Below are 72,089 nucleotides of genomic sequence, written 5' to 3'. Positions count from 1 at the left end.
CGGCATCCCAATATTTCCCCCTTTCCCCTTTGTCTGTAAAAGAAACGATGTAAAACAAACCAGACCTAGAATCGATTACATACATATCTCCAGAACCATCGATGAAAATCTCAAACGGTGTCAAAGATTCTCCATCTAAATCGATAAAGAAATATACTACTACACAACCGATTAGAAATTTGAAGTGAAGAGAAGCTTACATCCAGTAATAGTCGATGTCGAACTCAGAGACTTAAAAAACGCAGCTTTGGCGGTTGAAGAAATCACGATCAGAGGTGAGAGAAGATCAATTGATTGTTAATCTTAGTTTTTGTAAGAGAAAATACATTTTATCAAAGAAATCTTATCTGATTTTATTTCTCCAGAAATGTTGTATTTGAAGATGTTAGCGAAAACTGAAGTTGTTGAAAGGAATGCCTTGAAATTCTTTAAGAGCGGAAACACAATCAGGTAGATATGCTTTTGGTTCGAAATTTGAAATTTTTTTGTATTTGTTTAAATATTTGAATTTTGAATTTGCGAAAATTTATACATAATTTGGTGCACAATAAATCACGGGATAATATATGAGTAAATAAAACAGTTACTGTAGTTGATATACCTTCCAAATTATATGACATTTGTATAATTGTATATTTAGGGTTTCAATTTTAGGTATAATACATATGATCTCTATATCATCAATTACATCTAAGAAATAAGTTTAATATTAAAGTTAAAACCACACCCAAACACCAACAAATTGAATTTTTCTTACCTATATATTAGCGGATATTCATCATAACAAAAGAGAAATTACAACAATAGAAGAGATGACATCCCATTCCAAGAATATTCTTTCAAAATTCCTATTTCAAATGCAGTTTAGCTATTGGTGCTTTGTTGGGATACAGTAGAGGTTGGTTTTAAATTTTAATTCATACCTGAAGAAATAATTTTGACATTCTGTCAATAATCCATTTGATCATATGATTTATATCCAATGAAAGTTTTCTCAGGTTTGCTTTATGATGGTCCAAAGGCATTCTTTAAGGGCTCTCCAAATATGAACTCACTTGTTGGATTTGGATCCGTTGTTGCTTTTATGATAAGTGTTGTAAGCTTCTCATTCATAGACACCATATTTTTATCAATTTTTCATCACGTCATTACATGTTTTATACTACTAATACATTCTCCATCTTCTAGATCTCACTTCTTAACACTAAGCTTGGATGGGATGCCACATTCTTGTGTTCAGGGGAAAGTTATTGTTGGAAGAAGTGTTGTGGATGAGTCTATGCTTACTGGTGAGTCTCTTCCTGTTTTTAAGGAAGAAGGGCTTTTTGTCTCAACTGGAACAGTTTGGATGGGTAATATTTTTTCATTCCAAGAATGTCTTTAACCACATCCAAACACCAAATATTTGAATTTTTCTTACCAATATATTAGCGGATATTAGTCATAACAAAAGAGAAATTCAAACAATAGAAGAGATGGCTGAGAACCTCCAATAATTTTGAAATTTGACGATTTTACCCTTTAGTGCATCTCTACATATAACAAACAATTTATATATACTGTTTGCATTTTTCTAATTTTCAGAATGAAATTTACAAAATTATGTGTATTCGTACATACAATCATAGTTGTGTGATTATGCCTATTTTGTAATTTGACGATTTACCCTTTAGTGCATCTCTACTGTAAGTGCCATTATTGTTTCAATTTCTAGGCATGGTTTTCTGATACATTTCAGGCTTTAAAACAATCATAGTTGTGTCATTATGCCTATTTTGTAATTTGACGATTTTACCCTTTAGTGCATCTCTACTATAAGTGTCGTTATTAGTCTAATTTCTTGACATGGTTTTTGGATATATTTCAGCCTTTATGACTAAAGAATGTTGCTTTATTTATTTCAGGATAGTGATTTTTTCTATCATGCTCAAAACAGTGCTACTTCTCAACAGAGAGAGTATGTGTCGTTTTATAAACTTTAAAACTTTATGATACACAAACTTTACCTTCACATATACTTAAATGCTCAATAAATTATAGTCAAATATAAGAAAAAATTATTTATTTATTCCTTCTTGTGGCATCAGGTGATCCAAATATCCAATTCCAACATTATTAAACTAAATAATCTTATTTGTTTTATTGATTATTTCGCAGGAAATGTAGTAAAGGGTGTCGAGAATGGTTTAAAAATGGATGAAGGGTTCAAATGTACAAACACAAGCAATATTTGGTTATGGACATGTGATTGTTATGGTTAGTTGAAAGGTAAAAAACGTAATATATTATTTACTATGATAGTTGATAAAAAAATATTAAACATATTGAATATTAAATATATTTGGTGATGATTTATATAGGTTCTACTTCAAAAAGTAAACAAAGTTTGAATCTTCACAATCTAGCAATCTAGCAACTTGATGGTCTGACAATTAGTGAAAGGTACTTAATACTTTTAATAATGGTATGAATATTTACTAATAGTAAAAAAGATAATAGATTGCATCAAATACTATTTTACATAACTGATTTAGAAATTTAGTAATATGAAAGTATATTGCAGTTTAAACTCAATTGTGATATTCTTTACCTTAATGCATTGATAACATGAAAAACAGGTTTAAAAATATTTATTAAACAACAAAATAATTTCTAAATTATAAATTCATAAAATATTAAAAATGCACGATAAACATACCATTAAAAAACAATCATCCCCAACAAATGTTTAAAACCTCCAAACAATAATATCAAAGTACCGAATGAAAAATAAAATGCATAAATATTGTTTAAAAGCCATGGTCCACTACCTTATGAAACTTCAAATTAAAATAATAACTCAGCCACTTTTTTCCAACTTGACGTTCACAATCTCGTTAATGCGTCCTTCTTGTGAAATTTTTGGAGTTTTTGATGATGATAACTTTTCATTCAACTCCAAATCAAATACTTCTTCCAAATTTCTCTTCAAAACTGTTTGTGTATTAAAACTCTTCATGGGACTTGTTGCTGAGTTTTTATCAACTGTGGAAGGTGTTATGTTGTCGCCTGTTCCAGAAATTTCATCCTAAACAGAAAACAATTGTAATTAATTAATTTATTTATAAAGTGAACTAATATTTATATAATAATTAGATACAAATATAATGTGTACATCTACCTTCAAAGTCCTATTATTTTGTGTTTCAAAATCAAATTCACCAATATCAAATGACTGTGAATTACCAACCTGCATAATAAAAAAAATATGAACATAGGTCAGCATATTAAATAAACGTGTAAACATTTATATCAAATATTTAGACTATTATTTAATAAATATAATAAGGTTTATATATACATAAAAACACAAAAAATATAATAATCTCAAAATCTTAATAATAATAATAAATATAATGACCTGGGAAGCAGTAAACTTATTTTTCAGTTCTTCAATCAACTTTTCATCATCACTGACTCTACATATACTGTATTGGTTGTTCTTTTTTGAGATGTTGAAGTTTTTGATTGATATTTTAAAAGCCAATTTCAAACCTTTCAGTGCATTTATCTCTCCGGGATAAAAAGCAGTACCAAAACCAAGCTACAATAATAAAAGTAAAAAAAGTTTGGTTAAAGTAAATATATAAAGTCAATGTATTAATTAATTTTATTTATGGTGCACCACCTCCACTGCTTTTTTAAACAGTTCATTGGTTGATTTCTTCAAAAGATACTTTCCATCTCTTTCAAACATGGTTAAGGTAACAGTACCAGTATTGTCTTGCACACGTATCGGAATCATAAATCTATAAAAAAAATCCAAAATAATATTTATATATACGAAATATAACATAGGTTTAACCGATTCAAGAGGAAATTAATAACCTCGGAATAACTGAAGTTTCAGTTTTTTTGCAGTCCTTATTATGACATTCATAACCATTAGTTGCTCCAATTAAACCATTTCCATCAGGTTGATCGTCTGCACCAGGAGGCCGAAATGCTCTGTAGTTGCAATTTGTACATGCCAAATAATGCCATGGTTCATTTTGTAAAATTCCCTTTATAGTGCCCACGATAATGAGTGTATTTTTCTGCATATTAATTTTATTTTAATAAATAAATATGCATAACAAAAAAAAAGTAGAGCTATATTGATAATAAAGTATATATAAGCCTCACTTCCACAGGTTCAGAAACATCATGTAACGACCCAATTTTCATGTCCAAAAATTTCATTTTAAAATATTACTTTTAGAAAACACTAATAAATAAAAACATTGTTTGATCACGCCATAACACATCACAAACCATGTTTTAATAATCAAACCATACAGCCATCAAATATCAGAGTACAATCCCAGTGAATCTCGTAAATGCGGAAACCGAAGAGTGTGTGTGTGACATGCTGCTACCGTGCCGGCTCCTTTCCCCTAGCTGAGGAGGTACCTGAAACCAAAACTGAAACCGTAAGCATAAAGCTTAGTGAGCTCCCCCATAATACCCCATACCATACAGCATATAACAATTAACATGCAATTAGGAGATACGGGCCCCGCCCACACTCGTGAAGATACGGGCCCCGCCCACACCTCACTTTCTGAGAGATACGGGCCCCGCCCACACTCGTGAAGATATGGGCCCCGCCCACACTTCGCTACCTGGGAGATACGGGCCTAGCCCACACTCCATTCTCGGAGGGATACGGGCCTCGCCCACACCCAACCGTCAACACATATCATACAAGTATCACGCAGACAACAAGTGTAAACAGTTCTATCATACTGGTATATATCACAATCAACTCGACTAATAGATACGGGCTCAGCCCACACTATAATACTATCGTCTCATCTATACGGGCCGGCCTTGGTGCCTTAGACCCGTTACTACTGAAAGGAAACTCACCTCGAAATAGCTGCTGGTCTGTGTGGGAATTGATCACCTACTACTGCTGCTGCTGCTCCGGAAACTCCCCGGCTCAATGAAACCTGCTGAAAAACACAATGATGCTTGGATGGCTCTCCTTCCTCTTGATCTCTTTCCCCTCCTTGCCTCAAAACCTTCAAGAATCCACACAAGAGCCTCAAATTCACAAGAAACAAGCTTAGGACGAGTTAGGTCGAGGGTTGGGAGCTCTGGGGGTGAATGGGGGCTGGCAAGAGGCAGATATGAGGTTTAAATAGGGTGCAAACCCCTGAAACTTAGGGTTTCATCCAACAGCGGTGACTCGCCGAGTCCAGGATATGGACTCGCCGAGTCGCCCACTTAAACGTGTCCCGGGTCTCGTCCCTACTCGGCGAGTCGAACCTTGTGACTCGCCGAGTCCAAGGCTAAAATAGGGCAATACTCAAATAAAATGCACATACCGGAAACCAGGTGCTACAAATCTCCCCCACTTATTTTAGACTTCGTCCTCGAAGTCTGCTGCCCGGTCCTGAAACAGCTCGGGGTAATGCTCCATCATCTCGTCCATCGGTTCCCAAGTCCACTCCGAACCCTTGCGGTGCTGCCATTGCACCTTTACTAGTTCTACCCTCTTGTTCCTCAACGTCTTTGCCTTTCTGTCTAGTATTGCGACTGGGCGCTCAATGTAATTCAAGCTGTCATCAACCTGAATATCCTCCAATGGTACTACTGCTGAATCGTCCACCAGGCACTTCCGCAGCTGCGAAACATGAAAGGTGTTGTGGATCTGACTGAGCTCGGCTGGCAGGTCCAGCCTATACGCCAACTTGCCCACCCGGCCTGCAACCCTGAACGGCCCGATGAACCTTGGGCCCAACTTGCCCCGCTTCCTGAATCGAATGACACCTTTCCAAGGCGACACTTTCAGGAGGACCATATCCCCGACTTGGAACTCCAAGTCGGATCGACGTCTATCGGCGTAGCTTTTCTGCCGACTCTGTGCAGTCTGAAGTCTGCTCCGAACCTGCTGGATCCTCTCGGTCGTCTCTAGCACCACCTCGGTGCTTCCCATGACTCGCTGGCCAACCTCACCCCAACATATCGGGGTTCTGCACTTCCGCCCATACAACATCTCGAACGGTGGTCGGTCAATACTCGCGTGATAGCTGTTGTTGTAGGAGAACTCAGCCAGGGGAAGATAGGTATCCCAGCTACCACCGAAATCCAACACACACGCCCGCAACATGTCCTCCAAAGTCTGGATGGTCCGCTCACTCTGACCATCTGTCTGCGGGTGAAAGGCGGTGCTGAAATGCAGACGAGTGCCCAACTCGTCATGGAATTTCTTCCAGAATCTGGAAGTAAAACGCACATCCCTGTCTGAGATTACCGATACTGGCACTCCATACCGTGCCACAATCTCCCTGATATAGATGTCGGCCAATTTTTCGGCCGATATGCTCTCCTGGATTGGAATAAAGTGAGCACTCTTGGTCAATCTATCCACGATGACCCAAATCGAATCCACTCCACGTGTGGTCCTGGGAAGCTTTGTGATAAAATCCATCGTGATATCTTCCCATTTCCATAGTGGGATGTCCAACGGCTGCATCTTGCCATGCGGTCTCTGATGTTCGGCCTTGACCTTCCTGCAGGTCAAACACCGCTCAACGTACCATGCCACATCCCGCTTCATGCAGGGCCACCAGTAATCCGGACGAAGATCCCTATACATCTTCGTCACCCCGGGATGAATAGAAAATCGGGACTTGTGCGCCTCCTCCATCAAAATCTGACGCACGCCACCGTGATACAGCACCCACACCCTACGGTGTAGTGTCAAAAGTCCTCTGCCATCATAATCAAAGGAGGAAACCTGACCTACCATACGCTCGCTCTTCCGATGCTCCTCCTTGATAGCCTCCTGTTGAGCCTCCTGAATCTGCTCCAATAGGGGAGTCACCACGGTCATCCTCAAGCAAACGTCCCTGATCGGCACCGTCTTGCGGCTAAGCGCATCAGCCACCACATTGGCCTTCCCCGGGTGGTAAAGGATCTCGCAATCATAATCCTTCACCACGTCCAACCACCGTCGCTGCCTCATATTCAGATTCGGCTGGTCCATGAGGTACCTCAAACTCTTGTGGTCCGTGTAGATGGTACACCGAACCCCATAGAGGTAATGTCGCCAAATCTTGAGGGCAAAAACCACCGCCCCCAACTCCAAATCATGCGTCGGGTAGTTTGCCTCGTGAGGCTTGAGCTGTCGCGAAGCGTAGGCAATGACATGCCCCCTCTGCATCAGAACTGCGCCCAACCCCGAAATGGACGCATCGCAGTAAACCACAAAATCCTCTACGCCCTCAGGCAGGGCTAGGATCGGCGCCTCACACAATTTCTGTCTTAGCATCTCAAACGCAGCCTGCTGCTCGGGTCCCCACCGAAAGACCACGACTTTCTTCGTCAGTCGTGTTAGGGGCACGGCTATCTTGGAGAAATCTTGGATAAACCTCCGATAGTAGCCTGCCAATCCCAGGAAGCTCCGAATCTCAGATGGAGACTTCGGGACCTCCCATCTCATCACGGCCTCGACCTTGGCCGGATCAACCAGAATCCCGTTCTGGTTGACGAGGTGTCCAAGGAATTGCACCTCGCGCAACCAAAACTCACACTTGGAGAACTTAGCATACAAGCTCTCCCTCCTCATGGTCTCCAATACCTCCTTTAGATGCTCCTCGTGTTCCTCCCGAGTCTTGGAATAGACCAGAATATCATCGATAAAGACTATCACAGACCGATCCAGCATCGGTCTACACACGCGGTTCATGAGGTCCATGAACGCGGCAAGAGCATTGGTGAGCCCAAACGGCATCACCACGAACTCGTAATGACCATAGCGCGTCCGAAACGCAGTCTTCTGCATATCCTCCTCCCTAACCCTCATCTGATGATAGCCTGAACGCAAGTCAATCTTGGAGAACCAAGATGCTCCCTGAAGCTGGTCAAATAGGTCATCAATCCTCGGAAGCGGGTATCGGTTCTTCACCGTTACCTTGTTCAGCTCCCGATAATCTATACACATCCGATGCGACCCGTCCTTCGTCCTTACAAACAGAATCGGGGCTCCCCAGGGTGAACTGCTCGGACGAATAAATCCCTTGTCTAGCAGCTCCTGCAGCTGCGTAGACAACTCCTGCATCTCGGGAGGAGCCAACCGATACGGTGCTTTGGCTATCGGAGCCGCACCGGGAATGAGGTCAATCCTGAACTCCACCTGTCGCTCCGGAGGTATCCCAGGTAGTTCCTCCGGGAAAACATCTGTAAAATCTCGAACCACCGGGACCTCGCTCACGGTCGCCTTACCCGCCTCCCGGGTATCCATCACATACGCGACATAACCCACGCATCCCTGCTGAAGGTAGCGCCTAGCCCTCGCTGCTGAACATACAGTGGGTCCACACTGTGGCCGCTCTCCATGAATCACTAACTCTCCCCCGCTTGGGGTTCTGACTCGCACTAGCTGCTGCGCGCAATCTATCACTACCCCATTAGGACTCAACCAATCCATGCCAATAATCACCTTGTTCCCACGCAATGGGATGGGGACCAAGTCTACCAGGTAACGCTCCTCAAACAGTCGCAGAACACAATCTCGAAACACCATCGATGCTCGCACCGATCGATCGTCAGCAATCTCTACCTCTAACGGGCAATCTAACTCGCCTGAAGTCTCATGAAATCTCTTGCTAAGAGCCAGAGAAACGAACGATCGGGATGCACCCGAGTCGAACAATACCTGAACCGGGATGTCGTTCACATGGAACGATCCCGTCACCACATCGGGCGCGGCGCGTGCCTCCTCGGTAGTCAACTGAAATGCCCGACTCCTCACTACTGGAGCCTCTGCCTTGCCCTGCCGACCATCCGTGATCCGCAGGGTCGCTGGAGCCGGCGCCTTCACTGGCGCTGCAACTGACAACTGGGGGCAATTAGCCTTCTTGTGGCCCCTCTGGTTGCAGTGAAAACACAGCAACTCGGATGTCTGAATAGCTGAAACTGGAGCAGTACAATCCCTGCTAAAGTTCCCTGTCTTGCCGCACTTGTAGCAGCCTCCTGATCCCATCCTACATATCCCCACGTGCGTCCTGCCGCATTTCCCGCAGCAGGCTCGATCCTGAATGACCTTTCGGTCTACCGTCTGATCCCTTGGGCTTCTTCCCCGAAGCCCCTCCTGCCTGACCGTCCTCTAGTTTCCGTTTCCGGATGTGCTCCAAATCTATCTCTCTCTCCCTAGCTCTAGCAATCATAGAGTCCAGGGTAGGACAAGCCGAAAAGCTAACATGCTCCCGGATGTCAGCTCGTAACATATCATGGTAACGAGTCCTCCTCATATCCTCGTCACCGGCATACTGGGGCACCAATAAAGCCCTCTCCCGGAACTTGGCGGTGATCTCCGCCACAGTCTCCGTCGTCTGCCTCATGTCTAGAAACTCCCTGGCCAGCTGTTGAAGCTCGACCGCCGGTGCAAACTCCGCCCTGAACCTAGTCATAAAGTCCGACCAGGTCATTGCCTCGATAGCCGAGGCTCCCAACGAGTCACCCACTGACTCCCACCAATCCCGGGCTCGGTCCCGTAGACACCCTGCTGCGCACCTCACCTTCGACCCCTCGGGGCAGAAGCTAGTCAACTGGGCAGACTCGATATCCGCAATCCACCGCCTGGCGACAATGGGGTCCTTCACCCCATGGAAATCCGGCGCACCACTGCCCCTGAAGTCCTTGAAGGACAGTGTGCGAGATCCTGACTGGCTAGAGGCTAAATCGCTCTTGAATGCCCGTAGGCGATCCTCCATCAACTCCATAATCCCTTCCTTGATCGACCCAAAGAGGATGGGGGTCGACTTAAGGATGCCCCTGGTGATCTCCGACGTGATGAACTCACGTAGCCTCTCATCAATCGGCTCGGTGCCTGATCACTAACCTGACCCCTCTCCTGACCCGCCATCTGTCGGTCTCGGTCGAAGTACCACCATTCTGCAAAACATCATAATAATCATTAGTGATACTGCTACTTTCTGAGGGATCTCAACTACTTACAGGTTCCTTGGTCTCGTCTTGGCCTTCCTCGGCTAGGGTACGGATCCTCTGCCTTCAGTAGTACGGGCCCATACTACCTTCCACATCTATCCGTACCTTCTCCGAGAAGTTCCTCGACTTTACCAGATCCCCTTTACTACTGCTACTTCCTGCTATTCTCATCCTAGGCTTGCCCTAGGGGAAACTCAAGTTCAACACGACTGGGCCTCAGCTGTTGTAGGTCTCCTCATAATGCCAGTTAGCCACCACCTAAACACCATCACATGTGATGAGGATTAGATAATCCTTCAAGTAAAAGATCCGTCCCTACAACGGTTGGACTCAAACAAGAGCTGCGCAATAGGCCCAGTTCCAGTACTTTGGGATTATTCAAACCTGATTACATGTGGTGTGACGTGTTCACCTAGTGGCTAACTCCCATTACTCAGAACCCCACCAAGCACGAAGCAAGCAGCATTCGGTTAAGGGGGAAACAGACTCAAGCCAAACTATTCTTATAACAAGAAACGGCACTAGCATAAGATGCTAAGCTCATACTATCAGGCATAACCTAAACAGACTATCCTACTGCTGTCTACTCCATTCTAGCATGCAATACTCATAAAGCTGTAACACATAAGCAGGCACATAAGGCATCACTCCTAGATCCTTCGCTCTTTCTTATGACTTTTTTTTTCCGAGTTTTTAGAGAATATTTTCTTTTGGAAAATCTTTCAATCCCTCGATTTGAGTTCAGACACTCCCGAAGGCGTGTCCGAATCCCTCAAACCAGGGCTCTGATACCAACTTGTAACGACCCAATTTTCATGTCCAAAAATTTCATTTTAAAATATTACTTTTAGAAAACACTAAAAAATAAAAACATTGTTTGATCACACCATAACACATCGCAAACCATGTTTTAATAATCAAACCATACAGCCATCAAATATCAGAGTACAATCCCAGTGAATCTCGTAAATGCGGAAACCGAAGAGTGTGTGTGTGACATGCTGCTACTGTACCGGCTCCTTTCCCCTAGCTGAGGAGGTACCTGAAACCAAAACTGAAACCGTAAGCATAAAGCTTAGTGAGCTCCCCCATAATACCCCATACCATACAGCATATAACAATTAACATGCAATTAGGAGATACGGGCCCCGCCCACACTCGTGAAGATACGGGCCCCGCCCACACCTCACTTTCTGAGAGATACGGGCCCCGCCCACACTCGTGAAGATACGGGCCCCGCCCACACTTCGCTACCTGGGAGATACGGGCCTAGCCCACACTCCATTCTCGGAGGGATACGGGCCTCGCCCACACCCAACCGTCAACACATATCATACAAGTATCACGCAGACAACAAGTGTAAACAGTTCTATCATACTGGTATATATCACAATCAACTCGACTAATAGATACGGGCTCGGCCCACACTATAATACTATCGTCTCATCTATACGGGCCGGCCTTGGTGCCTTAGACCCGTTACTACTGAAAGGAAACTCACCTCGAAATAGCTGTTGGTCTGTGTGGGAATTGATCACCTACTACTGCTGCTGCTGCTCCGGAAACTCCCCGGCTCAATGAAACCTGCTGAAAAACACAATGATGCTTGGATGGCTCTCCTTCCTCTTGATCTCTTTCCCCTCCTTGCCTCAAAACCTTCAAGAATCCACACAAGAGCCTCAAATTCACAAGAAACAAGCTTAGGACGAGATAGGTCGAGGGTTGGGAGCTCTGGGGGTGAATGGGGGCTGGCAAGAGGCAGATATGAGGTTTAAATAGGGTGCAAACCCCTGAAACTTAGGGTTTCATCCAACAGCGGTGACTCGCCGAGTCCAGGATATGGACTCGCCGAGTCGCCCACTTAAACGTGTCCCGGGTCTCGTCCCTACTCGGCGAGTTGAACCTTGTGACTCACCGAGTCCAAGGCTAAAATAGGGCAATACTCAAATAAAATTCACATACCGGAAACCAAGTGCTACACATCAGCAATAGTCTTCAACTGAAACTTAACCATGAAATCATCATGTTCAGAAACCTTATTAGACTTCATAAGTGTGATGGTATTCATGGATGAATCTGGGCGATCATCTCCATCCAAACTGTTAGATAAAATCAAATTAACAAATATTAGTCACATAAGATTTGGATGTAGAAATTAGAATGTAATAACATAAATTAAGTAATATTACTCACAAGAAAGTTAATTATAGAAATTACAATGATAACATAAATTACCTTTTCTTAAAATCATTGATTTCATCAATGTTAGTGTTAATGAACAACTTTGACACGGTAAAGTAGGTGTTAACTGTGGGGTGATCTATAAAAAAGATGTTATTCATTGTTAGTGTAATGATTATAGAATAATATTTAATAAGAAAATAATACAATATACCTCTCCAAATACTAAGTTTTGCAAATTGAATGATAACAATGATACGAAGATTGTGTGGGTTGTTATCAAGAAAGCCTTGTATTTTGTAAGCAAAAGCACCCCACAAATTGACACTCAATTGCAAACCACTAAAAAATAAAAGTTTTAAATTAAATGAAATGATTATTATATAATCTAATATACAAAAATAAAAATAAATTTTAACAAACTTTGCATCTTGGATTTGGAGGTTGAGCCTGTGTTTTTTCATATCAGCATTGTCTCGTACCATCTCACCAAATGCAATGATTAATCCAATAGCATCTATTAACAACAACAAATATGAATGAAATATTGTTATTAACGTAAAGATAAAATATTATATTCAAACAAAAAAATTGCCCATAGTTAATCTATATTAAAATGCAACTAACTGATAGTAGTGTTTTCATGATGGGCCAATGAGATAATAGACTGGTAATCAACAAACTCAAAACCAAATGTAGTTCCAGAAAAGTCATGACACTCAGTAACAACAGTGTCATGAAGAAAACTAAGTTTATGTTCCTGTTGAGTTAACCTGAAAGCACCCATCTTTTGTGATGCAAAGCTTGGACATTTTATGTAAAATGCCAAGCCATCTTTTAAAATGTTTTTGAATCGGTAGATGTATTTTTTTAATACATTTGCTTGTATCTTGGTACCCTAAAAGAAATATAATATATAAAATTTATAATTAAATCATATTATATTTTAATGTGTAAATAATATATAATGTTAACTTGATAGATACCTGTTCATTTATCAAAATTAACTCAATAGAGAAGAGTTTTGCATTGTTATAAAATGAAAAAAGGTTCCATAGGTTTATCACTCTGACTTTGATAGTTGAATCATCTTTGAGTACATCTAAACCTGCAATGAAAGTAACATCTGGATGTGCCATTGATCTGCAAATAATAAAGTATGTATAAAATGTTTAGTTAGAAGGTAAAATAACATATAACATATATAAATTGAATTAAACAACAACAATTTCCAATTTGAAGACAAAGACAGGAAGAACAGAACAAAAAATGTATGAAAAAACGGAACTATTTGTGCAATTTGATATTAAAAGAAACGAATTACAGTTTGAATAGAAAGACATGCAAAAAAGAAAACAAAGAATGTATGAAAAGATGGAAATGTGAAGTTACAAGTTAAAATAACAAATAACATATATAAAATGAAATGAAAAACAACAAATTCCAGTTTGAACACAAAGACAGAAAAAAAAATTCAATAAAAAATGAAACTATTTGTGCAGTTTGATTTGAAAATAATTGGCTGAAATAAAAAAAAAAAAGAATTAAAGATTACATATTGTATTTTATATAAATAAATTTGCTTTTATTTAAATTTAAAAAGAGGTATAGGAGTATGATCTGAAAATAGTTGTTAAGAAAAAAAAAAAATAACTTTTAAAATAGTTACTGCATTTCCTGCAAACATAGCAAGAATGAAAGTCAATTAATTGATGTAAATATAGAATTGAACATATTATGAGTTGTGAATGATCGAAACTACCGAAAAAAAGAGAACAAAGAATGATCGAAACTACTGAAATAGATGTAGAGTTTGATGTTAAAATAAAAAATAAATAAAAAAAGATTGTATTACTAACCTTTTGCAAATCGATAGAGCAGAGCAGATAAGAAACTGAAATTGGAGGGCAAACCAGTAGAAGGTTATGTGCAATTCGATAGGTATATATAAATATGCAGAGATTAATGAAACACATATTTTATTCCTGATTTTTATGGATTTGATTAGTGGGTAATTGATTTAAATTTGGAATTCGGTACCGATTTATGATTATGATCTACAAATAATTGGCAGAAAAAAAAAACGAAATTGTAGTCAACGATTTGCATTCATTTGATTCCTGATTTACAGGAGTTGATAATGTGAATTTAAAGGAGCTTATTTAAATCCACGATGCTGATTTATCGAGATTTTGACGATAAAAATAGGATTGATATGAGTTTTTATTTGCAGGTAATTGAAAATATGTGAGCTGATTTTTAGGGGCTGTTTCTCGATTTTTTGCTGATGTTTAGGGGCAGTTTCTCGAATTTTTGGTGTAAAGAATGGGCGGGAATTTGATGCATAAGAGTTCCCTGGTGAAGACACGTGTCAAATTGGAGGTGCAAAAGAGGAACACTTGGCATCCAAAGTACTCTTTTATTAAGAATAGATTTGGCAAATTATGAAACTAATATTATATTTTTGATCATAACAAGGCTTTTTTTTTTTTTGTAATAATTTCTTTGATCGGAAGATATGTATATTTGATTAGGTGTAGCCTGAAAAATCATATTTTAATTCTTATAAGGAAAAAATAATTTAGAAATTGACCAAATTACAATGTCTGAGTTTGATGTTTATGGCTATGTCAATGCACCTTAATTGTAATGTTTATTAAATTTCTTTACAGACATTGACGTATTTAAGGGTGTGCGAGGTGGGCGGCCGCACATTGCCTACGTCGTGGAAGGGCCCCAATTTTTACATAGGATTCATAATAGTAGACTGAAAATTGAATTGATTCAAGGGTATCGTCACCAGGAGAAAGTAAGTCAGTTCACTCTTTGATTCTTGTAGATCTAAGTCGTAAGTCCCTAAGTCGTTACTCATTCTCTTGAACCCGCTAATTAAGTCGTTGAGGGTGTATGTGTTTGATTGTTGATTAAGATCCAATAAGATCACTTAATTTCATATTATTGATTAATTGATTGTTTCAATTTCAAAAATTAATCGATTTTCTGATAAATCTGATGCTTACTTGTTGTGCTTCAAAATTAGAATCGACCTACTTATGTTGTTTCTTGTGAGTTTAATTGTTTCAATTTCAATCGATGACTTCAATAAAAACAAGATTTAAACAATAAAATAAATATGAAAGAATTCTGATTTTTTTTCTTCCAAAAACATGAAGGAATTTGATGATAAAGATATTAACTTGTGTTGTATCTGTCTTGAAGTTGCACTTAAATATGAACTTAATGGCGAACAATCAGATGTTGACGTCAATGAACTTAATCTGGAGTTATATCTGGTTGACGAGTTCTTACCAAGTGAAACCACTAACCCACCGATGTTTTCAAATATATGAAATAGTAATTGTTTTCCTAATGTATATAGAGTTTTGCTGACTATTCTATTAATTGTTGCGTCTGTAGAAACAAGCTTTTCAAAATTGAAGTTGTTAAATTCATACTTACGGTCAAAAATTTCACAAGAAAGACTTAATGACTTGGAAATGATAGATTTTGAGAACAATATATTTGGTACATATTGAGAACAATATTTTGGAGAGTATTTATTATGACAAGTCGGTGAACAACTTCGATTCTAAGAATGCTATGAGAGCATTGCGATTAATGTAACTATGTAAGATTATATTATATGTTATTGTTCCTTTTCTTCTAATAATAATCGACTTATCATAGTATTAACGAATTGTACTTATATATAAACAAATTATGTTTAAGGGCCCAATTTTATTTTCCGCATAGGGATCTCAAAATCAACGGGAACATTGCGGGTACATATAACAACTTAATTATTGTTGTTTTTGGTTTTACATGACCAATATGAAAAGTATCATATGAGCCTCCATGGGGTTTGTATACCGAACAAAGTCAATTTATAAAACTATCACACAACATATTTTAATTAATGAGTCGTATTGTGATAAAACAAATATCATGTTGATCATTTATTAAAAATTACTGTATTAAAACACAAAATTGCTCTAATATCAATATTAAATATTTTTATTTAACAAGTTTTGTTCAAAAACTTAAAATAAATCTAACTAACATTTTTTATTATAATTTCATCTAAAACAATTCCATTTATTAATGTGATGTGTATTTAATTTATATTATCCGTGTTTAACGCGGATCATAATCTAGTTACATGTGTTGTATTTAATTTATATTCTCCGCGTTTAACGCACATCATAATCTAGTTACATATCTGTAATTAAAACTTCAACGCTCAAAAACTTTAAAATGTTAAAAGAAGCATAATTACATATAGCTTGAACTTTATTTATTTAAAAAAAATTAAGATCGAAGCAAAACGTCAAAAATAGCCAAGCCAAAGGACCCACCTGGGATATATTCAGGAAATCGAAGCGCTTAAGTAAATGCAAGTTGGCCCAGTACCACGTTACTCGTCTCATTTATGTCATCACCATTTACGGTTTTTTTTTTTTTTTTTCAACCGGCAATAATACAAAAATACTAATTTACTCCAATACTAACACCTAATTCTACCTATGTTCACGATGGGATTTGAACCATTGATCTCAAAGAAGAAGAGCACCATCTGATACCGCTGGGCTAGAAGCCCTTTCACCATTTACATCTATTAAGATAATCTTGTAAATAATAATTGTATTCATGATTTATTCTTGTTTAATGTATTATTATTTTCTGGTAAACAAATTTTTTTTTAATTTTTTTGTAACCAGCAAATATATATTATAAAAAAACCCAACTAGCAAGGTGCTAGAGGGGGGAAAACGACAGAAGTTTACATGAAGGAGTAACAGAAGAAAAATAAACAAATTACAAAAAAACAGGAAAAAAGAACATCTCAACACACACCAAAAATGCAATCTCCGGGTTTTTAGTATTCTTGCCGGATTCCTCCCTCAACATAATGGATAGATGTTCCAATCAACCCATTTAATGGGGTAATTTGAACTTCTATGTTTAAGCCAAATGAACACCATGTCTTGTATATTGTCAATTGTCTTAGTGGGTGGTATCTTGATTTGTTTGAAAGATCTTTCACACCTTGCTTTCCATAACCACCAAATTGTGCCATAGCATATGCTCACGAGTATTTTCCTTTTCTTTGGGCAGTGTCCCCATGATCTAGTAAATTTTATGATATCCTCCACCGATTCGCAATGGGGGAACTTGATCTTACACCACCTCATAATACACTCCCAAACTGTATTTTTATATGGACATTTAAAGAATATGTGAGACACTATTTCTTCAGTATCAAAACATTGACCACAGTTAACATCTACCAGTTGTATACCTCTTTTTGACAAGCCAATTGTAGTGAGGATTCTCTCCATAGCTGCCCTTCAGACGAAACATATCACCTTGATAGGAATTTTAGGGATCCAATCTATAAGTACAGTGTTGCATAGATTTGGATTGGTGTCCATATTCTGTCTAATGATGCCAACATGAAAATCGCCGTCCGGGGAAGATGTACAGATCCACTTGTTGGGCCTATTGTTCGTTCGAAAATCACATATCCAGGATTTGATAGTTGTTAACTCCCTACTTTGTTCTACATTATTGAGTTTTGATTTCCAACCCCATTTTAATTCGTCACTTCCAATTCTATCCGCGACCATATAACTTTTTTTTCTTTTCCAATGCGTATAGTACAAGGAATGATGATTTGAAAATTCCTTTACCACTCCAATCTTCCAACCAAAAGAACGTGTTGTTCCCATCATTGACTTGTTTTTTCATCACAATCTCCAGTGGATTACCCCTTTCCTCCAATTCTTCCTTGATGTTGTCAATGTTTTTCCATACACCACATATCGACTTTTTTGCAATACAGTCAATCGATTTGTGTTTTAGATTATAGATTCCACGTATAATACGACTCCACATGGAATTGGGATCACTTCTATACCTCCACCACCATTTCGTGATTAAGGATATATTGAAAGTCCTTAGTGGTCCTACTCCGAGCCCACCCGCGTGTTTTGGTGCTATAATCTTTTCCCAGGATACCTAATTGATTCTTTTTTTATCACTTGTCTCTCCCCATAGGAATTGCCGCCTTAATTTTTTGAAAGTATGTACAACCCCAATTTGAGCTACAAAAATAGAGAAAAAAATAAGTGGGAGGATTACCCAGAACTACTTTGATCAAAGTAACTCTTCCACCGAATGACAAGGTTTTGGCTTTCCAATAGCTAAGCTTAGTTTGGAACCGCTCAATCACTAGCTGCCAATTCTTCTTGAGGTTCATGTTGGCTCCCACAGGTACACCAAGATAATTGAATGGGAGTGAAGAAGGTTCACATCCAAGAGGAAGGGCCCATGTAGCTATTTCCTATATCGAGGCTCCGACTCCAAATACTTTTGACTTATTAAAGTTCACCTTGAGACCGGATGCTATATGGAAGCATCTAAGAATCCAGGCCAAATTTTTTATGTTATTCTTTGTCCAATCTTTCATGAATAAAGCGTCATCTACGTAAAAAAAATGTGAAACAAGAACATTAGAGTGCGGTATCTCAATTCCTTGAAAAATCCCTTCTTCACATGCTGACATCATGGCCACGTTTAATACTTCCATGGAAATAAAGAATAGAAAGGGAGATAATGGGTCCCCTTGCCTAACTCCGTTCTCCATTATAAACTCTTTCATTAAGGAACCGTTGCCCAATACGGAGGCTTTGGAAGAGGATAGACACCCATATATCCAGCATCTCCACTTATCAACATATCCGATTTGCATCATCAAAGAGTCCAAGTATTCCCAATTAACTGTAACGCCCGTAGATCTGTGTAACATCCCGAGTTCAGGAGTGCAAGTTCAGGGTTCAAAGTGTAAATGTGGAAGGGCAACTCGGCGAGTCCATGGGTGGACTCGGCGAGTAGGGTCGCGACTCTGGTCGCGTGTTAAGTGGCCAACTCGGCGAGTAGGCACTGAGTGGAGAAAACCCTAATTTCGGAGGATGAGCCCTATATAAAGGACATTATACCCTCTCCCCAGCCTCTTTACCGTCTCTTTAAGTCCAGAAAACCCTAAGACGCGATTGTGAGGGATTTGAGTGCATTTGAACCTTGGAGAAGAGATTTTTAGAGGAGATCTTGGAGAGATAGGAGGCTTGGAGCAAGGGGCTTTGCTAAGATTCGGATTTCCTCTTCTGTTGGGGCTTCCTTTTGAGTTATTACTTCGTTTCTTGGGCTGTTATTCATCTAGGTTCACCATTTTGGAATATGTGGAAAGTTTAGCTTGTGGTATTTTGGGTTTGAAGGTTAGATTTGAGGTTGCTACCTAAGATCTGGAATGGAGAAGGTCTAGAGTGCATTAAAGTCCCTGTTCTTGAGTGTTTGGTGAAATCATCTTGTCCCAAACCCTAGCCCTAGAGTGTAAAATGCATAGATCTCTTTAGATTCACGTAAAGTTTGCCACTTTACGTGATGGATGGGCTGTATAAGGGTAGATCTATGTTTTGGATCATCTGCATGGCCTGGAAAGCTTCTGCATGGGTTAAGATCTAGATGCACTCGACGAGTCACAAAGGTGTACTTGGCGAGTTGCTTGAAGATGGATTGGAACTCGGCGAGTTGGAAGAACAACTCGGTGAGTAGGTTGAAGATGGCCTTGGACTCGGTGAGTCTGTTCTTGGACTCAGCTAGTCTGGTCGTGAGGTCCAAACTTCTTCTGGTGAAGCCAAGAAACTGTGAGTCAAGGGAGGACTCGGTGAGTGAGTGCGAGGGGACTCAGAGTTGTGAGACTCGGTGAGTCTCGGGGTGACTCGACGAGTTAAGTCGCGGATTGGGGAAGTTCTGAGCATGGGGACTCGACGAGTCATTAGGTTGACTCAGCGAGTAAAGTCAGTCAGAAGGTTGACTTTGACTTTGACTTTGACCAAGGGTTGACCAGTTGACTTCCAGGGGAATTTTGGTAATTGTTGGATTTTGTTTTGAGTTCAGTGTTGGTGTTGACCAGTGGTGGAGATCGTGTCAGTGGTCGGAGCATCTCGGTCTTATCTTTCCAGTCGGCAGTTGCGAGGTGAGTTATCCTTACTATATCAACAGGGTCTAAGGCACCAAGGTCGGCCCTTTATCGGATTGTAATCCGGGTATTGCTATTATGTTGTTGCTTTACTATGTTTGCATCCTGGTAGTTAGGATGGTATATGCTAGTGACCGGTTAGGTCGGTATCCTGCTTAGAGTATGTCATGTTATGTGATCTGCTAGATCGGTTTGATTTGGATATGAATTGTTATATGATTGTATGTTTATGTGCACATGGTTGTTTGACTGGGGATGGGTTGAGGTGGGTCATGCTTTGTGTTGTAGGCCAACATACCCAGGGCGGACCGGATATCCCGAAGGCCCAGCGAGCGGTCCGGATAGGCTGTAGGCCCCATGAGGGCGGACCAGACGTGTCGAGGCTCGGAGAGTGGACTAGGCCGACTGAAGGCCCGGTGCGGGCGGACCTGTCATACTGTAGACTCAGAGAGTGGACCATGTAGGTTGAAGGCCCAGTGCGGGCGGACCAACCATACTGTAGACTCGATGGATAAGGCTAGACTCGGAGGGTGGACCAGGTGGACTGAAGGCCGGTGTGGTGGACCAGTCACACAGTAGACCCGAAGTGCATGGCTGTTTTGTGTTCTGTTCGGTTATGATATGTTATGCGTGGTATATGTGGTTGGTATTTTGGGGGTATCTCACTAAGCTTTCGGGCTTACAGTTGTGGTTTAATGTTTTTTTTTTTCAGGTTCTTCAGGAGACCGTGGCAAAACAAAGGCGTGATCGTACCGTTCCTCATGATTATGTTTTATGATGTGGTTCTGGGAAGACTCTGATAATAATTGTATTGAAAACCTTTTTGTAATAACAGTATGTAAATGGGTTGTTTTTGAAATGTTAAAATTTGTTGAAATTTTATGGTCGTTTCAAGATGGTATCAGAGCCTTGGTTTGAGTGAATTGGAGGAACATTCATGTGAATCCAGTCTCAAATCAAGGAGAGTTTTCAAAAGAGAATTTAAAATGGTTTTCAAAACGAGTAAAAAGAGGACGCGGAGGTACGATCAGTCGGAGCCAGTAAGTAGCCCCAAAATATCATGCAAGTTATTTGATTATGTGATATGATAGAACAACATGCTAGTATTAGGCTAGGGATCTTCAGGAATTGCATGATAGTATTGTCTGATTTGTGATGCCTGCTAGCCTAAGGTTTCTTTCCGTATGAGATTTCCAGTGTTCCTCTAGAAGTGAGAGTTTGGCGCTTGTTATATATGTTTTTTTTTCACTAGGGTGTTGCGGTAGTACTTAATACAAATATGGGTAGGTGTGGAAGGTAGTATGGGCCCGTACTATTGAAAGCACAGGACCCATGCGCGTATCAGCGAAACCATGACCTCTAGGGTTGAGTTGGGAGTTGGTTCCCGGGTTAGTGGGAAGTGTCTGAGATTTTGTGGTGTTTTTTAGTATGGTGGTCACGAGGCACGCTGGGAGCGGATCTGGGTCAGGATCGGGAGCAGGAGAGGGAGGTCAGGGCGGGTCGGTACTGCTTGAGGTTACTGGTCAGATGAGCACAGGCGAATTGGATGCTAGGATATGCGAGATCTTGCACAATGAGGTTGTTGCGTTGTTCCGGGCCGAGCTGCCGGAACTGTTTGGGTCGATGAAGACCGCCATGGTTGAGTATTTTGATGAGCGCTATGCGGCTCTCACAGAGACGGCTACCGCGGCGGCTAAAGCGACTGTAGCAGCAGCAGTGCGAGGAGCCGATCGAGGTTTTCAGTATCGGGACTTCGATAATACGAAGCCCCCCACCTTTGATGGAGTTCAGGACCCGATTGTTGCTATGAGATGGTTGTCAGACGTGGAGGGGTGTTTCTTCACGTGTTCATGCCCTACTGATCAAAGGGTGAGGTGTGCTCTGAGCCTGTTGAGGCTTGGGGCGAAGGATTGGTGGAGATTGACCACGGGGCCATACTCGGATGCACAGAGAGCTGCGGTTTCATGGGATCAGTTCCGGGAGATGTTCAACACTCGTTATGTTCCGCGGGTTGAGAGGGAGAGATTAGCTCATGTAACGCCTGTGTTTCTGGGCTTGCCATTTTTAGCAATGTGATAGTCTAGGTTAACCTTTGTAACCCGTTTTGAAATAATAAGATTGTATTATTTGAGTATTATGTGCTTTGTGCTTAATTGCTTAATTATGTGGTTTGATTAATTAAGAATAAAAATAAGCGTCAAAATTTAAGTGTAAAATAAACTTGATATCTTTAGATAATGTTGTAGTAGTTGAAACAAGGTTTCCGAAGATATAAAGAATGCCGAAATCCGAGTTATAACGAGGAAGTTATGACCTGTCAAAGTTTCGCGACAGAACCGGCAACGCTGGATAACGTAAAAAGTGAGATTTACGTTAAAGCGATATTTAGCCTTAGTGATCTAAACGAGAATCGAAGATCTCGTTGTTAGTATCAAAGCGATAAAAAGTTCGGCGAGAATGGACGTCAAACGAAGAAGTTATGAATTTATAACGAAAATTTCTATCCCGGCCTATTAAAAATAAATAATAAAAATAAATTCAAAATTAGCCGACGGAGTCTAAACAAAAGTTGTAAAGCGTAGTCTCACCTTTCCGTGGATATAAAGAGCGTCGAAAACAGAGTTCGTATGAAGAAGATATGAATTTCCGAAGTTTGATAAATAATTTGTATTTATTTTTAAATAAAAAATCCGGCATTATCTGAAGGGGGAGTCAGCAGTCCGATCCGAAGAGTGTTGACACTTCGGATGACGCATGCGCTTACGTTTCTGAGGCACATACGCCCCGCGTACGAGGAGCTTTCAGCCTCCTATAAATAGGATGCGAGGGTTCCGGGTTCCATTGTTATTTTCCTCTCGTTTTTGTGCCGAAGCTCTGCGTTTTTACCCCCGAAGCCATCCCGAAGCCCCGGTAATATTCCCGAGTCCCGAAGCGAGTCCTGAGATCCCAAAGATCCCGAGAAGTGCGGTTTCCGAGCCGAAGCTCTGCCCGCGAGAAGTTCGATTTTCGTAGAGATCTTCCAGATCTGCTGAGGATTACGACTTCTGCAAGCCGTAGTGCTGTCCGATCATCTTCTGATCAAGTGAGTGTATACTACCTTTCATAAACGCAATAATAATACAAGTATGGTTTGAGTGTATTAAGTTTATTGTCGTTTATACGTGTGAATGCGTTGTTACTTTCTCTTAACGTATAACTATGAAGTATTTTATACGAGATACGTGTTATGTGTATATTTTGTTGTTATGTGTGTGAATGTATATTCACTTTCTTCTATCTTACAGATCTGATTATTTCTATAGGAAATACGTGTTATGTGTGTGTGCCTCATCTGTTATATGGAAAATGTATTGATCAAACATGCTATACAAGTTTTGAAAATATGTATAAAAATGTATGTTTTTATCTACTAATATGTTGGGTAGAACATGGGTAGATAGTTGGTGTGTAATAAACAGATGAGAGGCCTCGTTGTTGTTTTGATCCAGTCATCTAGCGGAATTTAGATGACGACCACGGACTTTTCTAGACAGTCCAGTGGAACGCTAGCGGGCTCATAACATGTAGGTGTTAATGAACTTGGGTGTTCATTCCTTGTATTCCATCCCCCTCATGGTTGCCTTATTTGACTTATATTGCTGAGGAAACCCTGCAGCATGTGTTGTCACCCCGATGAAAATATTCTTAGATTAGGTCCCTTGTGTTAGTTATTTTAGGGACATAAAGTGAGAATAACGGGAATGGGTAACTGGGTTATTGTTAGTTGATAATAATTAATTTAATTATTTATTGTGGGTTGAAAAGCCTATATGCTCACCAGGCTCCCAAGCCTTACCCACTCAATTTTATTTGTATTACAGGAAGTGGCGCAAGAGCGTAAGATGGATGAACCATCAAGTTGTTTTGTTTACAAGTTTGTATATGTATATATTTGTTGAATGACTTGTAATATTATCGTTTATGCTTATTGGTCTATATCGGAACATGACACCCCGAGTTTTGATTATATAATGAAAAATACATTTCTTTTATGAAATGCTTTGGTAAACATTGTTTTATCATGTTTTGTTTTTGGGAACAAATTCCGCAACTCTTTCAAATCAAAAGGATTTACTCTGAATTTATTTTAAAAGCATAAATGAAAATCGGTCTTTTCTGGCCGAGATTTTGGGGATGTCACAGCTCAGGAGTTCCTGGAACTAAAGCGGGATTCGGAGTCGGTGACAGAGATCACTAGGATGTTCACTGAGAGGGCGATCTTTTTCCCTGAGTTGGCTTCGGAGCAGGTTCAGATGTCCCGATATCTGAGTATGCTCAAGGGGGATATCAGACAGTTTGTGTCTACGCAGAGGTGCGAGACCTTGTTGGAATTGCAGGAGGCCGCTAGGCGGCGTGAGTTGGAAATTGAGTTGCAGTTATGAGAGCTGAGGCTGGCTCCGGTGCAGTCGCAGTCGGCCTCAAAACGGTCTAAGACCGTTGATTCCAGGGTTGGAGATCAGAGCAGCCACACTTGTGGGAAGTGTGGGACGGGTCACACTGGAGTTTGTAGGTCCGGTGGTTCATGCTGAAAGTGCGGAAAGGAGGGGCACTATGCGAGGGATTGTCGGCACACAACCCCGGTTCGGGATTTGAGGATTTATTATCATTGCCATCAAATTGGACACTTGAGGGTCAACTGTCCATAGCTTACTGCAGGACCAGTGCAGGCTCCAGCACCGGCCACATTGAGGATCACGGGTAGAGGTCAGGGTGGAGCGGAGCCCCCAATGGCTCAGGGTCGTGCTTTTCAGCTTGCAGCAGAGGAGATCAGAGCAGTGTCGGATGCAGCTGCGGGTATGTTTCTTTCTTGATGTCTTGCTATCTTGTGATTATTGTGGAGTATTGTTATCTGCTAGTCTCGTTGTGTGGTTTTCGGTATTGTATTCGTTGTTCTTTGAAGGTTATGGTATTGTTATGGGTTTAGTGTTGGGAATTTCGTTGGTTATCATTCATGAGAGTTTTAGTGGGAATTTGACGTCTGATCTGAATGTCGGGCAACATAGGCAGTCTGAGGAATGGTTAGTTGAAGGTCGGGTTCTTTCAAGGCGAGATGATCCGTGTTGATATGTGATTCTGCGAAGGCTGCTCGTTCTAGTAGAAACCAGTTCGCATGTAAGGGATTGTGTTGTGTAGGGTTAATAAAGGAGGACGGTGATGGCAACCGGTGGTTGATAGTCAGTGCTCTAAGTGGGGGAGAATTGTAAATTTTCTGGAAGATCGATAAACATGAGAGATTGTTTAGCTATTGGGGTTCAGCAGCGGTTCAGACAACCGAGCGTAGACTGGTATGAGCAAGGGTCAGACAGGCGGGGCGGGGTGCAAACCAAGGGTGATCAATTGTGGGAGGCCCAGGATCGGGTCAAGATTGAGTATGTAGGATGGAGATAGAGTTCGGAACCCCTAGAGGGCTAGAACAGTATGCATGGGAGAGTTTTCCTGGAAGAATAACGCGGGATGATGAATGCTAGTTGAATGGTTCAGATAGACTGAAGGTTGGAGAACGGTCCAGTCAGGCCGAAGGCTCGGAGAACGGTCCAGTCAGGCTGAAGGCCCTGGAGGGCGATCCAGACCTGTTGAAAGTTATGAGAGTGATCCAGATGGGTTGAAGGCCTGGTAAGGCGGTCCAGTCATGCTGAAGACTCTACATGTGTTGATAGATCGGTATGAAGGAATGGAATGAGTATGTCGTGATGTGATAGCATCAGAATGTCTGGCCCCAAATATTGATCACGATTAGTGGAGGTAGTGCATGGACTCGAGAGTCCCTGCGAGCGGATTCAGAGTATGTGTGGTGCATGGGATAGCGGTTATGCCATAAGGAAATGGTGTAGTATTGGGTGAGCACCGTGGCACTTGTGGTAGTGTCAAGGCAGCCAAGTGGATTTCCTTGGTAAGGAAAAAGGAAAGGAATGTAGCTCCGAGAGGGAATATAAGTTCACAGAAGTGAAAACAGTAGTGCGAGTTATGATTGGGGTGTTCTAATTATGGTTATTGCACAGTGTGTGCGACGGTGGTATGGAATAGGGATGAAAGTGGGTCCAAACCCGGACCCGATGGACCCGGACCCGGAAAACCCGGAACCGTTTAACGATATTTTTAAGAACCGGAAACCGGACCGGTATATAGGAACCGGGTCCGGTTCGGTTCCGGGTAAAGTGGGTCTAGAACCGAAAAACCCGGAAATAGGAAAGTGGGTAAAATAGAACCGGGTCAAATGGGTTTAGAACCAGAAAACCCGGATTTTTTTTTATTACCCATAATCTTTCAACCGTTATAAAAAAATGAACAAACAAAAAATTACATTTAAATTATTAGGTTATTGACGACATTGATTTATTTAAAAATAAATAAATAAATAGATATAACAATATTGGTTTAAAAAAAATTGACATTTAGATCATATCACAGTTACCTTAGGTAACTTACCTACGTGTCTTAGTAAACAATCTCAAGATAGTATAATATTATTGACGACAAATCGTATAATATGATTATGTATAATTTAATTGTACCATATAGCCAAATCGTATAATATGATTATGTATAATTTAATTTTCATAGTACCTAATGTCAGTTGTTTATTGATGCAGCCTTACTGCCTTATTTGATAAGTTGAGTAGCTGACCCATTTTTTTTTATGACACATATGATATTAAAAGATTGTCTTGAAAATGTCTTCTTAAATCTTCAACTAATAATATCTTGGCCGCAATGTTTGAGAAGTAATTAATAAGCTGTTGCACAATTTTAATTTAAGCATGCGTGCGAGTGTTTTTTTTTTTTGACCGGTGGATCATCGGCCAGAAGCATTTAAGATTCAAGCCTAAAGCAACTTCAATTTAAGGTGCTTAAATTCTAAATCATCACCAATAGGCCATGTTGGTTGTACATGAAAGCTATGTATTATTTGGAAAGAATAAATGATTTCCACGCTAGATAATAGCATAATAATATACATGCAACAACATAAAACACATAAATAGACATCTATTTAGTGGGAAGAAATTGAGAAATATACTAGATGGGTAATTTTTTCTGTCAAATCAGAAAGATTGAAATCGTGAAACTAAAGGATAGATATAACTTTGAAACTGAAGTGTAGATTGTTATAACATAAACAAACATTGACTAAAGTTCAAAAACATTAATCAACCAAAACAAACACTTACAAACCAATAATCATTTATCGACAAAAAAAACAAAAAAAAAACAAAAATAGTATAACTACTCGTTAATATCTATCGGCCTTTTTCCATTTCCATTTTGGGTGCGTATGGCGTCTTCCAACTCTAATACATATCATAAAAAAAATTAATATGAAAGTTAGCATATAACCAATGTTTTGTTATTAGATAATAAAATGAATTTGTTTGCTACCTTTAGCTATGTCATCATCTTTAAGAATATCATCGATGTTGTCAACAATTGGCTTCTTTGATTTCCTCACCCAATCTTGGGTGCAAACCAAAGCCTCTATTATAGGTGCGGACAAGTTTGCTCGGTAACTATCAATTATGCGACCGCTTGTACTAAAAGCGGACTCGGAAGCCACGGTAGATATTTGAATGCCCAAAAGATCTAATAACATAAACATATAATGTTAAATTATACTACATTATAATAAAAAAATATAAGTAATTAAAATTATACCTTTTCCCATCCGCGAGAGAATTGGGTAACGAGATGCGTTATTTTTCCACCAAACCAATATATCAAAGTCCTTAACGCCTTGGGTTTGTCCTTCGTTCAAGTATCGTGTTAATTCCGTTTCCTTTGAAGCCGATGAATTCACCGATTGAGCAAAATAGTCACCCACAAAGTCGTCATCATCATCAATATGCACAGCATCTTGACTACCACCGGTTTCAAATGGTACATTAGAGTTGGTATTGTAACAATTAAAAAAGTTCTCAAATCTCGATTCAATATCCTTGATTAAAGACTTAGTCTTCGCAGTAATATCTAATTCGGAAAGGGGTTTATTTTCCGGCATCTTGTACTTGATCAATGTTTCAAAAGCATGTCTAAGAAATTCTGTCTTCATTCGCGGATCCAAGATAGTCGCAAAGTACATGTAGTCATTCAAATTTTCAAAATCTCCCCAATACTTCTCATATTTGTCTATCATATCCTTCCCAATTGAATAAAATCGTTTGTTTTTTGACCAAACCCGTATATGTTTGTAAATGCCACATACTTCTCCAAAAAACCGATTTACCAATGGTTTTGAAGTCGTCGACACCAATTCTGTTTTCACCTTGAACTTCTCAAGAAAGGAGACCATTGCTCAACAAGTTACAAAATCTTCACTCACGGGGGTTACCACATCTCGTGCAAAGGAACGATCTATCAAAAAAATGTTACAAAAGAAAAATTAATATATCATTTTGGAGGGCTGTAACTTACTCAAAACACATGCAAATTAGGTGTTTCCAAAGTCTATAATTATTGCCAAACAATGAACTATAATTTAAAAAAAAATCAGCCCAAACGGACTCATAACGAAGTAGATATGACAGCTTAAAGTTAACGAAAAATTCTAAAATAATGCTGTTAACATATTCAAAACAGCTTTGATATATCATTTTTGGAGGGCTGTAACTTACTCAAAACACATGCAAATTAGGTGTTTCCAAAGTCTATAACTATTGCCAAACAATGAACTATAATTTAAAAAAAAATCAGCCCAAACGGACTCATAACGAAGTAGATATGACAGCTTAAAGTTAACGAAAAATTCTAAAATAATGTTGTTAACATATTCAAAACAGCTTTGATATATCATTTTTGGAGGGCTGTAACTTACTCAAAACACATGCAAATTAGGTGTTTCCAAAGTCTATAACTATTGCCAAACAATGAACTATAATTTTAAAAAAAAATCAGCCCAAACAGACTCATAACGAAGTAGATATGACAATTTAAATAGAGCTAAAAATTCAGCAAGAATGCAGAAAAAAAAATTACCTTCCATTTCATACTCATAGAAAGCTTTTTCTAAATCCACCGCGATCTTCAATAAGTCGTAAGTTGAGTTCCAACGAGTGGGACAATCGTTGCACAAAAATTTGGTTGATTCCACCCCGACGGCTTTCATGCACTTTTTAAATAGAGCAATCCGTTGTGTGGACTTTCTAATATATCTTACGGCGTCTTGCAAACATTTAACACTCTCGTCATTTTTATTCATCCCGTCTCTCACAATTAGATTGATAATGTGTGCCATACACCTAATGTGAAAGTGTTTTCCTTCATTGTACAAGTTTGGTAATTTGTTTTTTAGAAACTCTATTGCTTTGTCATTAGAACTTGCATTATCAACCGTACAAGTCATGACATTTTTAATACCCCACCCTTGAATACATTTCAACACTTCTTTTCCGATATCTTCCCCCCGTTGACTATCTAATTCTTTAAAGTTGATTATCCTTTTGTGCATCTCCCAATTATCATCAATAAAGTGTGCGGTAATGACAATATAATGCACCCTTTTACTCGGACTTGTCCAACAATCGGTGGTCAAATGAATCGTGTTAAGTGGATTACATAAGAATGTTACCAACTTATTTCTTTCTTCTTGATAATAAAGTGACACTTTTTTTGAAATTGTTGTTCGACAAGGTACAATCACCTTCCCGTTTAGTGCATTTGTGTATTCAATAAAGGCCTCATTTTCTACAAATTTAAAAGGTAGACCACCCACTACAAATAAATTCAACATAGCCTTTTTAATTCGTTTGTCGTCATGTTTCCAAGTGCTAACACTACCCTCCCCGGTTGGTTCTTTTTTAAATTGTAATGTTTGTTGGTTTTTCAAATTCTCGGGGTTTTTTTTACAATTCTTTGTATGCTTATTTAAGCTAGACGTACCGGTATTATTCCCGTCGGCTTTGAGAGCCCTCTCGCACCATTTGCACTTTCCATGCCGAACTCCATCATTAAAAATCTTCTCAAATGATTTCCAACAATCGGACCTTGTTTTGCCTACTCTTTTTCTCTTTTGTGTTGGTTCCTCATTGATTTCTTGTTGAGTGTTGTCAACAAACACCTCGTCATCATCAAACTACAATAAATAACAATAAAAACACAATTAAAATACAATAACACAACTTAATAACAATAACACAAAAAGTAAGAGTGATCCATCCATGGTGATTCGTGATGCATTCTGTCTTTGACTAAATTCCTTCATTCTTTTTTTGTAATTCACTATTTTATTATTTTATCATTATTATAATTACTTAGCCTTAAAAAAAAGGTTATATCGAATAAGAATTGAAGGGGGTTCAATCTCGACCAATTCAAAGTCTATTATGCAGTCTCTGACTTTGATTCACGCACCAAAAACCATATAAAGTCACTATCATTATCTTAGAAAAGTAATTTACTGCTTTGTAATAAGTTTTTAAACTTAACAAGCAATGGTTAACAACTTAGCATTTAGCAAGAAACTTATTAAAAGGTAATGTAACAAAAGATGACAAAAAGGTAAACATGTTTAAATATTTGACCATATGATATGTCATAAAAAGAAAACAAATCACAATCAGTGCTCAAAAGTTCCCAAGCATGCAACTTCTATGTATGGTCATATCGAGATGTATTTATAATCAACAAAAAAATATGAATATCGATCATTTGTCTTTATTTTATTCTTGTTTGCATAAAGAGCAGAAGTCATGATCTTCTTATTGAGCGACAGTTAAAAATTTACAGTTTCTCATTTCATATAGTATATTGCTATTTGACACGTGTTGCCGAAATAAAATTTTATAAAAGAGCAGTTTCTTCATCGCTCCTTAACATCTCCAAAAAGATAAAAGATCTTTTATATGTTGAAAAGTAAGATTAAGAATTTCAACCCTAACCCCGACATTGATGGTTAAAACGAAACATTAGATTGGTAACCCATATGCATAATCTACACACACGCACATAGAAAAGAAAAAAAGAAAAAAAAAATCAGGTCACCGATGATGGATGAAACTGCAATAAATATAATCAATAGTAAAAGTCAATTGGCAGATGCAATAAATATAATCCAGTATGCATTGTAATTTGACAACTTACTTGTGTAGCTTCATTGTTATCTACCCAATTGTCCACCATTGGCCTTTAATTGATTGTAGGAGATTGATTTGAAGTTCAATTGGGAATGATTGTAGGAAATTGATTTGATGATTGTCGACTTGAATGATGAACTGATGAATAGTATCGGCTTTTTTGACTGAGGCTTGGGCGATAAACAATCGATTGAAGAACTGAAGAACTGCATGAAAATCGAATGAAGAACTGGATGAAAATCGATTGAAGAACTTGATGAAAATCGATGACTTTAGCTAACGATCTTCTGTGAACAATAAATCGTGAACTCGATGACTTTTTTTTTGATTTGCTTCTGACGTTTACGAACTTGGAGGGCACGGGGGAAAAAACTTATCACATTCCGGTTCCAAATCTATACCGGGTCTACATTTTAATTGGTTCTTTGGCCCACTAAACCCGGAACCGGTCCATTTAACCCGGTTCCGGTTTTTTTAACAAATCCGGTTAAAAAACCCGGAATAACCGGACCCGTTAGACCCATACCCGAAATACCCGGAACCCGGATAAGAGTAATTTTGAAACCCAATACCCGGACCGTTTAAGCATTTTCCGGTTATACCGGTTCCGGTTCCGGTTCCGGTTTTTCGGTTCCAAAACTCATCCCTAGTATGGAATCACATCCGGTTTGGAGGTCTGCCGAGGTCACGAAAGGAATTCCGAGGGTGTAGAGCCAAGAGACTCGGAATGGAGGCAGGGATGGAGTCTTGGATTGCCAGCTTGATTTCGGTCAAGGAATTGTGTATGTAGTGGTAATTCACCCTGGGGGATGTTTGGAGGTGTCGTTAGTATATCCGGTTTTCCCAACCCGAGGAAGCTAAATCCAGTTCAACATGGGTATGAGATTGTGGAAGGGAACTCATGAGAGTTGCTCTGAGATTGAGGGATGTATCATCCTGTCAGCATGGAGTGGATAAAGTTGGATTCAGACTGGGATTCTGGTGGTTCAGGGATTATCTCTTGCTCGTATGAGTCAAGTGATTGTTGTGATTTGGAGCGAGCGAAGTATCATGGAGTGGTACTCGGTGGATAAGTGTGGTTATCAGAGGATGAGGCCAGTGGCCGGCTTGAAGCGGTGGTCAGGACACTACAAGAGGGATAGTTGGGTTTTGGGTTTCGATGGCTATGTTTTGAGGAATCTGGTCTGGTTAATGCCAGGAGGTGCATTGCGAGAACAGTTCTGGAGTTGTGTTGCCGCAGGCTTCGAGGACGAAGCTTAATTTAAGTGGGGGAGAATTGTAACATCCCGAGTTCAGGAGTGCAAGTTCTGGGTTCAAAGTGTAAATGTGGAAGGGAAACTCGGCGAGTCCATGGGTGGACTCGGCGAGTAGGGTCGTGACTCTGGTCGCGTGTTAAGTGGCCAACTCGGCGAGTCGGAGGCTGGACTCGGTGAGTAGGCGCTGAGTGGAGAAAACCCTAATTTCGGAGGATGAGCCCTATATAAAGGACATTATACCATCTCCCAGCCTCTTTAACCTCTCTTGAAATCCAGAAAACCCTAAGACGCAATTGTGAGGGATTTGAGTGCATTTGAACCTTGGAGAAGAGATTTTTATAGGAGATCTTGGAGAGATAGGAGGCTTGGAGCAAGGGGCTTTACTAAGATTCAGATTTCCTCTTCTGTTGGGGCTTCCTTTTGAGGTATTACTTCGTTTCTTGGGCTGTTATTCATCTAGGTTCATCATTTTGGAATGTGTGGAAAGTTTAGCTTGTGGTATTTTGGGTTTGAAGGTTAGATCTGAGGTTGCTACCTTATATCTGGAATGGAGAAGGTCTAGAGTGCATTAAAGTCCCTGTTCTTGAGTGTTTGGTGAAATCATCTTGTCCCAAACCCTAGCCCTAGAGTGTAAAATGCATAGATCTCTTTAGATTCACGTAAAGTTTGCCACTTTACGTGATGGATGGGTTGTATAAGGGTAGATCTATGTTTTGGATCATCTGCATGGCCTGGAAAGCTTCTACATGGGTTAAGATCTAGATGCACTCGGCGAGTCACAAAGGTGTACTTGGCGAGTTGCTTGAAGATGGACTGGAACTCGGCGAGTAGATTGAAGATTGCCTTGGACTCGGCGAGTCTGATCGTGAGGTCCAAACTTCTTTTGGTGAAGCCATGAATCAGTGAGTCAAGGGAGGAGTTGGTGAGTGAGTGCGAGGGGACTCAGAGTTGTGAGACTCGGCGCGTCTCGGGGTGACTCGGCGAGTTGAGTCGCGGATTGGGGAAGCTCTGAGCATGGGGACTCGACGAGTCATTAGGTTGACTCGGCGAGTAGAGTCAGTCAAAAGGTTGACTTTGACTTTGACTTTGACATTGACCAAGGGTTGACCAGTTGACTTCCAGGGGCATTTTGGTAATTGTTGGCTTTTGTTTTGAGTTCAGTGTTGGTGCTGACTAGTGGTGGAGATCGTTTCAGTGGTCGGAGCATCTCGGTCTTATCTTTCTAGTCGGTAGTTGCGAGGTGAGTTATCCTCACTATATCAACAGGGTCTAAGGCACCAAGGTCGACCCTTTATCGGATTTTAATCCGGGTATTGCTATTATGTTGTTGCTTTACTATGTTTGCATCCTGGTAGTTAGGATGGTATATGCTAGTGACCGGTTAGGTCGGTATCCTGCTTAGAGTATGTCATGTTATGTGATCTGCTAGATCGGTTTTATTTGGATGTGAATTGTTATATGATTGTATGTTTATGTGCACATGGTTGTTTGACTGGGGATGGGTTGAGGCGGGTCCTGCTTTGTGTTGTAGGCCAACATACCCAGGGCGGACCGGATATCCCGAAGGCCCAGCGAGCGGTCCGGATAGGCTGTAGGCCCCACGAGGGCGGACCAGACGTGCCGAGGCTCGGAGAGTGGACCAGGCCGACTGAAGGCCTGGTGCGGGCGGACAAGTCATACTGTAGACTCAGAGAGTGGACCAGGTAGGTTGAAGGCCCGATGCGGGCGGACCAACCATACTGAAGACTCGATGGATACGGCTAGACTCGGAGGGTGGACCAGGTGGACTGAAGTCCGGTGCGGTGGACCAGTCACATAGTAGACCCGAAGTGCATGGTTGTTCTGTGTTCTATTTGGTTATGATATGTTATGCGTGGTATATGTGATTGGTATTTTGGGGGTATCTCACTAAGCTTTCGGGCTTACAGTTGTGGTTTAATGTTTTTTTTTTCAGGTTCTTCAGGAGACCGTGGCAAAACAAAGGCGTGATCGTACCGTTCCTCATGATTATGTTTTATGATGTGGTTCTGGGAAGACTCTGATAATAACTGTATTGAAAACCTTTTTGTAATAACATTATGAAAATGGGTTGTTTTTGAAAAGTTAAAATTTGTTGAAATTTTATGGTCGTTTCAAGATGGTATCAGAGCCTTGGTTTGAGTGAATTGGAGGAACATTCGTGTGAATCCAATCTCAAATGAAGGAGAGTTTTCAAAAGAGAATTTAAAATGGTTTTCAAAACGAGTAAAAAGAGGACGCGGAGGTACGATCAGCCGGAGCCAGTAAGTAGCCCCAAAATATCATGCAAGTTATTTGATTATGTGATATGATAGAACAGCATGCTAGTATTAGGCTAGGGATCTTCAGGAATTGCAGATAGTATTGCCTGATTTGTGATGCCTGCTAGCCTAGGGTTTCTTTCCGTATGAGATTTCCAGTGTTCCTTTAGGAGTGAGAGTGTGGCGCTTGTTATATATGTTTTTTTTCACTAGGGTGTTGTGGTAGTACTTAATACAAATATGGGTAGGTGTAGAAGGTAGTATGGGCCCATACTACTGAAAGCACAGGACCCATACGCGTATCAGGGAAACCATGACCTCTAGGGTTGAGTTGGGAGTTGGTTCCCAGGTTAGTGGGAAGTGTCTGAGATTTTGTGGTGTTTTTCAGTATGGTGATCAGGAGGCACGCTGGGAGCGGATCCGGGTCAGGATCGGGAGCAGGAGAGGGAGGTCAGGGCGGGTCGGTACCGCCCAAGGTTACTGGTCAGATGAGCACATGTGAATTGGATGCGAGGATTCGCGAGATCCTGCACGATGAGGTTGTTGTGTTGTTCCGGGCCGAGCTGCCGGAACTGTTTTTGGTTCGATGAAGACCGCCATGGTTGAGTATTTTGATGAGCGCAATGCGGCTCTCACAGAGATGGCTGCCGCGGCGGCTACAGCGGCTGTAGCAGCAGCAGTGCGAGGAGCCGGTCGAGGTTTTCAGTATCGGGACTTTGATAATACGAAGCCCCCCACCTTTGATGGAGTTCAGGACCCGATTATTGCTATGAGATGGTTGTCAGACGTGGAGGGGTGTTTCTTCACGTGTTCATGCCCTGCTTATCAAAGGGTGAGGTGTGCTCTGAACCTGTTGAGGCTTGGGGCGAAGGATTGGTCGAGATTGACCACGGTGTCATACTCGGATGCGTAGAGAGCTACTGTTTCATGGGATCAGTTTTGGGAGATGTTCAACACTCGTTATGTTCCGCGGGTTGAGAGGGAGAGATTAGCTCAGGAGTTCCTGAAACTGAAGCAGGATTCGGAGTCGGTGATGGAGATCACCAGGATGTTCACTGAGAGGGCGATGTTTTGCCCTGAGTTCGCTTCGGAGCAGGCTCAGATGTCCTGATATTCGAGTATGCTGAAGAGGCATATCTGACAGTTTGTGTCTACGCAGTGGTTGGAAAATATTATTTAAACGCTAGTAATAATAATAATAATAATAATAATAATAATAATAATAATAATAATAATAATAATAATAATAGTAATAATAACAATAATAATAATAATAATAATAATAATAATAATAATAATAATAATAATAATAATAATAATTAAACGCTAATAATAATTATAATAATAATAATAATAATAATAATAATAATAATAATTAGTCACGATAAATATTAAACTAAAATCTAGTGGTAATAATACTAGGTTTCGTCGAAGGAAATTATAGTGTTAAGAAGTGAAGCGTTGTTCGAGTTTGGAAGAGTGCATAGTCTCTTTAATCTTACACATAGATATGAAGTATTTAATATAAATTATGTGTTGTGTGTGCATAGTTACTTTCGTCTACACATAGATATGAAGTATTTTATATAAATTACGTGCCATGTGTGCATATTATCTGGATACTTTCTGTCTATGATGGATGAATGATTTTACACATGTTTTAAATGATTTAAACTATATATTTATTTTATATCTACAAATATGTTGCGATAAAACATTGGTAGATGAAATAGTTGATATGTGATGAAATAAAATGATGAGAGATAGGTGATGATAATTAGGTGAGGATAGATAGGTGATATAGGATAAAGATAATGTAACCTTGTCCGAAAATTTGGAGATGTAGTCATCTACCAGAGTATAGATGGCGACCACGGACTATTATAGACAACCCCGTGGAAGCACCATGTTAGGTGCAATTTGTCCACCTTTTTACACACCTTTTAGTCTCATTTCATGCATCTATTTAGCATAATTTTCCTTCAGTTGTCTTGAATTTAATCACATTTTATGTTAGTCTCTAGAACAACCTTATTTGCACATTTTCATGTCTTTTTCAGGTAAACCGGAGGTTGGAACGCGCTTTGAGAAGTGTCGGGAAGCATTAGTGAAGATTTCGGGATGATAGGTTGAAGAACAAAAAAGTTGGAAAAATCAAGTTTGGAATTGGAGTAAGAGAGGTACACGGGGCGTGTTGAATTTACACTGAAATGTGGGCATGGGGCGTGTTTGACCAAAATGGGAGCTGTTGACCATGTTGAACACGGGGCGTGTCAGTTTAGTGCAAATCAACATGGGGCGTGTTGTTGAACACGACCCGTGTCAGTTTAGTTCAAATCAACACGGGGCGTGTTGCTGAACACGACCCGTGTCAGTTTAGCCTATTTTAACACGGGACGTGCTCGACCCAAAAACCAACTTTTGGCAGTTTTTCCTATCTTTCATATTATCAGTTAAGAGCCATTTTTTACATAGACACAACATATCAGAGCACCATTGGAGAGGAGAATTCAAAGGTTTTTGCAAGGGTTTGACCGTTAATCATTTGGAAACATTAATTCTCGTTTTTGTAAGTTGTAATTACACTTAATTTCATCTTTTAGACTTGTGATCTTGTTCTAGCCATGTGTGGCTAGAACCCTAACTTCTCCAATTTCATGTTTTGACTTCTTGGTAGTGACTTCAATCATATGACATGATGTTTGTTCTTAATTTCTATCTCATGAATTTGATTTTGCTTCAATCAAATGTTTGATTCTAATTGTGATTCTTATTGGCCATTTGAATTAGGGTTAGGTCATTCAAGTTATCTCTTTTACAAAATTCATACTTGTTTTGTGAAATTGAACAAGTAACAAGCATTAAATCGATCTCTATTGAATGAATTTAGTGTAAATCTTACTCATACACTTTTACACTCCCGAGCTTATGAGGAGTATTGGGTGTTGTTGGGAACATTCACATAAAGCTTCATGCAATCTTATAATCTAATTCTAAGAGCTTGTTTAGATTAGGTTAATAAGGTTAGGGTTAATCAAAGAGCTTGTTTTGGTTAATTAATGTGGTGAATTGGAAGTGTTAGAGCTTATTAGCACTTTCAAGTACCAACTTAGATAGAATTGAACGAATATTGTGTCATCTTTGAGTCACGTTGCTAAATTGTCATACATAGAGTTGGAGTCCTTACAAAATCTGAACTTAATTCATTCGTTTAGTTGTCTACTCATGTTTTAACTTTGTTTGTTTAGTCATTGCCTTCTAACCCCCCCCCCCCCCCCACTTATTACTATTGGTGACTATAATACCTTGTGCAAAGAGGTATAGACTAATTATACCGTGTCTCTATGGATCGACCCTGCTTGCCTTGTACTACCTTTTAGTGCAATACAGTGGGATTATTTTGGAGTATATCGTACCCCTTTATTTGTTGGGTTTGAAACACTTAACACACCAGCAGGCTCATAACCTGTAGGTGATGAATTACGAGTTCAGACGATGTTGTAACTACATATTCATGCGATGATACTCTAACCCCTTACTATGAATTACGAGTTCAGACGATGTTGTAACTACGTATTCATGCGATAATACCCTAACCCTTGTTGGGCACGTATTGAGGGAGTAATCCATGAATCAATACTGTCTATGCGATGTAGATGATGATCCTTAGGGAGATTGCTTAGGAAAAAAACATATAAGGAGATGCGATGTAAGGAGATGAGAGGTAAATATTGATGGGTTTTGGTCATAAGAACATCCTATGTGCTCATACAAACCCTAATGCTTGGATCTAGGTTTCTCTATTATACATGCAAGTTATCCAAGACTACAAACCCTAATTCTAGATCATGATAATCGATATTAACATAATAATAGGTTTAAGATATTACCTTGATTGTTATGTAGCAATAACAATCACAATTCCTTCTTGTAATGATTTAGAAAGCTTAGAGTCACAAATGTCACTCCTCTAATGGTTCGCAAACACCAAGAGCAAGAGAATGAAAAGGAGAAGAGAAGGAGGTTGCCCAAAACCGTCCAAAACCCTAGAGAATTAGTTCCTCTCATTTTTGGGGCTTAAGGGTTCTATATATAGTGAGGCTATTAGGGTTATCTAACAAGGAAACCCTAATTTCGATGCTTAAGCTCTAAGCAACCCATGGATTTCTTTCCTTAAGGCCTTGGACGATTTCTTTTGGGTTTCCCCATAGAATTCGTCCACCTTATAATATAAGGCAATCCATAGCCCAATTGCAATTATCTTATAATTACAATTCCAGTCCCTTAAGTTTAATTAATCTCTTTTAGTCACAAACTTAATTCTTATTAATTCTTGACTAATATTAATTAAACAACATGATTTCTCCTTTAATATATTATTCCCATAATATATTAATAAATCATATTATTGTGGGTTAATTGTTTGATGATTAAACATAATAATTATATTATTGTGGTTTGAAAATCCTATGTACTCACCAGGTTTCCTAACCTGATCCACTCAGTTTACTTGTATCACAGGTGGCGATGTGAAGTTACATTACACTGAGAGATTAAGGAGATCTAGATCACTCATGTAAATGAATGTAAGTTATGTTTCTACTTATGTTTATGTATTGACGATGACATCCCAAATGTTTTAAAATGAATAGAAATACATTTCTTTGGAAATTCTTTGATAATGAAATTATCATGTTTTTCTGGGAACAAATTCCGCAACGTTTTTATTGAAAGAGATACTCTGATTTTTATAAAGCATAAAAAAAATCGTTCTTTTATGGCCGTGAAAATGGGGATGTCACAGTTGGTATCAGAGAATTAGTTCAAGCGAACTAGGAATATGGATTTATTTCTAGACTTAAACTTAGAATGCTAAGCAATGATTGTGAGGAGTGTGTCTTCGGTAATACACTTGAATAGACACAAGCACTAGATTATTTATGGAAAAATGCCTAACATGCTTTTATGTGCTAAATGATTTATGATATACATTATACGATCGGATCTATGGTCTATTGCCGATCGGATCTGGAAACTTTATGTGTCTAGGTTTCTAAACGTTCAATTGTGGTATTAGAACTGGCATATAACTTTTCAGAGAGATAACTTTTCGGAGAGATAAGGGGATTACGTCAATCATAGATAAAATCTTTCTTATCTTAATTCTCGTCATTACACACCGACCGTATGATTTGGTGTATTGATCGAAATGACAAGAACCCAAAGTGGAGTCGGGAACACAAATGGAAATAGGAATCAACAACCCCCAATGATTGAACAAATACCTATTGTAGTAACCACACCTGAGCCAATCACCATGGACGGGGTACAAGCAATGATCCAAATGATGTTGGATCGTAAAATGGAGGAAACAATGTGTTTACATCAACAAAATCGAGAGGAACTTATGATCCCTACTGAACAGCCCGAGCTGAATGATGAGCAGTCAGAAGAAGGGAACTATAGTGGGACGGTTGGTCAAGATAACCCACCGATAGTTAGACGAAACAATCAGGATAGAGGAAATGACGAATGTGGATGCAAGTACAAGGATTTCATGGCATCCAAACCACCAAGTCTTTCTGGAAGCCCATCACCGGTGGAAGTTATGGATTGGATCTCCGAGATGGAGACAATGTTTGAGAGTTACGAGTGTAGCAACAAACAAAAGACCGCCCTTGCGATCCCTCTATTAAAGTCTAGAGTACTGAGCTGGTGGAAGCTACTAGCTAACACGATGCCCAAGGGAGAAGCAAGCAAGATGTCTTAGGAAGATTTCCAAATGCAATTAAAGATGCAGTACTGCTCTGAGCAGGATCTTCTAGAGATCAACAATGAATTCCATAATCTGAAGAAGGGGAGGATGAGTGTCACCGAGTATGCTGCAAGTTTTACGGAGAAGATGAAGCTCGTTCCTTATCTTGTTCCAACTGAGCTCTCCAAGGTCAACAAGTTTGCCCACGGATTACCAAAGGACTTTGGTCCAATGGTCAAGCAAGCAACCACTCTGAAAGCCGTCATCTGGGATGCTAATAATGTAGAGACCCAGATAAGAGAGAAGGCTCTGGAGAGAGCTGAAGTTGGTGAGAAAAGGAAGCATGAAGGATCTTCAAGGTCTAAAAATAAGAGAAAACTCCTGAAGTTTGGAGGAGGAGGAGGTGAAGCAAGATGGTGTGAGAAGTGCAAGAAGAAGCACTTCAGAAGATGTGATGGAGAAGTGACATGCTATAAGTGTGGTAGGACCAGTCACTATTCCAGAGATTGTAAATTCGACAAAAAAAAGTGCTACAAATGTTGAAATGATAGGCATATTTCAAAGAACTGTCCAAAGAAGAACGAAGTTGCAAGGCAAAATGCGCCGCTAAAGCCAAAAGCAAGAGCATTCCAAATGATCCTTGACGAAGTCGATGGCAATGCAAGGAATCAGGAGTGAGGATGGATATCCGAGGATCAAGTTATGAAGAATCCATGGAGATAGTATCAGGAGGTGTAGCCTATTAGAGGCATAGTATAGGTTGAACTTGAACACCTATGTAATCGTTTCAAGGAATAATATAAAACCTTCGTTTTGTTATCTGATGTGTCAAATTGTTATGTTATTTTTTATGGTTAATTGGAAAACTACGAGAAATACTTGGGATGAGTATGAGTAGGTGTGAAAGGTAGTATATGCATATACTACCGGAAGCACAGGACTCACGCTTGGATCAGGGAAAGTCAGAAGGTTACCAGGAAGCTAGTAATTGATTTCGTTTTATTCAAGTATGTTGTTACCATCGTTTCGGTAATGACTAAGAAGATGATTGTTATTCTTACCCTAGTATCATATCTAATTGAGTCCGACTACGATGAGTATGCTACGTGATTTAGAGAACCAAGTTTGATGTAGCATCTAACTTAATTCGGAAGATTGAAATAAAAGATAATCAAAGCGATCAGTAGAGGTATCGCGATAGTTGTTTGTAGCTAGGAATACTACCTTCTAAGATGTGGTTATATCACATTAGAACACGAAGGAAGGTACAATTTGTTCTGGAATTTGACTCTAAGAGACCTGAGTCTAAGCATTGCAACCTACGAAGATAGGTCATTAGAATATGACACATCAATCCATTGTAGTAATAAAAGAACTTATCTTAAGTTTGATAAGAAGAAGAAGGAGTCTCCACTAAGGATCGATATTGTGACTTGTAGGTCATAATTTGGAGTCTAACGTGAGATAGGAAGCAGGTGCAAGATCGAGCGCCGCCTGTAGTCAGGGAGTCCAAGAGTTAGATACTCATTCGAAGCGACATAGAAATTACGGCTATTACCTAGGATGAAGAGATAACGTAAGGAGTCATTTACAGCCCTGTCTCAATAATGATTCTTGGACGTAATCATTCTAAGGGGGAGATAATTGAAACACCCGTAGATCCGGGCTAGTCGCTTAAAAGACAATGAGCATCAAAAACGACTTTTTGATAGAAGATTATTTAGAATAAATAATCTTAACCAAGTTATAGTATATGTCACAAAGGTTCTGTACATATAAAGAACGCCGAAATCCGAGTTATAACGAAGAAGTTATGACTTGTCGAAGTTTTACGGCAAAACCGACGCGACTCTGGGAATCGTAAAAAGTAAACTTATGACAAAATACTTTCTAGACTTAGCGATCTATACGAAATTCGTAGTATATGTTAAACTGAGAGCGTGCATAAACAAAACGTCCAAATCTGACTTCGTATGAGGAAGTTATGATTTTTCTAAGATTTAGCATAACAGTGCACAACCCAAACTTCGAATTTTAGATTGGTCGATTTTCAGCCAAAATAATCTAAATGAGAAATGAAGATATCGTTAATAGGAGTTAAATGATAAAAAGACAGATAAAAACGGAGCTCGTATGCGAAAGATATGGACGAAGCTTAGTGTCTACTATTCGAACGTGGCGAATTCGATACAGTTTTGTAATTCCGAGATAGAATGGGAATTAGCCAACAGTGTCTAAATGAAAGTTGTAATACTCATAAATATCATCACGTGGATATAAATAACGTCGAAAACGAAGCTCATATGCGAAAGATATGGACGAAGCTTAGTCTCTACTTTTCGAGCGCGGCGAATTCGTATAAAGTTTTATAAATCTGAGATACAATGATAATTAGCCGACGGGGTCTAAATGAAAGTTGTATTACTCGTAAATATCAATGCGTGGATATAAATAACATAGAAAACGGAGCTCGTACGTGGAAGATACGGACGAAGCTTATAGGCTACTCTACCATAAAATCCCTATAAATAAATGATGAATCCTTTATATTTTCTTCACACCATAACTTCTCTTTCTCTCTCTAACTTTTCTCTAGCCTCCTTAAATCCCTCCCAAGTCTAGGGAACCTTCCTAGCACGAGAAGGAAACCCTAGAGCGCCCGACGACTCCGAGAATAAGAGCTTTCGGCTCGAAAACGCTGCTCCATCGAAGCCCGTTTTTTTAATAAAAAACCCGTTGTAAATGAGCTATGCCTACACTATTTCTAATATAGCTTTTATTTAAAATATAGTAATGTTATTAGGACTGTAACAACGCAAATTTTCAAATAAATTTTTCATTTTAAATAAAGTGAGTTCGTTCAACCAATAATATTTATTTCATGTTTCATAACAAATACATATGTAAATTCCCCAAGATCTCAAATATCAGCAGTGTGTATGCATCATGCCGGCGCCTTCCCACGGTCCTCGCTAGTACCTGAAACACATACATAACAACTTGTAAGCATAAATGCTTAGTGATTTCCCCAGTATACCACTTGCACATATACGCCTTTCCAGGCCCGGACCTTCCGGTCCACAGTACAATGCCTTCCGGCCCATATGGTAATCGTCTTCCGGCCCATAATATAATTGCCTTCCGGCCCATAAGATAATTGCCTTCCGGCCCATAAGATAATTGCCTTCCGGCCCATAACATGATTGCCTTCCGGCCCATAAACATATATAACACATAATACATTTACTCTAACACATATATCACATATATCATATATCATACCTGACCTTCCTGTCACATAATACATTGCCTTCCGGCCCATAGAAACATACATAGCATGCAAAGCAACTATTCCTTTCAATTATAGCATATATATGACACGTAACATATTCGACCTTCCGGTCACACAGTCAAACCCTTCTGGGTACAGTATAGTGAGAAGACTCACCTCGTGGCAATGTAAGCTATCAACTCTTGAAACTACTCGCGCTCGATCCGCCGATCTGCAGACTCCCTATAATACCATATACCCTTATTAATACTCTTATCATTCAAGACAACTGACCCTAAGAATTTCATGCAGGTCAACCCTGGTCAACGGTCAACTTGACCGGACTCGTCGAGTGCAAAGGCGACTCGGCGAGTCTAGACGTCCTCCCCAACTTTCCCTGTTGTTCCCCTTTTTACTCGTCGAGCATCCCTCTTGACTCGACGAGGTCCTCGTGGAAGAATCGCGGGGCCACCCCGACTCCACTCGCCGAGTCCGCAGACAACTCGACGAGTTCCAATGAATCCTCAACTACTCGCCGAGTCTGAAGAACAACTCGGCGAGTCCCAGTAAATCTTCAAGCTACTCGCCGAGTCTGATCTTCAGACTCGGCGAGTCCATGCCATGCAGTCGATCATCTGCCTCCTGAAATACGCATGGTCCCGAGACATGCACCCATGGGACTTTCTAGACCTCTAAGCATCCTATTACTGGGGTATAAACGATTGGGTAACAACATAATAATCTATCTAATCCTCAAATGGGTCTCATAAACCCTAGATTCGTGTACAACACCAAAACAACAGAAATAACCCGAGTGTTACCTGGAAAATGTGTTCTCTGTGTCCCCAACCTTCAGAACTCAATCCTCTTGATCCTCCTTTGACCACAACCTTGCCTCTTCTTGCCTAACAACTCCTTCAAGTTTCCACTAGCCTTCACTCCTGCTCCAGATGCCCACAGACGTTTAGGTTATCCTCAATCGGCCAAAAGACGAGAAATGACGGCCCTAAAGACGTTATATACGATCCAGAATCAAACGGCTAGGGTTTCTGCTGAACAGCGTCGACTCGCCGAGTCCCTAACGGACTCGTCGAGTCCAGTTGCGAATCTGCGACCAAGTCCGTGGTCCTACTCGGCGAGTCAGGCACCAACTCGCCAAGTCCCCTCCTAAAAATGCCCCAATAATAGTTTTAAAGCAATACCTGAAATTCCGGGCTGTTACAAGGACCTTATAATAATTATTTGGGCTATTATCATGAGTTATATAAGTGTCGCTATAATATCCTTTTAACTACTCACGGTACGAGAAATCTGGTTTAAAGGGCCGTATAGGGTTGTTGGATTTTAGAAATGCTATATGCCAAAATGGTCCTGCCCACTGGTATTTTATGTTTGGCCCCTGTTTGTACATAGTGGTTGGAAAATATTATTTAAACGCTTATAATAATAATAATAATAATAATAATAATAATAATAATAATAATAATAATAATAATAATAATAATAATAATAATAATAATAATAATAATTAGTCACAGTAAATATTAGACTAAAATCTAGTGGTAATAATATTAGGTTTCGTCGAAGGAAATTATATTGTTAAGAAGAGAAGCACTGTCCGAGTTTGGAATCATCACTTTAACAAATGGTGTATAGTCCATTTCGTCTTACACATAGATATGAAGTATGTAATATAATTTACGTGTTGTGAGTGCATAGTTAGTTTCATCTTACACATAGATATGAAGTATTTTATATAAATTACGTGTCATGTGTGCATATTATCTGGATATTTGTTGTCTATGTTGGATGAATGATTTTACACATGTTTTAAATAATTTAAGTTATATATTTATTTTATATCTACAAATATGTTGGGATAAAACATTGGTAGATGAAATAGTTGATGTGTGATGAAATAAAATGATGAGAGATAGGTGATGATAATTAGGTGAGGATAGATAGGTGATGATGAATCGGTGATGTAGGATAAAGATACTGTAACCTTGTCCGACAATTTGGAGATATAGTCATCTACCAGAGTATAGATGGCGTCCACAAACTATTATAGACAACCCCGTGGAAACACCAACAGGCTCATAACATGTAGGTGATGAATTACGAGTTCAGGCGATGTTGTAACTACATATTCATGCGATGATACTCTAACCCCTTACTATGAATTACGAGTTCATACGATGTTGTAACTACGTATTCACGCGATGATACCCTAACCCTTGTTGGGCACGTATTGAGGGAGTAATCCCTGAATCAATACTGTCTATGCGATGTAGACAATGATCCTTAGGGAGATTCCTTAGGAAGAAAACATATAAGGATATGCGATGTAAGGAGATGAGAGGTAAATATGATGTAGGAGACGACCCTTAGGATAAATCCTTAGGGAAGGTACTTAGGAATAAAGAAGATAATGGGGATGGGTTATTGGGTTTATTGTTTATGATTAAACATAATAATTATATTATTGTGGGTTGAAAACCCTATGTACTCACCAGGTTTCCCAACCTGATCCACTCAGTTTACTTGTATCACAGGTGACGATGTGAAGTTACATTACACTGAGAGATTAAGGAGATCTAGATCACTCATGTAAATGAATGTAAGTTATGTTTCTACTTATGTTTCTGTATTGACGATGACATCCCAAATGTTTTAAAATGAATAGAAATACATTTCTTCGGAAATGCTTTGATAATGAAATTATCAAGTTTTTCTGGGAACAAATTCCGCAACGTTTTTATTGAAAGAGATACTCTGATTTTTATAAAGCATAAACAAAATCGATCTTTTCTGGACGTGAAAATGGGGATGTCACATTAACGAAATCAAATGATTTGTCAAAATCTACCTTGAAGAACAATAGTTTCTTTTTTTCTTTGTTGGCTCAAGAGCAAATTTCATTGACTAGTAGAGGCCTATCGAGAATGTTACATCACTCAACGAAGGCTATTTGAACCTCATCAATGTTATATCCCACTACCCCTTTTAGTCTATTAGGAAGGAGCTTAGCTAGAATCTTGTACATGCATCCAATTAGGCTAATCGGACGATGATCAAAAAGGTTGAGAGGATCAGGGACTTTTGGAACGATGGTTATGAATGATGAGTTACATCCTTGAGAAATTCTCCCCTATCTTTCGAAATGCTTAACATAATTGATTATGTCATCTTTCAAAGACTCCTAATGATGTTTTACAAATTTAAATGTGAACCCATCGAGGCCTGGTGCTTTTTCACCCCAACATGTCCAAACTACATTTTTTATTTCTTCCATAGTAAATGGCGCTTCTAATTCCAAACTGGTTGATTTTGGGAGGGCACATAATTTATTACTTATAAGTTTAGGTCGTGATGGCCATTTCTCCTGAAATTTGTTCCTGTAGAATCTATACACTTTTTATTAATAGGAATAATTCAAAATTATTAATCAAAATTCAAAAGTATTAATCCAAAAAACATGTCCTATTACTTTTTATTAAAAAATATATTGTAACTAATACTTTTTAATTTTGATATGTGCTAGCTATGTAGATGTTTGTAGTGGATTTGTTGGATTTTGAAAGGAATCATTCTACCTTAAACACTTTTATATACAAAGTGAGAAATCACTCCACCTTAAACTATTTATAAACAATTTTACAAATATGCAACTTCTTTTAAATTGTTAAATATTATTATTCTGAATTTAAAACAATAATAACAAATGTGAAATAATCATATACAAAGTAAAAATATACAAGCAAACATTCATGATTTCAATGCTAAAAATATCACCATCTCCTCCACCTCCACCTTTAAATAATGTCATCAATATTGTTTTTTCATTTAAATGAATTTATATATATTAGTAACAATATTAATAATAACAAGTTCAAAAAATAGTATTATTATTTATATTTTTAATAATAATAATAATAATAATAATAATAATAATAATAATAATAATAACGGTTTTGTTTGTAGAAAAGTCCTAATATTTTTGTTTACATAAAAGTCCTAATATTTTTTATTTACAGAAAAATCTCAATATTTTGAGTTAATTTATGAAATAGTCCCAAATAAAATGGGTACCGGTTTCAACCGGTCAAAAATGATCAAACTGCAATTTTTTTTTTTTTGGTTTTCAGGACTTTTTCGTTCAAAAAAAAAAATCTTAGGACTAAAGTGTAACTTTTCCGTAAATATTGGGACTTTTCTAAAGATTTTCCTTAATTTAACAAAAAAAAAAAAATTGATTTTACTGAGAAGCTAATCGATAAAGTGCAAAGGTATGTAAATAATGATTCTAAATTGTGTAACAATTTTTTTGTTTGGTTAAATACAACAAATAATAGTGTACTTTTGTTGCTTTTGTTCTAATAACTCTACTTTTATTTCTTAGAGTTTCATATCGAGTTGGGGCTCTTGTAAAGCCGACAAACAACTTCACTTGTGTTATCTCATATACTCTTGGAAGCAAAAAAAACTTGAAGAACACTTGGTTAGTAATAAGCTCATGGAAAGTTTAAAGCTTGAAGTTGATTATATGACATGCTCAACTACATAAATATTTTACTTCCTTTTCTAATGTAACGTGTTGTATTATTTGGTGTTTGTCGACTTTTACATTTTGCAGTTTTATATTTTCTAAATTTAATATTTTTAATCAAGAAAGCTTACATGCACTTATTTGTAAAGTTGTAATTTTTTAAAAAAAATGCTTTAAGGTTCATACAAGACACTCATGTTTCTTTGTATGTAATTATATCCTTATGTTTTAAAAAGACTATGGTAACCTGCAAACTATGAACTCAAATTGCATTTGATTTTTAGTTGAACTAAAAAAACCAATTTACATATTAGGTTGAATAGTTAGTCATTTATTATTAGCTTAATACGTGCGTTGAATCTATTATTAGTAATTTTGAAAAAAATCATCAGGTAAACGTTGTCTGCAACATGTCGATATGAACAATTTCATTAGCTACGACAACAAGAATATTTTCGTAAGCAATTCACTTATAAAACCAAAATATTACTTTTATTAAAGAAATATGATTATTGATTTTACAAACTTATATAAATAAATTATGATTTTCTAAGAGTACGTTAAACAGAAAAATAGAATGATATTTTATGAATCAAAAGGAGTCATGAGATACTCATGCACTATAACAAAATATAATAGAACTTCTTGTGAAATATAAACACCAAAAATGTTTTGAAGATGATGAAGAAATGTAATATATTGTTCTTTTGATTTCTATAGTTACAATATTCTTTTAAAATACATCATTGGAATAGAAAATGTAAAAATGAAATGTTATAATAAACAAATAAATAAAAATATGGTCCTTGCTTTTGCATTTAACATAACGTTTTGATTATAAAACAGTGTTTATTTTATTTTACTTTTTTGATATTATTTTATTTTTTTATCCGTGATTTCTACGAGTTGTAACATATTTTATAATTAATATTTTACAATAGCAAGAAAAGTATATGATTTTTTAATAGATCTTTATCCAATTATATATTTTAAATTTATTATAATATTTAATAATTAATTTTATGTATAAAAAATTTAATATCGACATATTTATTTTTAATAATATATATTTGTATGTATTTTAACTTCAAATATATTTATATGTATATTAACCTATCATTGATCATGTGTACACCAAATGCAACCCTTCCAAAATTTAATGCTATTTTAATTAGATCACACATGTTATTATATTAACAGGAAAAATAAAAATCAAACAGTGCCTAGCCGACACTATTGGACCGGCGCGTACGGCTTCCCCATCATTCCGTTCCGTCATCATTCTTCAAGCAGTTCACACTCAATTTGGGAATTTCCAACCACTCAATTCAACCTTAATTTCACACCCACCTCTCCACTTCCTCACATTCATACTCACGGATTTTGATCAATCAGAACAACTTCTACCAGTGATTCTCCTTCATTCATCGTCACAGAAACAAATTTTCAGGTGGGAAAGAGAAATGAACGACGGGGATGCAGCAAAGAAGCTGGGTTCGCCGGGGGTGCTGGTGTCGGCTACATCTGCCACTGTTAACGGCATAAGTAGTGGTGGTGGTGGTTTGTTCAGCAAAACTCGATATAAGTTCTGGGCAATTGCTGCAATTTTGCTACTAGCTTTGTGGTCTATGTTCACCGGCTCCGTCACTCTCAAATGGTCCGGCGCCGGCAACATTAGCAACCCTCTCTCTGATTCCTTTGATTCCCCAGTCCGAGACCTCGACATCTTGGTACCAATCTCTCTCTCTTTCTCTACAAACACAATTTTGATTGAACTGAATCTGATAGAAATTCTGTGAATGATTTAGGAAGTTGAGGAGCGGGAGAAACTGGTGAGAAGATTTTGGAATATCTACACACACAGCAGAACAACACGGTTGCCGAGGTTCTGGCAGGAGGCGTTTGAGGCTGCATACGAGCATCTCACCAGCGACGTCGCCGGATCAAGAAACGCCGCCATTTCAGAAATCGCCAAGATGTCGTTAGTCTCCGTGGACGTCGAGCCATTGCCTCTCAACTCGGTTCGCTTTCTTTCAAACCTTAATCAATTCGTAAATCTACTCTGATTCAATCTCATTGGTTTTAAAATTTAAACAACACTTTGCTTATCATACAGGGTTTTAGAGGAAGCAGGAAAAGCATGAGGCAAGGTTTTGTCAGGAAGATCACTGCATAAATCTTGCCCACCAACTGTTCGACGAAATGCCATGTAATAAAGTTTCAATTTTCCGAACAGATTACTACATAGTGAAGGCGTGTTCTAGTCGTTTCCAGCATAATAGCTGGAGATGTTGAGCTTCAAGCTGCAAATGCAGTGGTTGTACCAAGTTTGTGAACAACATTTATAGTTTTATACATCATGTTATGATAAGAACAATGGGGTATTGAATATTAATGCTTGTTTCTTAGTTGGATTTTGAAGTAAATTTACATTCCTATGCTTTGAAACTTTACGTACACTTGATCAAATTTTGCATAAACGTTAGGCATGAATGATGAATCAAAGCACGAAATCATGTGTATTTATTGGGTGGTGGGTCTAGGGATGATGAATCCATGTGTATTTCACAACTTTTGTCGATCAAATTTTAGCATCTATGGAATTATTTTCTTTGTGAGTTTTTTCAAGTCAACCATTGTTTGTGTTACTTAGTTTAATAGATTATTTGTTTGATTAATTGTTCATGTTTGTTAAGATGCTAAAGAGATATAAACGAACAACATCCAAATCAAGAACCATAAACTTGGGACAAAAGTAAAAAATAGGTCATTTAGATAATCAAAACTAATAGTCAAATTAGAAAAACTCATGTACAAATTACAAAATAGTAAATGAGAGCAAAAAATGTATATCTATTTGACGTTGATAAAGTTTGAAAGAATAAACTTTGTTGATGGATGGATGTCACGCTGCTTTTAGCTTTTCATGATCCATGACGTTTAATACATAGAACAAACACTAAAAATGTATTTATAAACTTTTACTTTAAGGAGTTTATTTTTTCTTTTTAAATATAAAGTTAGTAATAATTGTATTAAAGATATACATTGTCGAAGATATCTTTTTCTGATAAATAATAGGACCAAATCATTTAATGTTTCTTGAGATATTGATCTAAAATAATATTTTTATAATTATAGTTTTGAAAAGAGTTTGTATTGGTAGTCGGTAGATGTTGGTTGAATGATGTCATGTTGTTTTTCTTTATTCTCCCATGTATTTTGCAAAATTAGTTCTATATTCAAACAGACAAACACATAGAATATAATCTAACTTATGTTAATACAAAAAGATATGATTTAATTTATATTAGACAAAAGTTCAAGCATCTTATGATAAAAAAACATAAAACATTATTAGTTTATGTAAATAACAATCAAAGATGAGTAGCTAATTCTAATATTTTAGAATCCAAAATTCCAACTTTTTTTTTTTTTGAAACGTCAAACTAATCTATTCTTAATTTTCAAATGAAAGAGACTTTTTACTGCTAGACAAAAACCTTTTTATATCCAAAATTCCAACCGAAACTTTTGCTATATGTGCCAATTCTATTTAAGCAATTATACGGCAACAAACATTATAATGAAAAGCTTAACAATCGATGAGCTATCACAAATTTATAATAGTACTTAGGTTTTCGACTAATTGGCTCTCTGAAAAAGTAGAACAGTTGAACAAATCAACATTCAACAACTAACACGTATCAAGAAAACAATAAATAACTGTCAACAAGTACTGAGAACAAAGAAAGTTACATAGTGACAAATGAAATCTCGAATCCTAAAAACTTATTAACTACAAAATGGAGACTGCCACTCGCTAAATTTCAATTTCTTGATCTTGAATCGTGATGTGATGTCGTAATGCTCAGAGTGATTGTTATAAAGGAAGAACTAGAGAAAGACGTTTTTTATTGTAAAACATGGGGTTTGAAAAAACTTAGGTTTGTGAGATTTTTGAGACATTGAGGGATGGTACGAGGAAGAACAGATAATTGTTGTGTTCCGAATTCACACAAATATGTTGGAAATTTGGTTTTAACCAATTTCTAAAAATGAGGTATTTTATTTTTTGCATGAATTTCGAACCTTAAATATAATCAAAATGTAACAAATTTGTGTTATTCTCCTTATTTGGTTCTAATATATCACACGTGCAAACAAGTTAAGGATGAATGGTAAACTTTATGTTAAAGTGAGGTATTTGTAAGAAATTAACAAGTGAGTTAGTTAGGTTTTTTGTTTTATCCTACATGGATGGGAGGATGAAAAGTGTTAGAGCCGGTCATGAGGATTTAAATATCTTCAAATGTCCTGGATGAGTCAGAGAAAATAACCATATCGCTATTGTAAGTTTTTATTAAGTACTTATGAACGATTCTTAAGGTTTTTCTCATGAAACATTACGTGGAACAATCATTAATGAGGTGTTCGGGGCTTTTGATGCTTATGTTCATCGTGATCTCGACCACTTGATTGCTTAGATCACGTGTTTTGAACGTTATAACTATTTTCATACGATCTCAGATTTTAACGATTTTTATATCTATGCATTCGTATTTTAGTCTACTACAAGTTTCGTTTAGATTACTCCCATTAAAAAATAATATATTTTTACCTATAAGCTTTATATCCATACGTTTTTTATGAATGTATGTATGAATGTCTTTTTTTTGTATAAAATCGTAAGTAAAAATATGTTACATTTTAACGGGAGTAATCTTAACGAAAGTTATAGTTGACTAAAAAAACGAACACGTAGTTATAAAGATCGTTAAATTTTAATATCGTATGAAATAGTCACGACGTTCAAAACACAAGACCTAAGTCAAACCACAATACCTACGCAACCAAACTCTTCACATTGCGATAGACATAAACGTCAACAACCCCAAACACCTGATCAATGATTGTCCCACGTATGATGTCGTAAGAAAAACCAAAATAAATCATTCATAAGTACTGAATGAGTACAAAAACAAAATGACTTATTTTGAAACAAAAACATAATAAGGAATTAATGTGCACAAAAATAATAAGGACTAAATGTGTATAAAATGATAAATATATTCCCGTATTAAGTTATTTTTTTCGGCTAACCTTGAGTAACCGATCATAAGTGTAACGACCCGTTCCCGGTATGTTGATTTATTGGTAATTATAGTGAGTTTTCAAGAGGGACTCGGCGAGTTCTAGCCTGACTCGCCGAGTAGGGTCGCGTCTGAGGGCACGCGTGAGCCGGGGACTCGACGAGTCCATATCCCCGACTCGGCGAGTCCATCTGTCTGGGTGAAACCCTAAAATCCCCGGGTTGCCCACTATTTATACCACCTTATAGCCCCCATTCTCGCCTCCCTCACCCTGAGAACGCAGTGATAGAGCCCCAAACCTCCATTGAAGAGCTTATATGTGTTTTGGTGCCATTTTGTGAAGGTGTGAAGAAGGAGAAGAAGGATGAAGCAAGGAGAAGTGTTGTAGTGCAAAGATCCAAGGCCAAATCAGAGTTAATTGAGGTATTTTCGGAGTTCCATCTTGTTATATGCTTTAAACTTCCATTAGGGCTCTCCTAAGAGCTAGTTGGTGCTTGTTTCAAGCCTTACACTTGCATGAACGTCTTATTAAGTCGATATATCTATGGATCTGAATGTTGGGGTGTTGTAGAGCCCAGATCTACTGTCTTTTTGGAGTTATATTGCATGATAACCATAGATCTACCCATTTTGTGCATCTTTTAGCCTTATTTCCCTTATTCATGAGGTTGTGCACGTAAAGTTGGAAACTTTACGTGGTAAAACAGCTTATTGGACTCAGATCTATCAATTGTATGCATTGGATTCAAACAAAATCAAGTAAAAATCAGTTGCATGGCGGCGACTCGGCGAGTCGGAAGAACGACTCGACGAGTCGGGTCGCGAGTCCCGAGTCCTTCAGTTTTATCAGTGTCGAGTGGACGAGGTGAGTCAGGAAGTGGACTCAGCGAGTTGAGAGTAGACTCAGTGATGGAGAGACTCGACGAGTTTGTTCATTCAACTCGGCGAGTCCAAGGCAATCTTCTTGGGATCAAGAACAACTCGTCGAGTCTGTTCATACGACTCGGCGAGTCGGATGAAGATTGTCTGAGTTCTTGGATCAAGAGGGTACTCGTCGAGTCGATGCCAGACTCGACGAGTAGCAGTGAGTAAGGGGAAAAGTGAGAGTAGGACTCGGCGAGTTGGGTGGCCCAACTCGGCGAGTCAGCCCAAAAGAGAGTTGACTTTGACCAAGGGTAAAAGAGTCATTTTACCCCAAGCACAGTGTTTAGTATTTGATTGAGTGTGTTTATGGACTTGTAGCCGAGGAGATTCAGGAGCAGCCGCCGTTAGCTTTCCGAGCCACACACTCAGCAGCCAGCTTACGAGGTGAGTTTCCTTCCAGTAGGAACGGGTCTAAGGCCACAATGCCGGCCCGTTCAGTTAGCAGTAGTTTCCGGATTTAGGTCCGATGCAGTAGTTAGTATGTTCGATGCCTTCGTGGTTCGAACAGGAATTGTGTGCTATGTTTTATGTGTTAAGTATTGTGTTCCGGGCCACGGCCCGATGTAGCACGTCGTATATGTGTTATGCTAGTTAATGTGTTATGCTATGCCATGTTCAGTCAGTCAGTTCCGGACTTCGGTCCGATGCAGTTAGTTCCGGACTTCGGTCCGATGCAGGGGACAAGGTCCCAGTCAGTTCCGGACTTCGGTCCGATGCAGTTAGTTCCGGACTTCGGTCCGATGCAGGGGACAAGGTCCCAGTCAGTTCCGGACTTCGGTCCGATGCAGTTAGTTCCGGACCGCGGTCCGATGCAGGGGACAAGGTCCCAGACAGTTCCGAACTTCGGTCCGATGCAGTTCCGGGCTTCGGCCCGATGCAGTGGGCAAGGCCCAATATGTGTTTATGTGTTATTGTATGGTATGTGGTATTTTGGGGGAGCTCACTAAGCTTCGTGCTTACAGTTTCAGTTTTGGTTTCAGGTACTTCCGCAAGCAAAGGGAAGAGCTCGGGGTGACAGCATCGCACACACCGCAGCATAGCTTTTATCCTGGGGATGTCTCTTGATGTGTTGGATTGATGTAGTATGATACAGTTTTCCGCACAATATTTTATTATGTTTTGGGAATACATCGCGTATGTTTTATGTTATGATACTTATATTATGGTTTTGATTATATGGAAAAACGAAAATTTTTGGGTCGTGTTTTTGGGTCGTTTCAAGTTGGTATCAGAGCCCTGGTTTGAGGGATTCGGATACACTTCCGGGTGTATCTGAACTCAAACTAAGGGAAATAAAAGATTTTAGTAAGATAAAAATTTAAAAAAAAAAAAAAAAAAAAAAAAAAAAAAAAAAAAAAAAAACGTTTTACAAAAAGAATTTTGAAAGCACTTGGAAAGAAAGAATTGTTTTTAACAAGATAGAGGTGTGTGCATGCGGTCAGCCGAGCTCAAGTAAGTACTCCCAAATTACCCATACAAGTTATTTGTTTAGTTTCAGTTTCAGTAGAACAGCATGCTAGTATAGGGCTAAGGATCTAGGAGAATGCCTTATGTGCCTGCTTATGTGTTACATCTTTATGAGTATTGCATGCCAGAATTGAGTAGACAGTAGTAGGATAGCCTGTTTAGGTTATGCTTGATAGTATGAGCTTAGCATCCTATGCTAGTGCAGTTTCTTGTTATAAGAATAGTTTTGCCTGAGTCTATTTCCCGTGTCCGAATGCTGCTTGCTTCGTGCTTAGTGGGGTTCTGGGTAGTGGGAGTTAGCCATTAGGTGAACACGTCACACCACATGTGATCAGGTTTGAATAATCCCAGAGTGCTGGAACTGGCTCTACTGCGCAGCTCTTGTTTGAGTCCAACCGTTGTAGGGACGGATCTTTTACTTGAAGGATTATCTGATCCTCATCACATGTAATGGTGTTTAGGTGGTGGCTAACTGGCATTATGAGGAGACCTACAACAGCTAAGGACCAGTCGCGTTGAGCTTGAAGTTTCCCTAGGGCAAGCCTAGGATTAGAGTAGCAGAGAATAGCAGTAGTAGAAGTGACTTGGTGGAGTCAAGGCAGTTCTTGAGGAAAGTACGGATAGATGTGGAAGGTAGTAGGGGCCCATACTACTGAAAGCAGAGGATCCGTACTCGAATTAAGGAAGGCCAAGACAAGACCAGGAAGCTAGTAGTAGTATCATGATCCCTTGAGATATTTCAGTGTTCTGATGTTGTTATGATATGTTTCAGAATGGTAGTTTTGCATCCGAGGCCAGCAGCCGGCAGTTCAGATGCCGGAGGGGGATCAGGATCGGGATCAGGCCCGGAGGTCGGGCAGATGGATGAGCAGACTAGAGAGTTCCTTTCTTCTGAGGTTACCCGCATCATACTAGAGCAGACTCCTGTAATCTTCGGTTCGATCAAGGAGGGTATTTTAGAGCTGATGGATGAGAGATTGAGTATTTTCCGTGCCGAGATGGCGGCCGTGATGGGGTCGCGCACACTTACGTTCAGGGAGTTCAGGGCATGCGGGGCTCCAGACTATCATGGGGCGCGGGACCCCATAGAGAGTACCAGATGGTTGGCGGATGTGGCCAACGCTTTCCGCACTAGCAGGTGTCCCGAGGGGGACAAGGTCAGATTGGCGTCCTGTCTTCTGAAGGACAGGGCACGGGATTGGTGGGAGGAGGTCGGACATGCCATCGGGGATGATGCGGCATTGGATGCCATGACCTGGGCTGATTTCTCTACCAGGTTCAGGGCGGAGTTTGCACCGGTCATCGAGGTGCAACAGTTAGCTAGGGAGTTCCAGGATCTTACTCAGACTACAGAGACAGTGGCGGAGATCACCGCCAAGTTCAGGGAGAGGGCCCTCTTGTTCCTCAGTATGCAGCCGATGAGGAGATGAAGAAGGCCCGTTATCATGAGATGCTGCGGAGTGACATCCGCATGTTTGTGAGCAGGTCCAGTTGTAAAACGCTGGACGACATGATTGCTAGAGCCAGAGAGAGGGAGATTGATCTCGAGATGGAGAAGAAGAGGAAACCGGAGGCGGTTTCGGGTTTAGGCAGTGTGGGCAAAAAGCCCAAGGTTTAAGATCACAGGTCCAGGGGTCAGCAGAGCCACGGTCGGTGTGGCAAGTGTGGGAGGTTGCACGAGGGGGCGTGCAAGGTAGGGAGTTCCGGCTGCTACAAGTGCGGTCGGACTGGGCATTTGAGTAGGGATTGTACGGCCCCTGCTACTATGGTTACAGCATCAGATCTGATTTGCTTTCAGTGCAATCAGAGGGGACACAAAAGGTCCCAGTGTCCCAGTTTAGCTGCAGTAGGGAAGGTGGTTGCACCTGCCCCTGCCACCCTGAGGATTACAGATGGCCGGCAGGGCCGAGCCGATGCGCCGGTGGCGAAGAGCAGGGCATTTCAGATGACAGCAGAGGAGGCGCGAGCGACTCCTGATGTGGTGGCGGGTATGAATCTTTCCTTCATCTTTTGTTATTATATCGTTTGAATATTACTTGATGATATGTTTTATTTAGGGTCGTTCTCGGTGAACGGCATCCCTGCTTTGGTATTGTTCGATTCGGGGGCTACCCGATCATTTGTATCGCTTGCGCTTAGCAAGAGACTTAGCAGAGCTCCCGAGGAGCTGGATTGTCCACTAGAGGTTGAGATAGCAGATGATAGGACCGTGAGGGTCGGCAGAGTACATAGAGGGTGTTCCCTTCAGATATTTGATGAGCAGTTTTCAGTGGACCTGGTTCCTATTCCCCTGCGTGGGAATAAAGTTATTGTGGGCATGGATTGGCTGAGCCCCAATGGGGCGGTGATTGATTGTGAGCTACAGCTAGTGAGGGTTCGCACTCCCAGTGGGGGAGAGATAGTGATTCAGGGCGAGAGGCCCCAGCGAGGACCGATCTTTTGTTCCGCCGCGAGGGCGAGGCGCTATGTTCAGCAGGGTTGCGCCGGTTTTGTAGCTTACGTCTTGGATGCCCGGGAGAAGGGCAAGACGGCGATTGATGATGTTCCTGTTGTTCGTGACTACCCGGATGTGTTTCCCGAGGATTTGCCGGGGATACCTCCAGAGAGGCAGGTTGAGTTCAGGATCGACCTAGTTCCTGGTGCGGCTCCGATAGCCAAAGCACCGTATCGACTTGCTCCCCCTGAGATGCAGGAGTTGTCTACACAGCTTCAGGAGCTGTTAGACAAGGGTTTCATTCGGTCGAGCAGTTCGCCTTGGGGAGCGCCGATCTTATTTGTGAGGAAGAAGGATGGGTCGCATCGTATGTGCATTGATTATCGGGAGTTGAACAAAGTAACGGTGAAGAACCGTTACCCACTTCCGAGGATAGATGACTTGTTTGATCAGCTCCAGGGAGCGTCTTGGTTCTCCAAGATCGATCTACGCTCCGGTTATCATCAGATGAGGGTTAGGGATGAGGATGTACAGAAGACTGCTTTCAGGACCCGGTATGGTCATTATGAGTTCGTGGTGATGCCATTTGGGCTCACCAATGCCCCAGCCGCATTGATGGATCTCATGAACCGCGTGTGCAGACCGATGCTGGATCGGTCGGTGATAGTGTTTATAGATGACATCTTGGTGTATTCCAAGACACAGGGGCAGCACGAGGAGCACCTGCGGGAGGTGTTGGAGACTTTGAGGAGGGAGAGACTTTTCACAAAGTTCTCCAAGTGTGAGTTCTGGTTGCGCGAGGTGTAGTTTCTTGGTCATCTCGTCAACCAGAAGGGTATTTTGGTAGATCCGGCCAAGATTGAGGCCGTGATGCAGTGGGAGGTCCCGAGGTCTCCATCTAAGATTCGGAGCTTCCTGGGGTTGGCAGGGTATTATCGGAGATTTATTCAGGACTTCTCCAAGATAGCAGTGCCGCTCACCCGACTAACCAAGAAGTCAGTGGTTTTTCGTTGGGGGCCTGAGCAGCAGGCGGCGTTCGAGACTCTCAGGCAGAGATTGTGCGAGGCTCCGATCCTTACCTTGCCAGAAGGAGTAGAGGATTTCGTAGTCTATTGTGATGCTTCGATCACAGGTATGGGAGCAGTATTGATGCAGCGAGGCCATGTAGTAGCTTATGCCTCGAGACAGTTGAAGCCTCACGAGGCTAATTATCCTACCCACGATTTGGAGCTGGGGGCGGTTGTGTTTGCCCTCAAGATTTGGAGACATTACCTTTATGGGGTCCGCTGTACTATTTACACGGATCACAAGAGTTCGCGATATCTTATGGATCAGCCGAGTTTGAACATGAGACAGAGGAGATGGTTAGACGTGCTGATGGACTATGACTGTGAGATCCTTTATCATCCAGGGAAGGCCAATGTGGTGGCCGACGCCCTGAGCCGCAAGGTGTCGACGGCCCCTATCAGAGATCTGTGTATGAGGATGACAGTGATCACTCCGTTGTTGGAGCGGATCAAGGAGGCTTAGATGGAGGGCCTGAAGGAGGAGAGGCAGAAGTGTGAGAGGATAGTGGGCCGAGTAGCTTCATTTGATTACGACAGTCGGGGTTTGTTGACGCTTCATGGTAGGATATGGGTACCGTACTGGGGTGGGGTACGGCAAGTATTGATGGACGAGGCTCATAAGTCTCGATTTTCTATCCACCCAGGAGCGACGAAGATGTATCGAGATCTTCGATCTGATTATTGGTGGCCCTGCATGAAGCGAGATGTCGCTTGGTACGTGGAGAGATGTTTGACCTGTCGGAAGGTCAAGGCGGAGCACCAGAGACCTCACGGCAAGATGCAGCCGTTAGACATTCCCGTGTGGAAATGGGAGGACATCACCATGGATTTTGTCACCAAACTCCCCAGGACCGCACGCGGGGTGGACTCGATATGGGTAGTAGTGGACCGGTTGACGAAAAGTGCCCATTTTATTCCGATTCAGGAGAGTATATCGGCGGAAAAGTTAGCCGATATCTATGTGCGAGAGATTGTGGCACGTCATGGAGTGCCGGTATCGGTGGTGTCGGACCGAGATGTTCATTTCACGTCCAGATTCTGGAAGCCATTCCACGACGAGATGGGTACTCGTCTCCATTTCAGCACCGCTTTTCATCCTCAGACTGACGGGCAGAGCGAGAGGACGATTCAGACTCTCGAGGACATGCTTAGGGCATGTGTTCTAGATTTTGGGGGCAGTTGGGATACGTATCTTCCGTTAGCGGAATTCTCGTATAACAACAGTTATCATGCGAGCATTGATCGACCTCCTTTTGAGATGTTATTCGGCAGGAAGTGTAGGACCCCGATTTGTTGGGGCGAGGTCGGTCAGCGAGTCATAGGGAGCACCGAAGTGGTGCTCAAGACGACGGAATTGATCCAGCAGGTCCGTAGTAGGCTGCAGACTGCGCAGAGTCGGCAGAAGAGCTACGCCGACAGGAGGCGTTCGGACTTGGAGTTCCAGGTGGGAGATATGGTTCTTCTGAAAGTCTCACCTTGGAAAGGTGTCATCAGGTTCCGGAAGAGGGGCAAATTGGGCCCCAGATTTATCGGCCCCTTCAGGGTTTTGGCCCGGGTGGGTCAGGTTGCTTATCGGTTAGATCTTCCTGAGGAGCTCAGGCTGATACACAACACCTTCCACGTGTCACAGTTGAGGAAGTGTTTGGTGGATGAGGCAGCAGTCGTTCCCTTAGAGGACATTCAGGTTGATAGCGGCCTAAATTATATCGAGAAGCCGGTCGCGATTCTGGAACGGAAGACCAAGACCTTGAGGAACAAGGTAATTCAGCTAGTAAAGGTGCAGTGGCAGCACCGGAAGGGGTCTGAATGGACGTGGGAGGCTGAGGAGGAGATGAGAGCGCATTACCCGGAGTTATTTGCAGATGCATCCGTAACAGACTTCGAGGACGAAGTCTGAGACAAGTGGGGGAGAATTGTAACGACCCGTTCCCGGTATGTTGATTTATTGGTAACTATAGTGAGTTTTCAAGAGGGACTCGGCGAGTTCTAGCCTGACTCGCCGAGTAGGGTCGCGTCTGAGGGCACGCGTGAGCCGGGGACTCGACGAGTCCATATCCCCGACTCGGCGAGTCCATCTGTCTGGGTGAAACCCTAAAATCCCCGGGTTGCCCACTATTTATACCACCTTATAGCCCCCATTCTCGCCTCCCTCACCCTGAGAACGCAGTGATAGAGCCCCAAACCTCCATTGAAGAGCTTATATGTGTTTTGGTGCCATTTTGTGAAGGTGTGAAGAAGGAGAAGAAGGATGAAGCAAGGAGAAGTGTTGTAGTGCAAAGATCCAAGGCCAAATCAGAGTTAATTGAGGTATTTTCGGAGTTCCATCTTGTTATATGCTTTAAACTTCCATTAGGGCTCTCCTAAGAGCTAGTTGGTGCTTGTTTCAAGCCTTACACTTGCATGAACGTCTTATTAAGTCGATATATCTATGGATCTGAATGTTGGGGTGTTGTAGAGCCCAGATCTACTGTCTTTTTGGAGTTATATTGCATGATAACCATAGATCTACCCATTTTGTGCATCTTTTAGCCTTATTTCCCTTATTCATGAGGTTGTGCACGTAAAGTTGGAAACTTTACGTGGTAAAACAGCTTATTGGACTCAGATCTATCAATTGTATGCATTGGATTCAAACAAAATCAAGTAAAAATCAGTTGCATGGCGGCGACTCGGCGAGTCGGAAGAACGACTCGACGAGTCGGGTCGCGAGTCCCGAGTCCTTCAGTTTTATCAGTGTCGAGTGGACGAGGTGAGTCAGGAAGTGGACTCAGCGAGTTGAGAGTAGACTCAGTGATGGAGAGACTCGACGAGTTTGTTCATTCAACTCGGCGAGTCCAAGGCAATCTTCTTGGGATCAAGAACAACTCGTCGAGTCTGTTCATACGACTCGGCGAGTCGGATGAAGATTGTCTGAGTTCTTGGATCAAGAGGGTACTCGTCGAGTCGATGCCAGACTCGACGAGTAGCAGTGAGTAAGGGGAAAAGTGAGAGTAGGACTCGGCGAGTTGGGTGGCCCAACTCGGCGAGTCAGCCCAAAAGAGAGTTGACTTTGACCAAGGGTAAAAGAGTCATTTTACCCCAAGCACAGTGTTTAGTATTTGATTGAGTGTGTTTATGGACTTGTAGCCGAGGAGATTCAGGAGCAGCCGCCGTTAGCTTTCCGAGCCACACACTCAGCAGCCAGCTTACGAGGTGAGTTTCCTTCCAGTAGGAACGGGTCTAAGGCCACAATGCCGGCCCGTTCAGTTAGCAGTAGTTTCCGGATTTAGGTCCGATGCAGTAGTTAGTATGTTCGATGCCTTCGTGGTTCGAACAGGAATTGTGTGCTATGTTTTATGTGTTAAGTATTGTGTTCCGGGCCACGGCCCGATGTAGCACGTCGTATATGTGTTATGCTAGTTAATGTGTTATGTTATGCCATGTTCAGTCAGTCAGTTCCGGACTTCGGTCCGATGCAGTTAGTTCCGGACTTCGGTCCGATGCAGGGGACAAGGTCCCAGTCAGTTCCGGACTTCGGTCCGATGCAGTTAGTTTCGGACTTTGGTCCGATGCAGGGGACAAGGTCCCAGTCAGTTCCGGACTTCGGTCCGATGCAGTTAGTTCCGGACCTCGGTCCGATGCAGGGGACAAGGTCCCAGATAGTTCCGGACTTCGGTCCGATGCAGTTCCGGGCTTCGGCCCGATGCAGTGGGCAAGGCCCAATATGTGTTTATGTGTTATTGTATGGTATGTGGTATTTTGGGGGAGCTCACTAAGCTTCGTGCTTACAGTTTCAGTTTTGGTTTCAGGTACTTCCGCAAGCAAAGGGAAGAGCTCGGGGTGACAGCATCGCACACACCGCAGCATAGCTTTTATCCTGGGGATGTCTCTTGATGTGTTGGATTGATGTAGTATGATACAGTTTTCCGCACAATATTTTATTATGTTTTGGGAATACATCGCGTATGTTTTATGTTATGATACTTATATTATGGTTTTGATTTTATGGAAAAACGAAAATTTTTGGGTCGTGTTTTTGGGTCGTTTCAATAAGGGAGGAGGGAGTCGTTCCCTCCCAACCCATCGAACCCACTACCACATCAATTTTTGTCTCTTATTTTTCTTCATCTTTTCCAACCCACAACACACGGAAATCCTATCTTTTTGAACCTACTCAACCCACTCAATTAAAAAAAATACAAAACAACTAAGGTACAAGTTTTAAAACACACGGTACAATAGAAAATAAAAAAGAGAAAGTAGAGAAAGATGATGAAATGAGTTAGTGAAACCAATCAACTCACTCGTTGACGCGAGAGTGGTATCGCCGATAACTCGTTGAAGCGAGAGTGGTATCGTCGATAACTCTATTGGTAATTAAGATTTTATATTTGATTGTTTTTTATTTTTTTTAATTGAGTGGGTTGAGTGGGTTCAAAAAGATAGAGTTTCAGTGTGTTGTGTGTTCGGAAAGATGAAGAAAAATAAAAGCGAAAAAGTGATGTGACAGTGGGTTCAGTGGGTTGGCAGGGAATGACTCGCTTCTCCCTAAAGACTGATTGTGTACAGTTTAACAAATTAAAGAGGTAAATATAAACGGAAAAAAATCAGTAACTAAATAGGTACAAATTAAAAAATATATTATTTTTTAAGTTATTATCACATATAAGTAATAAAAAAAAAGTTAGGCCTCTTACAATTGTCCACTTTACATCCTTCAATGCCCCTCAAGAAAAGTACAAATACAAGTCAGATTGACTTTGGTTCATTGAACTTGTGTGTGAGCATTCACCGATGATCCAAAAAAATTCAAGAATTTTTTTGAGAAAGGGCAAATACCAAAAAAGCCATTATATTTTCACTCGTTTTTGAGAAAAGCCCTATAATTTTTTTTTGTTGGCTCTAGCCACAAATTTGACATAAAGTTACCACTTTAGCCCATTTAACGATTTTCATGGTTAACTCTGTTAAATTTTTTGCAAAATCAGTCCTAAAAGTTCAATTTTGGTCCTTGTAGTTTGCAAAAATTTACACAACATATCCAAAACTCGGTTTTATGTTTTTTAATTTCTTTATTTTCATTTATTTTTTTTATTTTTTAATCAAAGCTAAATTTGCTTTTATATTTTTTAATTTTTTTTTTATATTTTTCGTTCTTATTTCCTTTTTTTTAACTTCTTTTTTTTGTTTTTTTATATTCATTTATTTTTCATATTTTTTATAATTTTTTTTGTTTTTTCATTATTTTCGTTTTTTCATTTTTTTTTAGAAAACCAAAAAAAAACTCAAACACCAAAAATGTAATATACTCTAATATATTGATACACTTTGCACTTTCTAAAAAATTATCAAAAGAAATTATCAAATTGACGAAAAACAAAACATAACAAAAATACGAAAAAAAAAAAAAACGAAACTAATACGAAAAATATAAAAAAATATATTCGTACACTTTAAATTTTTTGATAAATATCAAAAGAAGTTTTCAAATTGAAGAAAAACAAAACGTAAATTTATTTTATCAAAAATAAAGAAAAACGAAAAAACAAAAAAAATAAAAATAAAGAAAAAAAATATACAAAATATGAAAAATAAATGAATATAAAAACGAAAAAGAAAAAGAAAAAAGAAAAGAAGTTAAAAAATAAAAAAATATATATAAAAAAACCAAAACCAAAAGAACGAAAAATATAAAAAAATTATAAAATATATAAAAGCAAGTTTAGCTTTGATTAAAAAAAAAATAAATAAAAATAAAGAAGCTAAAAAACATAAAACCGAGTTTTTGACATGTTGTGTAAATTTTTGTAAACTAAAGGGACAAAATTTGAACTTTTTGGACTGATTTTGAAAAAAATTTAACAGAGTTAACCATGAAAATCGTTAAATGGACTAAAGTGGTAACTTTATGTCCAATTTGTGACTAGAACCAACCAAAAAAAAAATAAAAATTTTCTAAAAAACGTGTGAAAATATGGTGGTTTTTATGGTATTTGCCCTTTGAGTAACAACTTCAAACCTACAAATACGAATAAACTTTATTGACAACGAGATCTGCCACAAGTGAGTCGGACTAGTGTTGTGGGCCGATGTTGGGTAGATGGCTTACTTACTCCTAATGTTATAAAATATAAAATAGTTATCCGAATCAGAAAAACTTGATTTATGCGTATATGCAAATTTCAAGTAATTTGGGATACAAAAATTATGGAAAAGTCATATCCCTTAGGAAGAAAATATAATATGCTTTATATTTATTTATAAATCCTTAGAGGGGGTGCATATATGATAGTGCACATTAGGAAGATGATAGCTCTCGAGTAAACATGGCGGGAATTCTTGGCGCCATACGATATACTCTATCTTTTAGGAGAGACTATTTCATCCCTTATAAACCCTACCCCCATCACCATAACCCTTTTCATCCATTTCGTTCTCCCATCTTCAATCGCTCATCAAAATCATCATCCTTTCGGCTAATTTCGGCCATGTCAAACATCAACAACATCCCTGACATCGAAGGACCTGCCCCAAAGGTTCAGAAAATCGACGATCGGAACGGAAGCTCCGACCACCAACTGCCTTTTTTCAAAGTGAAGAAGCTATCGGAGAAAGCTGTTTTGCCTGCGAGAGGTTCGTCTCTTGCCGCTGGTTACGATCTTTCAAGGTACGTAACGTTAATTGCCACAATCAAAACCTACTTTTCATCTACTTGTTATTGTTGATTTGTTTCTATTCAGGAAAACTATAAATTTAGTAATGAAATTAACTTATGTTGGATTAGAATGAAATCGAATTTGATTGTTCATATGATTTTGTTAACCTTATTTGGATTTGTCTTCGATCCAGTGCAACAGACACTAAAGTACCAGCGAGAGGCAAAGCACTGATTCCCACGGATTTATCCATAGCAGTACCAGAAGGAACATATGCTCGAATTGGTATGCATTTGTGCTTCTCTGGTCGACTAATTTCTTAAAGACAAGATCCATAGTTGTATAATCATTAATGTAATTATCATTATTATTGTTTTGAAGCTCCAAGATCCGGTCTAGCATGGAAACATTCGATTGATGTCGGAGCAGGTGTGATTGATGCCGACTACAGGGGTCCGGTTGGGGTGATCTTGTTCAACCATTCCGATAATGATTTTGAAGTGAAAGCGGGTGATCGAATTGCACAGTTGATTATCCAGAAGATCATCGTACCAGAAGTCATGGAGGTTGATGATCTTGATTCAACAGTAAGAGGCGCGGGTGGGTTTGGATCAACTGGAGTTTAACATTTCATACAAGTAAAATTATTCATTAGGAAATAGGAAATGTTATGTAATTTGGCTCCTAGATTTTGGTAGTTTACTTGGTTGCGTAATATGGCTGTTTTATGGATGGAGCATTTTGTCGAACAGTTGGTGGGTATGTGAAAAGAATTATCTTATTTGATATTTCACTGCTACATATTGGAGAAATTGAGAAATCATTCTTGCAACTGTTGAACATGATGTTATTGAAACAAAAATAGTTGTACTACTCAATAAATCAAACCAAAAAATTAGAGTTCTATCTTATAAAACATTAAAACTAAAAAAAGTAAACAACTATATGAATAAATAATGTATGGGAAAAGTATGTCTTCATGTAATAAAAAAGGTTCCATTGCCGGGAATCGAACCCGGGTCTCCTGGGTGAAAGCCAGATATCCTAACCGCTGGACGACAATGGAATTGATGGGAGTATTTCTGAAAGACAGTTAATATATCACATACTCTTTGTTGCAAAAAGTTAAATCAACAAAATTTTGAAAATTTGTCGTCGGATTTTAAGGTGCAAAGATGGTTAATTACAATATTATTGACGATGATCCAAAACTTGTAAGATTTGGGTCCAAGGATGTTGAAAAGATGCAATGGTTGTATTTGTATATTAAGGTGAGCATTTCACTTCTTTTTCAAATCATGGTATATTATCTTGTACTTTATACCGTACAAACAGTAACTTACTTGCACATATATCCTTTTCGATGTACCAAGCATTTATATTGTTAAATCATAAAAGCTTTACATAGACTCAAATTAATTATTTTAAAAATAACATCCATAGATCTTATGATCATAATTTTACTATATATGACTCATTGTACCTTATTGAGGAGTTCCATCTCATCTCACGTAAGGAAACCCAAAAGATATAAATGCATGTTGATTTTTCATGTATGTTTTCTCTTTTTTTTTTTTTTCCACTTTACATGAGACAGCTTTTAAAGCAGCTCGTCCTACTGTAAAAACACCACTTCCCAAGCTCACAAGAGGGAAAATTGATGTTAGATCCACACATATGTGCTTCCCTCCGTCCCATCCAAAACCTAAAACGGCAGCTGGTCTAAGCATTGATATTATTTTCAATGGTTCAGTCAAAAAGTTCACAAATGTTTCTATCTTGGTAGAAATCCCGACGTGCCAAAATATGTCGAAAAAAAATCTCTAACAAGATCGTTTCGATACTTGAAACCCGAAAGTTTTCTACAATGAACTGCATGCTCTCCAAAAAAGTCCAAACATGCCTTACGATAAATAATGCATATCTCATCAAAAAGAAATAAAAGGATTAAAAGACATACTTGAGGTTAACATAACACTCCATTGACAACATATGTTGGTCAAAACCATCAATATGAATAGTCATAAGAAATTTTTTAGCATGTGTTGCCCTTAGACACTAAGAAATTGTTTTATGTCTAGTAGTCATGTCGAAATAAACTTCAATGTCTTAGACAAATTTACTAAAAAGTGAACTCGCAAATGAATGTTGGACTTTAAGAGGGGTAATGTCCTTATTAGCGAAACTGTTGAAGTCAAATATCAGAATCATATCATGAAGACAGCTAAAACACAAACATAATCAAAATTCATATCGGATATGTCGCCATCTCGTAAGATATGGTCTTGTACACCCACAATTGAGCTTGTGAGGCCACAAAAGAATAAGAAGAAGGCTTTACCTCCGAGTATAGCCCCAAACCACAAAACCTAATTGGTAATGAAACAAGCCGTCGTTAAATGTCCCGAAAGAAAGAACCCTCACAAATCACAATGTCCTCAATACACATCCTTAGACCAAATAAAAGTTTGGCAATACTCATACATGATCGAAACAAAAAGAACTCGATTTGGGTGATATATATATATATATATATATATATATATATATATATATATATATATACACTAATGTTTATTCCACATTAATATCAATATTCTACAATCATTTGGATTATCATGATATTTGACTATCAAGCTAGTTTGACTTTTTAATTGACATTTAGGATTGAAAGTCAATTTGTGTTCCTTGTTAATTTACAATATGAAATGCAGACTCTGAGGATGATGCCTACGAAATAAATAACTCATAAGGAAGAATGAAGAATTTGCTCCAGAAAATTAGCACTTGGATATGTATTCTCACCTTTTTTTTGTCCTTAAATATGAACAGAAAGGATTTCCAAATACGAGATGTTTGATTTTGAATAAAGATTCTTTTTTCTTTTTTTTAATAAAGATTAAAACTTTAGAACCTAACCATAAGATGAAGCATGTGTTATTCTATTGAAATTCCATACCAAGTTGATCACATTCCCTCAATTAGGTATTAGTCGACTTTCTAAAGATTAATTGCATAGGGTACATATGATTATGAGTAGTAAACCTTGTATATAATATACAAACAACGAGTTCTCATTAAAATTCAATCGAACTGAATTTATCAGAATTTCAAAATAAACTATAAACAAACAATTTATAAATCAAACATATCAATCCCATAGAAAATAGAGGTTTTGATGTATGAAAAGAAACTCAAACCAAAAGTAGAAAGAAAAAGCCTACTGACTTGAGTTAAAAAAAAGGTTCCATTGCCGGGAATCGAACCCGGGTCTCCTGGGTGAAAGCCAGATATCCTAACCGCTGGACGACAATGGAATTATTGATAATTATCCTATACGATAACGTATTAATATTAAGTTATTCCTAAATATATTAGGATAAAAAATTATTTTGTATATAACGTTTGGCCCAATTTTCTGCCAACGATCATGTATGGCGTCCAAAAGTATTTGATAGTAGACCATTATTTGTGAATGCCTAGTTATTTTAACTTTAAGATACTTTAAAATATAATAATGTTGTAGTAGAACATTATCTAAAACCAATCCATAGGTAAACGTTGCACACATATAAGATTTCGTACGTTCATTTGATTTTATATAATTATCATATTGAAAATACTAATCTAATTAATATGAATAACTAAATTATATTTTTCAACTCATGTATATCATTGTATATAGGTTGACTATTAAAAAATGAGACCTTACAAAAATTAATTGAAGAGTAGATTAACTATTAGAAAACGATGACAATTTTAAACTATATTAATCTTTAAAAAATACATATTAAGAATAAGAGTATGTAATATTCAAAAGATGATCATTGTTTGATGTCCGTACTAAGTTTTGTTTACGAGTATATATGAGAGATTTTTTATTTTTGAAAGAAATTTGGAAAAAACGTATTAAGCTTGTTCTTTGAAACAACAATGTGAGTAGCATTTTTTCAAAAGTAATTTACTAATTTATAAGCTACTTTTAAATTATCAAACATAACAATCTAAAAAACATGTAAAGAAAAATTAATTCTATTGTGTCAAATATAGTCTAACTAATTGTACAGTAAATATCTTATTTGTTAATAAATTTAATTGTATTTGAATTTATAGAATTTATAATCATGTTTTTGAAACTTTACAGTAAATATTTCAAGCCCGATATAAATGATCGGAAATTTTGTAAATTGTTTTACAGTGAAACTTATGTTTTCCTATAAGCTTGTAAATCGATATTTTATAAACGACCATATTATTATAATGTTTGGAAATATGTTTTAGTCTTTGGAAATATGCATGTCAGCGTATGGTGCTTCCATCTTATGGGTGTATGTGTATGTGTATCGAACTCGTTATTGTTGATATGGTAATTATGATTCATTTGCTTTCCTCAGGAGATATGATAGGGTATTTACAATTTAATAGCTTAATTTATGTGATACTCTTTCTATTATATAAAACATATTGCTTATGTCTTGAAATTTAAGAGGTACACTTGAAATTTAAGAGGTACACTAATATAAGCATTATGTATAATTTCTAATGCATTCGTATTGTAAAAGGTCCAAAACTAAGTGAAAAAAATCATACCATAAATATGATCAATTAATATAGTTCAAATTTCAAATTTACATCCCTAATCCCTAATTATACTTTTGTTATGGAACAATTTAACAAAATCAATTAAGGAACCATTTAAGGATTGATTATTGTTATTTCCTCATATACATTATCTTCCCTATATACATAATGTATTATACATTCAACTCCGTTCAAAAACCTCAACTCTCAACTATTAAGTTTAACAACGATATTTATCCATATTTTTCTTTTCTCCATCTCTCCAAACTAATCCGCACCGGGAACAACGTCAGGATTTTCTATGGATGATATGTTGCCATGTATAAAAAAATCTATATTTGATTCACCCAATAAGAACCTCTGTTAGTTAACCTTTTACTCATTTTCACAGATAAACACTAATAAAAGTTCAATAACAATTTTTTTAATTCAGGTTATTTTGTTTGGTTTACGTTGTATAATACATGCATGGAAACCGTTGGTTGGGATCATCAAAGGCCATGCTTCAAGGATACCTTACAAATTAAGAACCTGATAGCTAGCGTGAGAAAAATGAAACACCCCGGTGACTAACTCTCTCTTCTTAATTCCAACAAACTGACGAATAATTATTTTTTTCGAACATATTTTTTTTGAAGATTTAAATGTTAATTTATATTTGAACTTTCTACCAAAATATAAAGTTTGGCAATGAAGGCCAAGTCGTGTGCAATAAATTTTATCATAAATCATTATGTTTGTGGTTTTACCTTCTTTTCATTGATATAGCATACTCAGTTGAAGCTTAAATTACTACAGATTGGTGATGCTTTAACATACCTTGAGTGGATGTGGCCGAATCTTTTACGTTGGATGCTAAACAAAAAAATTACGTATGTAATATATGCTAAAGACTTTTTTTAAACAATGTTAACAATGGTTGAGTGACAAAGTTGCTCGATTTAGATTCATTATATAGAGGTTGTTCTTGAGGTGAAATGGTTTGTGTTGATTTTGATATGATCCTTTGTTGGTGGATGTTGATTGAATACTTTTTTCTGATATAGTTGTTTTTGACATTTGAAATTTTATTTTGAATATGTTGTGGGTTGATTTATGTAAAAAAGAGAATTTGTGTACTCCTTATTAAGGAATCCTTTGATTATAGTTGTACACAACGTATTTCATTGGATGATTGAATGATTAGTATTTTTTAATATTTCGATGAGATGGGAAGGTACGTTGAAAAACTAAAAAATGGTAGATTTTCTTCATTTTTTTCCAGTTGAAATGTATATTTGCTAAAACTTTCGCTTCATCTCAGTTTGTGTAATATTCAATTGATTTTAATGAAAAGACGTTTATAAGCATTTGTGTTACAATATCTTGCATTTTGTAATCACACTTCTATGTTCCATCATGTAAGTAATTCTCATATATATATATATATATATATATATATATATATATATATATATATATATATATATATATATATAT

General features: G+C 38.8%; 3 protein-coding genes, 1 long non-coding RNA gene and 2 other non-coding genes across 7 annotated transcripts; 3 read left to right on the top strand and 3 right to left on the bottom strand.

Moving 5' to 3' along the window:
- The first annotated feature begins 375 nt into the window (after window positions 1-375).
- On the top strand, window positions 376-2,446 carry LOC145044983 (uncharacterized). Of its 2 annotated transcripts, none has more exons than XR_013681743.1 (5): window positions 376-450; window positions 1,189-1,289; window positions 1,905-1,957; window positions 2,158-2,268; window positions 2,361-2,446. It is a non-coding gene; the product is annotated as an uncharacterized LOC145044983 (long non-coding RNA). The 2 variants fall into 2 exon arrangements; XR_013681744.1 differs by having other exon boundaries at window positions 1,189-1,352.
- Window positions 2,447-11,953: 9,507 nt separating this feature from the next.
- Window positions 11,954-18,054, bottom strand: LOC145045273 (uncharacterized). Its single transcript, XM_078993610.1, has 7 exons — window positions 17,792-18,054; window positions 13,146-13,302; window positions 12,787-13,057; window positions 12,583-12,676; window positions 12,374-12,501; window positions 12,214-12,298; window positions 11,954-12,077 (listed from the first exon to the last, which is right to left on the bottom strand). The coding sequence occupies exons 1-7, from the start codon at window positions 18,052-18,054 to the stop codon at window positions 11,954-11,956; spliced, it is 1,122 nt and encodes a 373-aa protein (XP_078849736.1).
- A 14,189-nt stretch (window positions 18,055-32,243) lies between these two features.
- On the top strand, window positions 32,244-50,862 carry LOC145045272 (uncharacterized). The gene is made up of 4 exons (XM_078993609.1): window positions 32,244-32,316; window positions 49,610-50,139; window positions 50,218-50,430; window positions 50,526-50,862. Exons 1-4 carry the CDS (start codon window positions 32,244-32,246, stop codon window positions 50,583-50,585), a joined length of 876 nt encoding a protein of 291 aa, XP_078849735.1. The 3' UTR covers window positions 50,586-50,862.
- Window positions 50,863-65,655: 14,793 nt separating this feature from the next.
- Window positions 65,656-66,817, top strand: LOC145046096 (deoxyuridine 5'-triphosphate nucleotidohydrolase-like). The gene is made up of 3 exons (XM_078994382.1): window positions 65,656-66,040; window positions 66,223-66,314; window positions 66,411-66,817. Exons 1-3 carry the CDS (start codon window positions 65,700-65,702, stop codon window positions 66,653-66,655), a joined length of 678 nt encoding a protein of 225 aa, XP_078850508.1. The 5' UTR covers window positions 65,656-65,699; the 3' UTR covers window positions 66,656-66,817.
- A 206-nt stretch (window positions 66,818-67,023) lies between these two features.
- Window positions 67,024-67,095, bottom strand: TRNAE-UUC (transfer RNA glutamic acid (anticodon UUC)). Its single transcript has one exon. It is a non-coding gene; the product is annotated as a tRNA-Glu (tRNA).
- Window positions 67,096-69,274: 2,179 nt separating this feature from the next.
- On the bottom strand, window positions 69,275-69,346 carry TRNAE-UUC (transfer RNA glutamic acid (anticodon UUC)). Its single transcript has one exon. It is a non-coding gene; the product is annotated as a tRNA-Glu (tRNA).
- Window positions 69,347-72,089: the final 2,743 nt, after the last annotated feature.

The sequence above is a fragment of the Lactuca saligna genome, chromosome 5, assembly GCF_052625555.1.
Source record: "Lactuca saligna cultivar CGN05327 chromosome 5, ASM5262555v1, whole genome shotgun sequence".
Lineage (NCBI taxonomy): Eukaryota > Viridiplantae > Streptophyta > Magnoliopsida > Asterales > Asteraceae > Lactuca > Lactuca saligna.
Note: the sequence above shows the minus strand (reverse complement) of the source record. Positions and strands in the feature narration are given on the sequence as shown.

Bases quoted from the DNA above. Each gene is read 5' to 3' on its own strand.
- LOC145045273 (XM_078993610.1), bottom strand. From the start codon at position 18,054: ATGTGGAGTCGTATTATACGTGGAATCTATAATCTAAAACACAAATCG. The intron at 12,677-12,786 runs GTTAGTTGCATT...TGTTGTTAATAG, and splicing joins TCATGAAAACACTACTATCA to ATGCTATTGGATTAATCATT. The intron at 12,299-12,373 runs GTATATTGTATT...TCTTTTTTATAG, and splicing joins AAAACTTAGTATTTGGAGAG to ATCACCCCACAGTTAACACC.
- LOC145045272 (XM_078993609.1), top strand. From the start codon at position 32,244: ATGGAGTGGATAAAGTTGGATTCAGACTGGGATTCTGGTGGTTCAGGG. The intron at 50,140-50,217 runs GTACCAATCTCT...TGAATGATTTAG, and splicing joins TCCGAGACCTCGACATCTTG to GAAGTTGAGGAGCGGGAGAA. The intron at 50,431-50,525 runs GTTCGCTTTCTT...CTTATCATACAG, and splicing joins AGCCATTGCCTCTCAACTCG to GGTTTTAGAGGAAGCAGGAA.
- LOC145046096 (XM_078994382.1), top strand. From the start codon at position 65,700: ATGGCGGGAATTCTTGGCGCCATACGATATACTCTATCTTTTAGGAGA. The intron at 66,041-66,222 runs GTACGTAACGTT...TCTTCGATCCAG, and splicing joins GCTGGTTACGATCTTTCAAG to TGCAACAGACACTAAAGTAC. The intron at 66,315-66,410 runs GTATGCATTTGT...ATTGTTTTGAAG, and splicing joins AGGAACATATGCTCGAATTG to CTCCAAGATCCGGTCTAGCA.